General features: G+C 41.5%; 1 protein-coding gene across 1 annotated transcript; it reads left to right on the forward strand.

The window, feature by feature from the left end:
- The first annotated feature begins 38,736 nt into the window (after positions 1–38,736).
- Positions 38,737–60,285, forward strand: ZFAND2A (zinc finger AN1-type containing 2A). The gene is made up of 8 exons (XM_082260565.1): positions 38,737–38,950; positions 42,280–42,371; positions 46,404–46,498; positions 49,792–49,914; positions 52,173–52,324; positions 53,498–53,614; positions 53,867–53,912; positions 60,165–60,285. The coding sequence occupies exons 2-8, from the start codon at positions 42,317–42,319 to the stop codon at positions 60,243–60,245; spliced, it is 669 nt and encodes a 222-aa protein (XP_082116691.1). The 5' UTR covers positions 38,737–38,950; positions 42,280–42,316; the 3' UTR covers positions 60,246–60,285.
- The last annotated feature ends 2,764 nt before the right edge of the window (positions 60,286–63,049 follow it).

Consider the following 63,049-nt stretch of genomic DNA (forward strand, 5'->3'; position numbering starts at 1 on the left):
TTTATCATAACAGTTACATTCCAGGGTACAGTGTTCATCAGGGTCGCTGATAGGGGGACCACCTGTCCTCCTGTAGGGGGCCCGGACAGCAGGAGGATCGGTGGAGCAGAAAAAGAACAATGCCCTCTGTGTCACTCACCCAGCAACTGAAAGCCGGTTCCTCCCCCCCCCCCCCTGCCGGCTTTCAGTTGCTGGGTGAGAGACACAGCGGGCCGGATTTTTGGGGTGCTGGGGTGGGTTGTGGCCACCCAGATGTCAGTTCTGCCCCCCCCCCCGACGGACCCTGAGGGGGGCCCATCAGGTAGGCTGTATTGGGCCCTGTGATTACTAACAGTGACCCTGGTTGTCATTTTGCACCATGGTTGATTAATTACCAAAGGGACAATTGGAAAGACTGCGTAGGAACTGCTCCAAGAATAAGCATTTTAAAGAGCAGGCTAATGTGATTGTACAAAGGTTCATACAGCTTGGTTAACAACAAGGAGTTTGTGGAAGATAGATTCGAAGAAGTCTCAAGTATGGATAGAAAATTACTAGTTGAAGACAAAATAAACAGGAGAAAAACCTTTCAGAATTGGCAATAATAATGAATTACAATATACAGTACAAGAGAGTGGAAAATATCTCCAAGAGATATTGGCCAATATTAAAGGCAGATAGACAACTTCAACAGATGCTGCTGGAACGTCCAAGATTCACATCTATAAGAGAGCACCTACATTACCCAATAAGCTAGTCAAGAGTGTGATTGACTCCCAGATAATAAGAAAAAAATTGTCTTTTTTTGAAGGGAAAGGTTTTTTTTCCATGCAAAAGATGCAATGCATGTAAAAAACACAAAGGAGAATGGAAAGAAGAGGGAAATGTTTACATCTACCTCCACTGGTAAAGAATATACATTTTGTGATTTAATTTCTTGTTGGACGGAAGGAGTGTTATATTGACTCTAGTGTCCATGTGGCCTACAGAATATAGGTAGAATGAAAAGGCCACTGTGGAAAAGCATAAGAGAACATATCCAGAACGGATACAAAAAACACAGTATATCCAAACATTTTTCTCAATTCAATAAAAAATCAGCTCTACTGAAATTCTGGGGGAGAAAAAAAATGTAAACCTCATTGGAGAGAGGCAGTAACAGAATAGTTCAATTTAATCAATGCAAATTAATTTTTCGAGACACAAACATTACATTCAGAGGGGCAAAACTTAGATTTTGACATAAACTGCTTTATTACAGCTACTAACGTTTCTACATATACTTTTTTATATATAATTAGCTCACTTTACCACTAGATGGAGCTTTCATGCTGCACTACAGACAGAATTTATTCATTTTAACATTTTCATAGTTTTTTTCAATAAATATATATATTTATAGCATGGTGTTATTGTTTATATTTTGTTTTATGCTTATTTTTAGCCAGCATTTTGTAGCTCTATGGTAATATCGTACTTTTAGAGAATATAAATTGGCATTGTTGTTTTATCTGTTATGTTTTAGCACATTTCGGTTACATATATGAGAAGGTTTTAGCGGTTTTGGCAAGCTTTTAACATTGTCCGATGTGCCTGAGTATTTATTATCATTATAACAACCTGTAAACCATGGGCAGCTTCATAAAACCAGCAGCCGTCACTAAGCTCTCCACCCTGAGGAAGTCACATGACCAGTGATGCAACGCGTCGGGCAAAGCCGGTAACATCACTTCCGATTTGAGGATGAGTAACCGGAAGTGGAGAGAGAGCTTGATGGTTTACCATAGTAACATACTGCTCAATGCTTTTATTTTTGTTAATGTGAGTGCATTGTAGCTATAAGAAATGGTTGAACACAATATACTGTGTTGCGCTATTAGAGTATTTTTTTTCTATATTTGAACATTACTGTGAGTGGAAGCAGCAAAGACCCTGCACACGAAGTGGCTCCTAACATCCGGAAGGTGGCTCTGCAAGGACTGTATATTAAAGTGCATTATACCTATAATTTTATAGGTGATCTATTGAGGGGAGCGGCACTGCACCTAGTGGTGGAATAGTAGGGCATTGGGGTATTCGGCACTGAAGCATATCACTGCTTATTTGATCACTGCTGAAGATTTATGCACTTTATGTCACAAAGTGAACCCTTATTTCTTATGGACATTTGATTTGTTGCTTTAGAGATGTTTTTCTAATTGGGTGGCAAGGAGCACCAAGCACAATGATATGTGTTTTCAATTTTCATATGTAGATGGTATTTGATGCATTGGATGGTATAATTTATTATTCTGTATTTTTTTTTTCACAACTGATATTGATCTAGGAGGGCAGTGTTACCAATTGTCAGTATTTTTACTGGCAGCCAGTTTAAAATGGGAACTTTTCTCCTTCCAGTAAACGCCAGTGATAGGTAACGGTTGCCAGTTAAAAATATGGCTGTGCCCACTACAGTGTGTTCAGGCGGCGCCGGCGGGGGACGGGTCTGGCGGAGGTAGTGCATGAGCGTGTCGTGTGATGTCATAGTGTAAGGGAGCTGACCGGAGCGGCTGGAACCTTGTGTGTGGTCGGTGGGGCGGGAGCAAGGCAAGCCGGCAGCAGGACAGTCAGTGCTGTTTGGACTGAAGTTGACTGAAGGGACCACCTGGCATGGAGAGAGACTGTCACTGTGACTCAGGAGGGGATGCATAGTGTCGGTGAGGTGTCATCATCATCTCTGCTGCTGCACACTGCTGTCAGTGTCACTGTGAGAGTCAGTTTCATGTGTGTGGACCTGACCATTCTAATTTCTTGCCCTCCTGAGTCTTGTCCCTGAGCTACTTTCTTACTATATTGAAAATAAAGTAAGAAATATGTTTTTTTTTTGTCTTAAAATAGAACTAAAGGAAAAACTTTTTTTTTTTTCATTTTGGATAGAGTAAGGAAGGGTTATAACCCCTGTCAGATTTTTTTTCGCCATCTGTGTCCCATTGCGGATATTTCCTTTCACTTCCTGTCCCATAGCCAAACAGGAAGTGAGAGGAAATTAAGGGAATTCCTTGGGGACCACCAGAACTAGTGTCCCCATTGGAAGATTTCTTCTCTATTACTTTTCTGGGGACAGCCCAAAATTTGGTATTTTCTTTTTTTTTTTTACTTTTAATGATTTTAGTAAATGGGACAAATAGAGAGGGTGAATCTATTTAACGGGGACACAGACAGCAAAAAAAAAAAAAAAAACCTGACAAGCACTCTCCACTCTATGTTAAAAAATTAAACAAAAGGTTTTGTCTTTAGGTATACTTACATATCTGCCTTAAATCCCATTGCTAATCCCATATGTTACTTGTTTGTAGCCTAAATAATTACATTAGCACTTAAAACCTTTGAAAATGCCAATAAAACTTGGCAGTGCCAGTACATTTTGGGTGTCATGTCAGTAAATTTAAATCTAGTAGGTTGACAGCACTGTAGAAGGGTGATTACTTTTATATGTATATTAACCGCCTGCCGCAATTATACGTCGCTACTTTGACGTTAAATACTGGGGCTGCCATAATCTTGGTATTTTTTTTCCTGGGCGGGCGATCCTCTTTCTCATAAAAGTGGTCCCAGTGGCAAATTCGCCATGGGATCGCTTTTATGGGCGGCAGGAGAGGTGCCCCCCCCCTCTCCCACCGTTTCCCAGTCCTTTTCCCGCTTACTGGAACTGTCGATAGCAGGGAGAACCATTCGGTCCTTTTCCCTCCTACGCAGGAAGTCGAGTGAGGGCAAGCCGTTCCCCACTCGACTCTATGGCCTTGAAGGACCGGAGTGACGTCATACCTCTCTTCCTCCCAACGGCCTTAAAGGGCCCATTTTTTTTGATGATGAAGAAAAATTACCTTTTTTCTTTTTTTTTTTGCTTCTTAGTGTAGATGTGAGATTTGAGGTCTTTTTGACCACAGATCTCACATTAAAGACGACCTGTCCTGCTTGTTTCTATTACAAGGGATGTTAACATTCCTTGTAGAAGGAATAAAAATGATCAAAACATTTTTTTTTTTTAAAGGGACAGTGAAAAAATAAAAGGTAAAGTAAATAAGAAAAAAAAAACATTTAAAGCGTCCCTCTGAGCCCGCATGCATAAGCGAACGCATACACAAGTATCGCCCACTTATGTAAACAGTGTTAAAATCACACATGTGAGGTATCGCCGTGATCATTGTAGCAAGAGCAATACTTCTAGCCCTAGACCTACACTGTAACGCTAAACTGGTAACCTGTAGAAATTTTTAAAGCGTCGCCCATGGAGATTTTTAAGTACCAATATTTGTCACCATTCTACAAGCAATTTTGAAGCATGACATGTTGGGTATCTATTTACTCAGCGTAGCATTATCTTTCACGTTATAGAAAAAACTTTACTGTTTAGTTTTGTATGTTTTCCAAAAAAATTGTGTTTTAAAGACCGCTGCGTAAATACTACATGACAAAAAATATTGCAACGACCGCCATTTTATTCTCCAGAGTCTTTGCTAAAAATAATATATATATATATATATATATATATATATATATAATGTTTGGGGTTTCTAAGTCATTTTCTAGCAAAAAATACTGATTTTAACTTGTAAACAACATGTGTCAGAAATAGGCCTGGTCCTTAAGTGGTTAAACACGCACACTATGGTTTAATTATATTTAAAGGAAAAGACCGCCACTTAAATAGCTGTAATTTTTTTTTACATTTTTACACATGTACATGTACACTTTTTAGGTGGTTCCATTCCACATACTTACCCTATAGTTTATCATTTAGCAGGACATAAATCTACCTCCTTGACATATTGACAAGATTAAGCCCCGGTTCACACTATAGCGATGACAGACATCGCATGTGATTCGGCGCATACTGCTCTATTTGTGGGAAAAAAGGACATCAATTTTATTTGGGTACGGTGTCGCACGACCGCACAATTATCAGTTAAATTAACGCATGGCTGCATCGCAAAAAATGGCCTGGTCATTAAGGGGGTAAATCCTTCCGGTCCAGAAGTGGTTAAAATGTTAAAGCGGAAGTGAACTAGAATAAGGCTTACGTATAAGTAGTGTAAATATCTCCTAAACGTTTAACATTTAGGAGATATTTACATTACATGCAGCCAGTGAAATCCCTAGTGCATGCATTCTGAAGGAACGGCCATCCGTGCCATTTCTTCAGAGCCCTGTGCTGTGACCGGCGGCTCCCACTCGCATGTGCGTGAGTGACGTCATTGCGGCTATGGCCAATCAAAGAACCGGAGTCTGCAAACCTGGAAGGAAGACCAGGTGAAGATGGACGCCGTCTCCAGCAATGGGAAAGCATCGCTGGAATGCTTTGTTTTGAGGTAAGTTTCACATAATGTGCTAGTATGCAATGCATACTAGCACATTTTGCCTTTGCCTTGCAAGTACGAAAAAATAAAAGTGCAGAGGTTTACAACCACTTAAATGAGTGTAACTACTTACATTAATCCTTAATTCCAGGTATGGAGATTTTTGTATAGTTACATGGATCCAGCTTGGAGCAATGTAAGTATGTTTATGTAATATCTAGCTAATCCCCCTGGAAGCTGGAAATCACTGTAGTAGGCATACTACAGTGATCTCTGCTACTTTCTGATTCCCAGGCTGCTCAGCACAGGCACCATTCAGAGAACACTTTTCATTTTCTCAACAAATGCAAATAGTTTTCTGATTGGAGGAGTGGGAGAGGTGGGGCTGAAACATCTCAATTTCCACCTCTTCCAATCAGAACACAAAAGGAGGAAGAGAAGACTTTAATGGTGCTGACTACCCACCCAGAATGACTCAAAAAACACCGTTCATAAAAATGATTCCTTTATTTATATTCCTGGGTCACAGATACAATCCTTGTGACCGAGAATCATATTGCACATGATAAAACCAAGTACATAAATACACCACCCTCAGACTCTAGAAGTTCAAACCCTCCCATAGATCTGCTGTATCATACAGTATGATCAATGTAACTAAAGGAGGGCAAGAGACTCCTCCCAACGCATTTCACCTTCATGGCTTCCTCAGGGATACTTAGTAAAGAGGGTTCAGATGGGTGAATAGCTGAATTAATGGTCTCAAAGGGAATTGTTCCACCTCAAATAATCAGGTGGTCTCCTAAAGTTCCACAGGGAATGGAGCAGAAGTGTGTCAAGGTCAAGAAGGGGGGAAATCCAACTAAAGGCACGGGGTATCTGTAACGAAACTGCAACTCACACTGTAATTGTGGACTTCTGTCAGTATACGGCTTCCTCCCAGTCATGAACATATATATCAGATTTTCCAGCCGCCCACATACAAAGCTAGCCGACAACTTAGCTTGTACTGGAATCTCCTTCTTTATTGAACAGTTTCACAATCAATTTATACACACATGAGCACATCCCCCTCCTGATCAGATTACCACACACAGATCAGGGGTTGCCTGATTACATTATCATATGCAGATGAACTTGTATACAGAAATAGAATTAACCTGAACTAATTATCTAGCCATCTGGACAGAACAATATGTGAATTCATTAACATTTAACAATGGGACAGACAGGTGTAACAGAGTACACATCCCACCTCAATAGACAGACAATAGGAAAATACTGCCGGTACAGTCTGTCCGTCTCCTACATTGAAGTACATTGAATACATATTTAAGCATTGCTTTGATTATTAGGAGTCCCAGACTTCATGGCAACAGGCTATAGGTCTCACAGTGTAAAGTGGGATTAAATCTTCATATTTCTTGAGAGATATTGCTGATAAATATTACTTTCCAATTTAAAGTTATCCAAACCATTTTCTCAGTGTCCATTAGGTATGTCTTTCACCCCCAGTGGCGGGGAGTACCGTCACAGTATCCGATCCAAAAACAGGAGGGGGGGGGTGGATACTTGGCCCAACCTTGGCACAAACAGGCCTCCATTTCAAATGTGCTTATTTCCAGAATTTGGGGCCAGAATTCAATTCTTAATATTTCTGCCCACGCCAGTCCCTTCAGTGCCTTAAAATTTCTGCACCACAAGACAGATCCCCTCCTGAATCTCCAGTTTGAATAGGACATCATTTTACTATTTCCCATCCAATCAAAGAACACTTAGTACTCATTGGGAAAATGCAAGGCATTCTGGGAATGGCACCCTTGTTGAGCAAGCCACTTCCTGGCAGGGCAGCCACTTGACAACAGAAGCCAGCGGCAACCACTGTAGTAGCAATGGTCCAAGCTGGACTAATATAATTGGAATTAATCTTTAAGCTGTCTACATATACTGTGTGTATTTTAAAAATAACTATTTAAATACTGTTAACATAACTATATTTGTTAATTCGAAAAGTGCCACGGCCTCCCAGCTTTAGCTGCAAACTCTAATTTTATTAGTATCATAAATCTACAATTGCAGCCTATTCATATGCTAATTCCTATTATTTGTTAATGCCGATAATAGATCTGATGAAGGGCACACAGCCCACAACATTGTTTTGTGTGTTTGCCATGTTTGTGCTTTAATAGATTGGCCTCGGGGGGAAAAGCAGTAAAATAGTAATGTTGCTTTAAATAGCTAGCAACATGGTGTGTTTCTGCATCTCATTACATGTCATCTGACAAAACCGGACTTGGTTGCTCCAGCCTTGATCAGAATGTGCCAACAAAGCAAATGTGGAGATTAGAATTTCTTCCATTGTTACAAAATTCAATTATACTGCCCACCGTCTCCGAATCAATACACAGCATTAGTAAATGAGCTGTAAAACACTGACATCTTGTGGTATTGGATAATCCTAGAAGATTAATAGGAAATTGTTTAGTGAAAGGTTGGAAAGGTGGAAGATAAGGCCAGATATAAACATTAGTTGGTAATTAGCCAACTGTATTCACCATAAGTCACTTGTGTACCGGCGCCTTCGGTGTTAGGGATACCGGGCTAAGCACAAAGACTAAAAACCATACATTAACCACTTGTCCTATGGCAAATTTACCCCCTTTCATGACCAGGCCATTTTTTGCAATACGGCATTGCATTACTTTCACTGACAATTGCGCAGTCATGTGACGCTGTACCTAAATAAAATGTATGTCCCCCCCAACAGAGCTTTCTTTTGGTGGTATTTGATCACCCCCTTTTTTTTTTTGCGCTATAAACAAAAAAAAAAAAAAAAAGACCAACAATTTTGAAATCATTTTTTACCCTCTTAATGGCCACACCATTTTTTGCAATTCGGCACTGCGTTACTTACGATTGCATGGTCGTGCCACGCTGCACCCAAATAAAGTTGATGTCCTTTTCCCCACAAACAGAGCTTTCTTTTGGTGGTATTTGATCACCTCTGCTTTTTTTATTTTTTGCGCTATAAACAAAAAAAGACCAACAATTTTGAAATAATAAAAAAAAACAATATTTTTTACTTTCTGCTAAAAAAAAACGAATAAAAAACTGAAAAAAATCTAATTTCTTCATAAATTTAGGCTTATATGTATTCTGCTACATATTTTGGTTAACCACTTCAGCCCCGGAAGGTTTTACTTAATTGGCCCTTAATGACCAGGCCATTTTTTTTGCAAATCAGCACTGCGTTATTTTAACTGACGATTGCACGGTCATGTGACGCTGTACCCTAATAAAGTTGATGTCCTGTTTTCCCCACAAATAAAGCTTTCTTTTGGTGGTATTTGATCACCTGTGCGATTTTTATTTTTTGTGCAATAAACAAAAAAAGAGCGACAGTTTTGAAAAATAAACAATATTTTTTACTTTCTGCTGTATAACATTCCCCAAAAGATAAAAATCAAATTTTTTCATTATTTTAGGCCAATTTGTATTCTGCCACATATTTTTGGTAAAAAAAAATCCCAATAAGCGTACATTGCGCAAAAGTTACCGCGTCAACAAACTAGTGGAAAGATTTATGTCATTTTTATAATTTTTTTTTTGCTAGCAATGGCGACGATCAGCGATTGTTAGCATGACTGTGACATTGCGGCGGACAGATCAGACACCTAACATTTTTGACACTTTTTGGGGGACCAGTGACATTACTACAGTAATCAGCGCTAAAAATATGCACTGTTACTGTATTAATGACACTGGCAGGGAAGGGGTTAACACCAGGGGCAATCAAAGGGTTAAATGTATGCCTAGGGGGTGTTTTCTAACTGTGAGGGGGATGGGCTTATGGAATCAACACAGGAACCTGTGTTCCTAAATAGGAGGAACACAGGAGCCCTGTGTTGATTGCTGTGTTTACAACAGCAGACCGCCATTCCGTCTCCCCGGGAAAGGATCGCGGGTGCCCGGCGCCAACCATAGCCGCTGGCCCGGCAGATCAGCCTCCCCTCTCACAAATCGGCGTGCATGCGCGCCCCCACACTCGCTCCCGAGGAGCGACGTATAAGTATAGCGATTTGCGCAGCCGAGCCACCTTGCTGTAGTATATCTGCGGTGTGTGACCGGCAAGAGGTTAAAAAAAAAAATCCCAATAAGCATATATTGATTGGTTTGTGCAAAAGTTAAAGCACCTACAAACTGTGGATCATTTTTATTTCTTTTTACTAGTAATGGTGGCGATCAGCGACTTATAGCGCGACTGTGATATTGCGGTGGACATTCTGACATTAAGGGGTTTATTTACTATAGCACCTAGTCAGCAAATGGGTGAACAAATGGTCACAGGTGACTAAAATCCATAGAAAACGACTAAATCTAGTGGGAAGAGGTATTCACAATAGCATGCGGTGAATACATAGTCACAAAATCAAATTCACTAAAGGTCACATAAATCAGTGACTCTCGAAATCAGTAGTCATGGTGGGAGCAGGTGAATTGCACATGGAAATAATGTTTAGAGCTTGATCTCATAGATTAAATGGTTCTCAAATATGTGGTATATTGTTTGAAGATTGCTTTTAAATTTCTTGAAATATTGTTGTTAAAGCAGAAATATGCTTGAAAGTCTGAGAAGAGATAAATTCACCCTGTTTTTAGAACTCTGTACTGATACAACTGAGCATGCCCAGACTAGAAAACTAGTCACAAGCCTACACTCATTTCGTTTTAGCCCTGTGCTATAGTGAATTCCGAAATGTGTGAATGCTAAACAATCGTTCACCACTGTGAATTTGTGGGAGCTAGCAAACTATGTACTATTTATATATAAATGCAAGTGTCAACCATTAATTCTTATTGTATAACTGTTACTTTCACAAAAACATACATTTTAATTTTAAGATGAACTCTTTAATTCCTAAAATAAATTGTCCTTGCTGGGTTTTTATGTTGCTTCTTATTCTTTTTTTTTATTTTTTTGTTTTTTTTTGTTATTTGTTATTTTTTTAACAATGCTGATAATGTGTAATATTTTCCTGTTTTTGGAATAGATATTATTCTCTTTCTCTCTACACATATATATATACACCTATATATCTGTATATAGATATATAGATATCTATATATAGATATATTTATAGATATACTGTATATCTATAAATATACATATATTTTGTTAACATATTTGAGATAGACAGATACGTAGATAGATACATATGCAAATCTTGCCATATGTGTTCCACGGGGAAGGATAAGAAGCAGCCTTGTGAATTCCACACCAGCACCAATCGCAGCCTCTTATCAAGCAAATTGACCCAAATCTAGAGATGGTTCTTTATGAGCATGGTGAGAGTAAACATGAATGCTGCCGCCAGACTCATCCACCTTACCAATCGCTCAGTGTCCGCAGCTCCTCTCTGTCAAGCCCTCCACTGGCTTCCGCTCACCCAGCGAATCAAATTCAAAATACTAACAACATCTTACAAAGCAATCCACAACTTAGCCCCCAGCTACATCAATAGCCTAGTCTCAAAATACCAACCTAATCGCTCTCTTCGTTCCTCTCAAAACCTCCTGCTCTCTGGCTCCCTCGTCATCTCCTCCCATGCTCGCCTCCAGGACTTTTCCAGAGCCTCTCCAATCCTATGGAACTCCTTACCCTTATTTGTCCGATTATCTCCTACTCTATTAGCTTTTAGGCGATCTCTGAAAACCCTCCTCTTCAGAGAAGCCTATCCTATCCACACCGAACAACTATACCTCCATTTTCTCCATCAGCCCATCCCCCACAGTTATTGCCTTTTGTTTCACTTGACCCTCCCTTCTAGATTGTAAGCTCTAATGAGCAGGGCCCTCTAGTTCCTCCTGTATTGAATTGTATCGTAACTGTATTTTCTTCCCTCACATTGTATTGCGCAAACTGTTGGCGCTATATAAATCCTGTATAATAACAATAGTAATAATAATAGATAGATAGATAGATAGATAGATAGATAGATAGATAGATAGATAGATAGATAGATAGATAGATAGATAGATAGATAGATAGATAGATGCGTTATCTGCAGTATATACTGTATATTTGTGTATATACTGCCATGTGCATTGTGTATGCCAAGGGACTTTGCCATTCGTGATCTTTTGTTACACTGAGCATGCTCAGAGACTTAGCTGTTTGACATCTGATAAGTAAATGGTAGATAATGCACTTGTTAAAGAAAAGAAGAAAGATCCGCGCTTAGGATAAACTATCTATAAAATAGTGCGTAAAATTTCTATAAATAAAACACTAATGGCTGCTGCCCACTCCAAAAGATGCACCCCCAATGGGGGAGCGTCAGGTGTAAATGTCAAAAAGGGGAGTGGTTGGCGCTGCCAGGAAGTTAGGTTAATGGGAAATCTGGGTTAGGCTCCTATAGTTCAAGACCAAGTTCAACACATGCAAATGCACATAGAATGTATGTGGGAATGAGAACTATATAAGTAATAGGATATAAAAACACAATGGGTGTGTAATATGTGTGTAAAATTAACACTATGTGCTAATACCAAATCAATAAATAAATAAATGTGTTCAATACCTAACCGGCTTATTGAGACTCAACATAAATATGCAAATATATGTAAATGTAGGTATAAAAATATAAAAGCATATAAAGATAGTATTAATAAATTATGGTGATATAATGCACTTGTTGCTCTCCATCTCACATAAATCTAAACCAAAACTCCCACAGCTGTCTTCACAAACCATACACAATACCATTTCTTATGCAAATTTAAAATGAGTAATAATTTTGTGCGTTGTTTAGCATTTCCAAATGATCATCATTTTCACCGCAAAAATGTAATATGTGTACCAACATCATCAATCCAAATCAAAATGTCATTCCCAAAATCCAGAGGGTAACACCACTAGTCTACACTCACACACCAATAAACACCAAATATCACAGAAAAAATCAAGAAACATAACTCCTGACAGTCTGATGTAATTCCACTACTTATGGGTAAATGCCTAAAGAAATGTAGTATTTAGGTGTAGGAGGGTCCCCCCCCCCCCCCTACCCCTTGCAAATTTTGCAATATGTGTTCCACGGGGAAGGACAAGAAGCAGCCTTGTGAATTCCACACCAGCACCAATCGCAGCCTCTTACCAAGCAAATTGCCCCAAATCTAGAGATGGTCCTATAGGAGCATGGTGAGAGTAATCAGCCATAACCAGCCTTGGAACCAGATGGCATATCATAGAAACAGGTTGGTCAATGGCACTCAGGACTTCCAGGGTACATGTGCATTGATTAACTTTTTGCACCCCAGGGACTTAAGGCTGTTTAACACCACATAGATGGAGGCTCCATGCATGTAACTGTAACTGGTTAGCACTTCTGCCTTGCAGCACTGGGTCGTTGGTTTGCATCTCAAGCATGCCACTACCTGGTTAGAGATTTTTATGTTCTTCCTCTGTTTTTCACAAGGTTTTATATTTCTGCTGGGTTTCACATAATGGAAACATAAGAAATGACATTGTAAATAAAGCAAGTGTGGGTTATACACCAAATCTATAACAGTTTTTTTTTTGGCCAGATATGGATTCATAAGTATGGTGTGATCTGCACCCATATTTAAATGTTGGATGCTGATGACGAATGTGCTTGTCAACAATTTGTGTGAAGCAGCCCTCACAAAGTTGACATTTCCTGTTTTGGACCCTCCACATGCCCAACAGCTTAAAACTTGAATTGTGTTGTTTTTGGTATTGGACATGTGATCTTTTCCATTATACACTGCACAGATACATATGCTTTGGCAAGAGTGTGTGTTCCTAATTAACAAGTGTGAGTACTTGAGGCATACATGAAGAGACAGAATCAATTACACTGGTGGGCGTGTCCTTTACTAGCACACCTTCACCCACCTAGTAAAGGATACACCCACCAGTGTAATTGATTCTGGCTAGCGACGTAGTCAGCAAGCGGTTAAAAGTGGATTTTTGTTTGTCCTTGTCCAGTGTGACCATGCGTTTCTTGTTTGTGAGCATCAGCTGATCCTTCTCTTTTGATTGTTACTTACAAATCTCACATTAGACAACTCCTAATGTTGATCTAGTTTTCTAAATTATTTATATAAAAATTAAGCTTCCTGCTAACCCTAACCAGAAATGTATGCGTTTGACTTTGGAGGGGTGTAGTTATTGCGCTGCTTTTTATTTTGTCAAATTTTATATCCTGTTTGTTTAATCCTGCACTTAAACTTTTGATGGGGGTGGGGAGGGAAGAGTTGTTATACCCTAAAATGTTTGACATGGTTAGTGCTCACCTTATTTTTGTCCCTGCTATACACTATGAAATTTAAAGCGGAATTCCAGTCCCCAAAACGTTTTTTTTTTTTTTTTAAACACTCTGCCGTACTTGTGTGCACATATAAAGTTACATTTAGATAATGTTAAATGTGTGTTCCTTGTATTTTCTTTGAAAATAGTGGAATACTAATCAGATCTCGGAAGCAGGCAGGTTCCATGTCAGGTGTGGGCATCTGAAGCCCTCTACTCTTCATTTCCGGAATCCGGTGCAGCTGGCTACCCAGCATGCACCTCCTGATCTCACAAGTGTCCGCATGAGGCTGTCAATGCCATGATGCCTGATTTAGATGGACAGTGCCCATATTCAGGAAAGAGTGCCTGCATCAAATGTTTTTATTGTACATGCAGGCTTGTCCTGATCAGAGATACTCCATTCCTCCCGGCAGATGCAGTTTTTCAAACATTGCGCCTAACTCTTTCTGTTTGCATCATTTCCGGTCTGGAAATAACGCAAGATTTTGTCACTAGGCGATTCGCATGGACTCCTGGGATATATGACGCCGATATCCCAGAAGTCCTTGCGAATCGCCTAGCGACGACATCGTCTAGGTGGCTGCAGCTGGAAGTGCTGCTGAAAATATTAAGAAAAAAGGTATTTACTTTAAAAAAAAATAAAAGTGAATGCCATTTGTAAGAGTAAGGTGTGTCCAATTTAAGTGTTTCTCTTTTAGATTGTAAGCTCTTTAGAGCAGGGCCCTTTTAACCATATTGTAAAGTGCTGTGAAAAATGTTGCAACATTAAATGCCAGTCAATTTTTTGGGCAAAGTAACTGAATGAACAAACTAGTGTTCCTATTGTCAAAATAGAATGTAAAATCAGTTTTGAATTGTTTTCTTTTTTTGGGATTAATAAAATATTTTATAAATGGAATGTATTGTTAATTTACCCTCCAATCTCTATTCAATCTACTTTGCTACAAAATAATTTTATTCTGCACACATGCAAGTCATTACATAGAGAAAAAAGTGTAAATCCAAAACTAAAAGAGCAAGCTTTTAACAGCTCCAATGCTTGTTTTCAGGTTCCAATGATTTTTGCTATGGCCTAGGTAAACTATTGAACATGTCAAATTAAGTATTCATTTTCTCCAATCACCAGTTGCCCCCCTCATAAACACCGTTTTTGAAATAGCTATTTAGTGAAATAAGCATATTGATCACATGTGAAAAAGATGTTAGCGAACGGGAATTTATTGCAACTGGTTGCCCGGGCCGGCTCCTGGCCTGGAAATGCATCCTCATGTGTGTGGAAGGACGTTTGGATGCACTTGCAAGTGTTAGTGCTGCTCAGAATTGTCAGCAAGTTAACATGGTAAGATCACTTTTTTTTTTTTTATCATGAGGAGATGTTGCTGATTTGCAAGGTAAGTGTGGGAGATGTCTTGGTGTTCCCGGGGTCACTTCCTGATTCTATTCACTGAAGACTTCCTGCATTTCTACATGTTCCTGTAAATACAGTGTGGAGTTTGTGTGCATTTTAGCAAGTGCTCCACAAACTGTTGGCTAAAATCAAATCCTGTATAGTCATAATGAACTCTACACACATGTAACTTAGCTAGCAATTTTTACTACCCCATACATACAAGTCTTGTTTTTGGTTGCCTCATCCTGGTGATGTTCACATGTCACCCAATCAAAAGTTCACCATTTTCAGAAAATGCCACTGATGAGTCATCTCTGGTCACATTTTAACAGTTTTCCCTGACAGCTGAGTGTGTATGCATATGCCTCACTTAAAGAGGAAGTAAACCCTCCTCTGACACTTGTAACTATAGGTAAGCCTATATTAAGGCTTACCTATAGGTACTGTAAATATCTCCTAAACATGTAACGTTTAGGAGATATTTACCTTACATGCAGCCAGTGACGTCACTGGCGCATGCGCTCTGAAGGAACGGCCGCTGGTGCCATTTCTTCAGAGACCCGTGCCGTGACTGTCGGCTCCCGCGCGCGTGCGCAGGAGTGACGTCACCGCGGCTCCGGCCAATCAGATGATCCCGGAAGACGGGCGACTGGACATGTCGCCCGTCATAGAGGTGAGCGGACGGCACGACGGGGGCTCGTTCTAAGGTAAGTATTTCATCGCATCGCAAACTAGCTCATTATGTGTTTATCTTTCAGCTTGTAGAAATTAAAAAAAAACATTTTACGGAGTTTACAACCTCTTTAAAGGCATATGGGATCGCAGGCAGTATTTTATATTTGCCTGGACATAACAAAATACAAAATAAACTAAATTTAAATTTAAAATATTTATTTGGAAATAATATTGGCCGCGGCTTTATTATTGGTAAAAACATTAATAGATATTAAACCATTAATAAATTTAAATCATATACCAAGAACAAGAAATAAAGAAAACAGTTCAGCCACTAAGACTTCAACCGGCATAGGCATAAAATATAGGATAATAACATATAATTAACAAAACTGTCCCCTCTTAAGTCGGCAGACGAGGGACCACACCACATACAAAGCCGCGACAAAGGGAAGGGGGGGGGGCAGGAAGTGCTGCTGGCGGTCTTCTTCCAATGACTCTCAAAACCCCTGGGGAGCTGTTCCTATTTGGTCCTGGGATTGGGATAACTGAAACTGGATTGGCTTATTAAAACTAACCAATGTTATGTAAGTTAATAACTGAAATTTTTGCTTTGACTATTATAACTGCCACGATCCCATGAGGAAAAGTGGGGCCAATGCAGGCATACCCTCCTTTTCCTCCCATTCCAGCTCCCCTATGTACCAATATACCATTAATGTACCTCTGTTGCAAAACAATACACAGTTTCTTTAATTGAGAGAAGGCCTTACTTGCGTTTTTGCTATATTTCCCTAGAACGCTTCACCACTTTGCTGGCATGTAGATATTAGACAAAGAAGATGCCCAGTGAGAGGGTCGAAACGCGTCAAGCGGGGAAAAGTTAGGGACACCAAACCGACAGCTGACACGAACATTGTGGTGGCGATCCCCATGGTTTACATGCTCAAACTTTTTTCACTGTTGTAAGTGCATTCATGCTTTTAACTTTTTAATTAAGCAAACAGTATTATGCTATGATCATCTCTCTCTTCATTGGAACATTTACCACCATTATGCTGAGAGTCTTGTCTACTGCCAGAGAGGGAAGGAGCTAGATCCATCCATCCATATGCCACACTGTTTTTGATCATATTGCTGGTGAGTGGGGACTAGCACTCGCGCCTTACTACCATTGATGGACGTTTATTTGTTCGATTGCACCTTCACTTTAGGTGTTATTGATTGCAATGGTACTTTATGAACAATTGATTGGACTGAAACCTTATGTATGATTAGCATGTGGTATTGGTTTATGGAAGCAGCGCTAAATTTCAAACTTGTTTTGTCATTTATAAATAGAATTCAACATTTTCATAAAATACGAATTAGACATAAAAAAAGTTTACATGTATAGAATATAGATTTAACTCATACATCAATGATAATAGTATTATTATTAGCAAAATAAGCAAAACAAGTCACATCTACTAATTTTTGACAATTTAGCAATGATCTTGCATTTGTATTGTTAGAAGAATATAGATTCTCTTGATCTATGTTCATGCGTTAATCATCGTTCTACTGTATATTATAATATACTGTATATTATACTGTATAATTGTGCTCATCTCAATGGCTTAGTGGGCAGCACTCCTACCTAGAAAGACTCAGACCATGGGTTCAAATGCCAAGCATGGTATCACCTGCTTAAATTTTAAACAGCAGTGTTTGCTAAAAATAGACGAACACCTAATTGCCACTGCAACATCAGCATGGTTGTTTCCATAATTTGCATGCTTAATTGCATGCAATGGTATATTATTTAGCAAAAACTATTATTGTGTGACTTTAACGGACAATTGCGCGGTCGTGCGACGCTGTACCCAAATGAAATTGACGTCCTTTTTTTCCCACAAACAGAGCTTTCTTTTGGTGGTATTTGATCACCTGTGCGATTTTTTAATCATGCGCTTTAAACAAAAAAAGAGTGACAATTTTGCAAAAATAACAATATTTTTCACATTTTTTTATATGAAATTCCCCCCCAAAAAAATGTAAAAATCAAAATTGTTTAACATTTTAGGCCAATTTGTTTTCTGCTACATATGTTTGGTAAAAAAAAAATCGCAAAAAGCCTATTTTGATTCATTTGCGCAAGAGTTATTGCGTTTACTAACTAAGGGAAAGATTTTTGTCATTTTTATTTTTTTTTTTTAACGAGTAATGGCGGCGATCTGCGTTTTTTTTTTTGCGGTACTGTGACATTGCGGCGGACAGATCGGACCCTTGACTGACATTTTTGACACTTTTGGGGGTACCAGTGACATTACTACAGTAATCAGTGCTATACATATGCACTGTTACTATAAAAATTACACTGGGATGGAAGGGGTTAACTTTATTGGAGAGGGAGGGGTTAAGTGTGTCCCTAGGGGCGTGTTTCTTACTGTGGTTGGATGTAGCTTTGTGTGTAACAGCAGAGATCAACGGTCCTACATAGCAGGACCGAGTGATCTGTGCTTTTACACAGGGGAGAGTGACAGGCGGCTTTGTTTACATTAGCCGCCTGCCTTTCTCCCTCTATACCTGACGATCGCGAGTGACCGGCGGACATCGGGTCCGCCGGTTACACGCGCCGGCTTCTTCGGGTACGAGCGGGGGCGGGAGCGCGCCTCCCTATTCTCTCCCAGGCTAGTGACGTACCGGTACGTCACTTTGCCTGGGAGGGGCTGACCGCCATCGTATATAGTCGGGCGGCGGTCAGCAAGTGGTTAACATATAACAGATATGTAACTGTAAATGATAAATACATGTAACCTCACAGAATAGCAGACAATACTCTTTATTATTAATTCATAACAGCATTTGTTAGCAGAAGAAAAAAAAAAAAAAACTATGAACAATAATTGTAATATAAATAAATAGCCACACACGAGGTAGAGCAGACCCCATATTTATTGGCATACATGTACACACATGATTATAGCTTAATACTGCAGTGCAGTTCCATATAGGAAACTCATTGGCAATTGCCAGTTATAGAACCGCGACATTTGCTAATGCATTTTCGTGTATTTGAGCTTACTTTTCCATGCACATGTTCACCTAGTTGAGATCTCAATTTTTTTAATTGGGAGTAATTAAATGTAGAATGACTATTTCTTCTCCTTATTACTAGTGAATTAGGCCCAAACTGACACTACTAGGGCAGATCTTAAGAAGTTTTTTCACATTTTTCCTTGTTATGTTTTCCTTATCTGGCTATCCCTGTAAATTTGTGTGTAAATTCAGCAAGAAAATTGTAGGTAGTATAAAGGTGAAAGGTATGTTGAATGTTCTCAGGCTATATTCTCTGCAGAATGTTTGAATAAAAAAATACCATATTATGGCCAGTGGATGAAGCACCATGATGTGGTAAATTCGATCTGCACAGAACGTAGCTTGAGAACATTTGATTTTGCCCAATTTGCACAGCACAAATTACATGCAGTTTAGGTGGATGAAAGACTATACATATTTTTTTATAAATACACCACTAGGTGTCCATAAGCCAGCATTAAATCTAAATACAGACCTTGTAACATTATCAAGCTGCCAACCTATACTTTTTATTTTTTTTCCCCACATAACAAAAAAAAAAAAGTTATTGCCTTGGATACACTTTATTGTTACAGCAAATTTCTATTTAGGGGTTGATATATATATATACATCCAAATAAAAAATCTTTACCACGATTGAAAATATATTTATATATATATATATATATATATATATATTACTTTTTCAACCACCTGAAGACTCCCTTCCTGTCCAGGCAATTTTTCAGTTTACTGTAACAGCACAGTTCAGTTAATTTAACTGACTATTACTCGGTCATCCAACACTGCACCCAAATTAATTATTCATTTTTTAAGACAGAGAAAGCTTTCTTTTTGTGGCATTTAATCACCACTGATATTTTTATTTTTTACTACATAAAAGAAAAAAAGACCATAAATCTGGGGAAAAACAGTTATATAACTTCTATAAACCTTTGCAAATAAATAATCTTTCTTCATAAATTTTGCCCAAAATGCTACATTTCATTGAAAAAAAAGAAAAAAAAAAGAAAGCAAATAAATGTATATTATTTAGACACTGTGAAAGGCATAGTGGAGATTTACTGAAATCTGTGCACACAGAATTTGGTGCAGCTGCTAATGGTAGCCAATCAGCTTCTAATGTCAGCTTGTTCAATTAAGCTTTGTCAATAAAATCTGGAAGCTGATTGGTTACTATGCACAGCTGCAGCAGATTTTGCACTCCCCAATTTCAGTAAACAAACCTGTCTACAAAGTGTGGTATGTATGTGAAATTTATCAAACCTGCTGACTGCCCTCTCATTTCTACTTCTTTCTATTTCTTTTCTATTTTAAAAAGTAATTAGTAAAAAGCATAGTGAGTTTTGTGAAGTTGTGATAAGAAAGAAATAACATTGAATTTTATTGCACATACATTTTATTTCTAACAAACAGTTTAGGCATACTTAGATTAACACCCCAAACACATTCTTTTACTCCTACCAAGTAAGAGGATACTACATGTGTAAGACTTTTTCACTGCCTAGATTCAAAAAGGGACCAAAATCCAAGGAACATCTTCAGGCTTTCAAGGGGCATAAATATTGCATCTGATTTCCTGACGGTCTATCAGATTTTTAGGTGCCCTGAAATGCCAAGACAGGAGAAACACCCATAAAATTGTTTCATTTTGCGAAGAAGACCCTCCAACGTAATTAGGGGCATGGTGAGTCTTTTAAAAATCTTTTTTTTTTTTGTCACAAGTTTTTGAAAATGAAGAAGGAAAATAATTTTTATTTTTTTTTTTTACACACAGCTGTCAATGAATAATATATTTGTTACACACAGCATGTGGATACCCAAAACACTCTCTGCGATTCCACCCGATATGGGGATACCACATACGTGAGATTTATTTGCAGTCTATCCACAAAGAGGGACCCACAATCTAAGGAACACCTTCAGGCCAGCAATGGGCATAAATTATACATCTATTTTTCTGAATACTTAACACGTTTGGAAGGCCAATGCAAGCAGGTGCCTAATTTATGCTGTGGGTTTACATGTTATTTTGGTAATAAGTACTATGTACTTTTTTTTTTTTAGGTTCTGTCTGTTGGGGTTGGGTCATTTGTAACACAGTTTTCCCTGCAGGTATATCACTTTCCTTTGTAAAAGGCATAAATGCAGGGGAGCTAGTCTGGTGTAGGAAGTGGACCAGAAAGGACCAGTGCCATGATGCAATCCTTCATTTCATGCCGCCATCCCTCCAATGGGTTCCATTCTATAGGGTAACCATGTGGCATGGACTAGATGATTACCAACTCAGGGATGGGCACAGCCAGTCTCCTATGCACCATTGCTTGTACCGCTAGGGACAGTGTATCAATCTAATAGCACAGCCATCAGCACATCCAATGTTGTATCTAGTTGCCTCTGTACTAAGATGTGTATGGAAGAATTATGTACTTAGGTATTAGGTAGTGAAAAGACTTACAAATAGTTGTTTGTGTCACTTACTGGGAAGGAGGTTAAGAGAGCTGAAGAATAAATGCAAGATTGGTGTATGTAAAAAAACTGAACAATGGGATTAAGGCCATAGTAACCCTATGGGTTAGAAGAATCAGATACTATAAAACCAAATAACCCTTGAGGTTGTATGAGACAAGTGTACATTACAGAAGCATCTCAGTGAACCTGTATGGTTAATGAAAAAGAGGGTCAGAGGAGTATAGGCCGCCAGCAGTGGGATCGGGTGGCATTGCAGGAGTGATGGGAACCCTGAGAGGTAGGCAACTGGGGTACTTCAGCATCCTCGTTTAGTAGCTCTGTCTTCATGTTGGAGCCTGCTATAGTACAAGATCTCTCTAGGGACCTGACCTGAAGTTATGAGTGCAAGGCCTTTCCAAACAGAAGTACAGTGGCGCCACTGTGTGCCCTGAGAGGCGGAATCAATTAACGTGAATGCACATAGGCGTGCACACAAGGTTTGCCGTGTGTGCCTGGGCCAACCCTAATCACCCCCTGTGCATATCTCTCATGTGCCCTGGATTGGGCGAGACCATCCTGAGATTTTAATTAAACCCATGCTGAATCGCAGAGCCATTCTGGCACTCAGCTCTATGTCTCCCCTGAAGCTGCTCTGGTCACAGGCAGCTACAGGAGAAACAATGCTTGTTTTTTTCTGGGGAAGGGGTGGGTAGTAAAGGGCAGGCACAGGGAGATGGGAGACGGGGCTGTGATTGAGAGTAATTGACCTCTTTCCCCTTGTATGTTTTACTGTGGAGGAAGTTCGTAATAGATGGAGGAAGAGATCAAGTGTCAGAGCCTTTGATTTAATGCTGGCTGATCCTGTGGGGTCTTTTCTTGAAGGTGAGAGTCAGAGAATGCTGTGGTGGTGGGAGACAACAACACTTGGAATCATTGCATGATTTAAACATCAGCACCTTGGTCTTTGCTTTCGATTTAAAGAGGGACTGCCTCTACTATCTTGCACTCTGCTAATAGAATTATTTGCACCTACTGTATGAAATTCATTGGACCTCTTTGAATGGACATGGATCCATGCATTATCAATATTATTATAATGTGCACTATTAAGATTGCGCTGCACTTTTTCACTTATGTCTTATGAAGGTTTTTGCGATTACCCTTGAGTATTCAGCTGCTGATCTGATTATATTTTAGTGTGGAGTTCAGCGCTGAATATTATTTTTATTTAAATAATAGATGTCCGTGGCAAACCCCAGCTAATCCACACAAAATCCACGAGTACACTGCACTGCACCCATGGTGCGGGAAAACCACATCACATCAATGTAAAAGCACAGGAGAACCAAAACCATATTTTTTGGGCATACTGTAAATGCAATTTGGCAACACCCACCGTTCGCTACGGCTTAGGGCTTTGAGCTCTGGTGTGCACATCCTAATGCAATAGGCTGCGCACGCCTATGTGTATGCAGCTAAGTGTCACAGTGTCAGGTGAAGAATAGGGGGCTGGTGGAGTTACGGACAAGCTCAGCTTCACTTGCTCGAAATGCTTGGAAACCATGTGTGGAGGCAGGTAGGAACAGGCCCAGCCACCAACTGAAGAGGAATGGACATGGTCCATTGAAGTGTGTGCATGGGATGTAAAGCCATAGGTGTGCGCAGCCTATTGCATTAGGGTGTGCACCCCAAAGCCCAAACACATATCCATGTGTATAATACTGATGGTGTCAGTAGGGTAGAGACAGGTGTCTGTAGTTTTATTGTTATTTTTTATTCTTTTTTGAAATTTTATTTTTTTGTTAACACAGTTAGGGAGCTTTGGTGAAATATCAGGGGTCTAAACAGGGGTAATCTGCACCACAAGGGGTGATTAGGGTGTGCCCAGGCACACCTGGCACACCCTGTGCGCACGCCTATGTGTAAAGCGTTAACTGGGCTGCGGCCTAAAATAATTATGCCCCTGCAGAACAGTCAGTACTACTTAAATTACTCTTTATGGCTTGTAGTTTAGTATCTGTCCCCCACCTAGGGGTGCACTCCCCATAACTTGACAGTAGTAGGTATTTTTTAAGAGTCTTTTGAATAGTTCAGAAACAAAATGAAAATGTTTTTTTTGCTTTTTTTTTTTTTTTTACACAAAGTTGTAAATTGATAAGATATTTATAATATACAGCATGGCCATACTTCAAATTACACCTCAAAATACATTCTGCTACTCTGGGAATTCTACATGTGTGAGAATTCTTTGAAGTCTAGCTTCACAGAGGGGCCCAAAATCTAAGAATCACATTCAGGCTTGCAAGGGGCTCAAATTACTCATCTTATTTCCTGACTACCTATCACTTTTTGGAGCACCAGGACAGTAGAAACACCCAGAAAAAGATCACATTTTGGAAAGAAAACACCCTAAGGTTTTGTATAAAAGGCATAGTGGGGGATTTTTACTAAAACTGGTGCACAAAGAATCTAGTGCAGCTGTGCATGGTAATCAATTCGCTTCCAGGTTTTAGTCCTCGTTCACAGTGGCTTTGAAATCGTGTTCATCTGAACTTGCATAATTTCAAAGCCGCATTTCAGTCTGACTTTGGGGGTGACTTGAAAAACATCTGTGCAGGTTCATGCACAGATGTCTATTGAAATCTCCCACAAAGTGGCCAAAAGTAGGGCAAGAACTACTTTTGGAAATCAGTGCACCGATTGGGACATTCCCATTGCCAACAATAGGCTGTGATTTGAAATGATATTTGACCTGTCAAATCACATGTCAAATCGCGCCGATGTGAACAGGGGCTTATTGCCAGAGCTTATGTGGACAAGCTAAAGTTATAAGCCGATTGGTTACTATGCACAGTAGAAACAGATTCTGTGTGCACCAGTTTTAGTAAATCCCCCCCCTCCCCCCATGAGTCTTGAAGACTTCATTTTTTGCCCCAAGTGTATAAGGAAAATGAAAAATTATACTTTTGCACATAGTTGTGAATTCAAAAGGATGTTTCCCCCCACACAGCATGGGCATACTTACAAGTACAAAAATTCAGCCCAGCGCTCACTCCGAATGGGAAGACTGGCGTGCTGCTCTCCTCAGGCAGGGAACTCCAAAACGGGTACATAGAAAAGAAAAGAAGAGGAGGCGCAAAGTTGTAATAGTTGTGATCTGCACGTGGTAAGACCAGCTCTGAGGAAGGGGGCCTGACCCCCGAAACGCGTTAGCGGTCCTGACTGAAGGACTTGTTCCAGTTCACACATGGTGGATTCTTGTAACATGTTTTTATCTCTGCGTCTGTGAGTATGCATTTGGCATTTTTTAATTAAACAATTTGCAACAGTGACACGGGTAATACTTACAAGTACACCACAAAACACATTCTACTATTCCTTCTTAGTATGGGGATACCATGTGTGAGACTTTGATTATGTTTGGACTGATTATCTACCATAAATTGTATTTTGTGTAGCAACAAAATCAACCAACTGTGGCAGGTCGAGCCCATGCCACTGTCTAAAATGGCAGTCTAGACCAGATTTTGCAGGAAATAGGCACACTAATGGTGCAGGTGCGTGCTGGCTTCTTAGTAGTACCAGGATTAGAGGTAAGTGACCCACTCTCCTGAGGGGGCAAGTGTGCAGGCACGTGCAGAGGAGGGAGGGAGGGTGCTTCAGCAACTGCCCCTTTGCCCCTTGATGCCCAAAGTGCCCTTTTGTCAAGGCTAAATTTCCTCAGCGGTGCCCATGCACCATTCCCGAAGCCTGCCGGGCTTGGGAAAGCTCGTATATGCTCGGCAGAGTGGGCATATGCGCAGTGACATACTGGCGCCATATGGTGCCATTTTTGAAAGTTTCAGTTTTGGTGCAGCGACAGTGCCTCGTTGTCACATCAGCAGGTAAGAGCAGACCCTGGACAACTCCACAGTCTCTGACTATCCCCTGCACCATTTCCTCAGCCTCTGAACAGATCACCACCTGCACCATGTCCATAGCCTCTTACTGTATCACCCCCCTGCACCATGTCCACAGGCTCTGTCCAGACCATCACCTGCACCATGTTTGCAGCCTCTGACCACCCCCTGCACCATGTCCGCAGCCTCTGACCACCACCTGCACCATATCCATTGCCTCTGACCAGACCACCACCTGCACCATGTCCGCAGCCGATGACCACCACCTGCACCATGTCCACAGCCACTGATCAACCCCCACACCATGTCCACAGCCACTGATCAACCCCCACACCATGTCCGCAGCCACTGATCACCCCCTGCACCATGTCATCAGCCACTGATCAACCCCCCCCCCCCCCTGCACCTGCACTATTTAAAGCCCTGTTCCATGTGCCCCTTTTATACTTTGAGCACCTGCCCCTCCAAAGGTCTCTGCATGGCCCTGCCAGTGTGTGTTGGGAGCAGAGAGAGGTGCATGAACTGTGCTGTCCAGAACAGGACAGACAGAGGCACGAGCCTGTGAGAGATGGAGCAGCAGGTAGCTGCAGATTAAAATGCAGTGCGATTCTTGTGCGAATCATGTGCAGTGTTTTCCACGCACCAATGTGAACCAAAGCTCAAAGCTGTAAACTTCAAATCTTGGAAGAAGAATTTGAAAAAAGAGTTTGCTGTAGAATTTTCTTTTTTCTTGTGCCCCATGTGTTAAGCTAAAAAATGAAGAGGGTTTAATACTACTTCGACCATATTTACTCCACATTAAAGATTTAAAAAATGCATTGAAAATACATATCAATGCTCGTCAAAACGCATGTTAACACGCAAAAGAGACACATGACAACTCACCTACTCAATGCTACAAGAAATGTATCTCTATGTACATGCAAAATTTTAATGGGCCCTAATTTACTGTATTTCCTGCCAACGAATAAGAAGATATTTCGGATCTAGGACTGCTGTTTGCCAAAAATCCACTCCCTTTTTTCACTCCAAAAAATAATTGTTTTACTGTTTTCATTTTTGCCTGTTTCTGTTTAGGATTTCAACCATAAACAAATCTTTTTTTTCTGTGTCAGTTTTGCTAGATCTTTTTTTAGGAAAGAAAATCTGTTATGTGGATTGAAGAAAGTAAATGAATAATGTGGCAAAGTGTTTTGTCAAAATGTAGCAAATAAAATTACAAATGCAGATTAAGTTATATATAATCTGTCTGCAGTTTGACACTTTTGTGTAATGTTTGTGCATAGCACTTACCTTACTTAGAGATCGGAAATCTGTTCATTCATATCAAAATAATGTGTCAAGCGTATTTAGATTTCATTTCTTCAGCACATATCAACAGGCCATATGTGGAAGCAGAGGATGGTAGGAATTAAAGGAAACTAATTATTTTGGAGCGTGTGACCCTTTTTTTTTTTTTTTTTTTGCTGATTATTTATTTATGCATTTGGGGAAAATATCCTCCTTTATGTCAGAGCAGCAGATCGTTCACAACCAACATCTAAAATGCACCTGTCATTTATTACAAACATTCTGCACTGGAAGAGGATAGAAATACCATTAAAAAGAAAAAAGGGAGAAAAAGTCATTAGATAGTTGAGTGGCAATCAAAAATATAAAAGTTCTTTATTTTTAATCCAATAAATACATCCCACAATACACTTACCTAAAGTGATACCACGGTCTGGTTTAAAAATTCTATTCATGTACATGAACCGTGGTATCACTTTAGGGAAGTGTATTGTGGGATGTATTTATTGGATTAAAAATAAATTATTTTTATATTTTTGATTGCATAATTCCTAATTCAGATTGCCTAATTCCTTTATATTTTATAAAGTACTTTTATATTTTTAAATGCCTAATTCCTAATTTAGATTGCCTAATTCCTTTATATTTTTGATTGCCTAATTTCTAATTCAGTAAAATACCATCTATTACTCTCAGCCTCCTCCAAATTCCTTTTTTTTTTTTTTTGCAACTGGGATCTGACTTATGGTTAGAGGGTGGCTACATGCATTCTCCATGGTCTCGCTGTATGTGGGCTGTAGCCACAGTCTCCTGTTTGCTCCTGAGATTGAATATGGACTATGGACGGTGGTATTTGTAGTGTGCATAGGGCAGTGCACAGGCATTGCCATTCTATTAGTCATGGAGACTGGGAGAATGACAGTTCTGAACCCAGAAGTGATCAGAGCTCATCACTTCCGGGTTCATGAACAGATGTCCACTGTTCTCCCTACTGACAAGGGGGTGATGAGCTCTGATCAGAGCTCTGGTCCAGAACTGTCATTATTCCAACCTCCATGGCTAGGGAAGAAGCAAATCAAGGACAATCTTTATCAATTTCTCCCTTTTTATCCTTTTAGAGTAAATTGATACTATTGCACTGATGCGGGTATTCATAAACAGGATATACACTCACCGGCCACTTTATTAGGTACACCTTGCTAGTACCGGGTTGGACCCCCTTTTGGCCTCAGATATGCCTTAACACTTTGTGGCATAGATTCAACAAGGTGTTGGAAACATTCCTCAGAGATTTTGTTCCAAAAAAGAAGGGCAGCAATAGTGTAATACGGTTAGAAATGCTAGTTTTATTCCCCCATAAAATGATACACTCACAAAGTATTTGTATGATAATGCAGTAAGAGAAGAGTCAGAGTCATCCACAGATGCTCCCGGTTGTTCTCACCCACTCCACGCTAGTGAAAAGGTTCCAGGGGATGCTCCTTTCGTGATTCTAGAGTGCTTCTGGTTTCCTGTATGTTCACGCCCTAATGTTTCGTCATTTCCAAATTTTTCAAAGGGGAGGGGTTTGCTTATTAATTAATAATTGGTTTGCACAAAAGTTATTGCATCTACCAACTACGGGAAAGATTTATGTCATTTTTATTTATTTATTTTTTTATACTAGTAATGGAGGCAAACTGTGATTTTTTGCGGGACTGCGTCATTGCGGCGGACAGATCAGACCCCTAACTGACATTTTTGACACTTTTGGGGTACCAGTGACATTACTGCAGTAATCAGTGCTAAAAATACGCACTGTTGCTGTAATAATGCCATTGGCAGGGAAAGGGTTAACCCTGTGGGTGATCAAGGGGTTAAATGTGAGCCTAGGGGAGTGATTCTAACTGTGGGGGGCGTGGCTTCTGAAATGACCATAGAGACCTGTGATCCTATATAGAAGGATCACATGGGCTCTATGATCATTCCAGGGAGAAGAACGGTGTTTACAACAGCTGACCGTTCTTCTCTCTCAGCGGGGAACGATCGCGGGTGTCAGGCGGCAATCAGAGACACCTGCCCGCTGCATCGGCTTCCCCGCTGATGAGCGGGGGCAGGAACGTGCTGCTGGCGGTGCACGCTCGCCCCCTAGCCTCATGCTCGCGACTGACTTATAGCTACGTCGGTTTGCCCAGGAGCGGCTGCCTGCCGCCGTATAACTGCGGTGGGCGGTCGTAAAGCAGTTAGCCCCCACTCATGGGGAATCAATGTACAGTGGGGATCGAAAGTTTGGGCACCCCAGGTAAAAATTTGTATTAATGTGCATAAAGAAGCCAAGGAAAGATGGAAAGATCTCCAAAGGGCATTAAATTACAGATTAGACATTCTTATAATATTCTTATAATATGTCAGCAAAAGATTTTTAAGATTTTATTTCCATCATTGACACTTTCAAAATTACAGAAAACAAAAAAATGGCGTCTGCAAAAGTTTGGGCACCCTGCAGAATTTATAGCATGCACTGCCCCCTTTGCAAGGCTGAGACCTGCCAGTGTCATGGATTGTTCTCAATCATTGTCTGGGAAAACCAGGTGATGTCAATCTCAAAGGTTTTAAATGCCCAGACTCATCTGACCTTGCCCCAACAATCAGCACCATGGGATCTTCTAAGCAGTTGTGTAGAAAACTGAAACTGAAAATAGTTGACGCTCACAAAGCTGGAGAAGGCTATAAGAAGATAGCAAAGCATTTTCAGATGTCAATATCCTCTGTTCGGAATGTAATTAAGAAATGGTAGTCATCAGGAACAGTGGAAGTTAAAGCAAGATCTGGAAGACCAAGAAAAATATCATACAGAATAGCTCGCAGGATTGTGAGAAAAACAATTCAAAACTCACGTTTCACTGCACGATCCCTCCAGAAAGATCTGGCAGACACTGGAGTTGTGGTACACTATTCCACTATAAAGAGATACTTGTACAAATATGGTCTTCATTGAAGAGTCATCAGAAGAAAACCTCTTCTACGTCCTCACCACAAAACTCAGCATTTGAACTTTGCAAATGAACATATAGACAAGCCTGATGCATTTTGGAAACAAGTTCTGTGGACCGATGAGGTTAAAATTGAACTTTTTGGCCGGAATGAGCAAAGGTACGTTTGGAGAAGAAGGGGCACAGAATTTTATGAAAAGAACCTCTGTCCAACTGTTAAGCATGGGGGTGGATCAATCATCCTTTGGGGTTGTATTGCAGCCAGTGGCACAGGGAACATCTCATGAGTAGAAGGAAAATGGATTCAATAAAATTTCAGCAAATTTTGCATGGTAACTTGATGCCATCTGTGAAAAAGCTGAAGTTAAAGAGAGGATGGCTTCTACAAATGGATAATGATCCTAAACACACCTCGAAATCCACAGAGGATTACATCAAGAGGCATAAACTGAAGGTTTTGCCATGGCCTTCACAATCTCCTGACCTCAACATTATTGAAAATCTATGGATAGACCTTAAAAGAGCAGTGCGTGACAGACAGCCCAGAAATCTCGAAGAACTGGTAGACTTTTGTAAGGAAGAATGGGCAAAGATACCTCAAACAAGAATTGAAAGACTCTTGGCTGGCTACAAAAAGCGTTTACAAGCTGTGATACTTGCCAAAGGGGGCAGTACAAGACATTAACTCTAAACTTTTGCAGACGCCATTTTTTTGTTTTCTGTTATTTTGAAAGTGTAAATCATGGAAATAAAATCTAACTTTTGTTGACATATTATAAGAATGTCTAATCTGTAATTTGATGCCTTTTGGAGATTTTTCCATCTTTCCTTGGCTTCTTTATGCACATTAATACAAATTTTTACCTGGGGTGCCCAAACTTTCGATCCCCACTGTATATAGGGTATCCACATCTATCCCAACTAACTGGGCTCCCTCAGGGACTGTTAGGGGGGAGTAGTTTAGGAAGTACATCCCCTGTATCCTTGACGAAGGAAGGAAGTTGGTAAACCGTCTCCTTAATCAGGGAGTCCACATATTTTCCTATTTTTTCCAGGGGGGGGTTTTATTGCTGACAAAATTGGCCTCCCTGGAGGGTTTGTCAATGACTTATGCAGTTAAGGGATAGTATAGAAAGTTGGAGTATTATATTCACCCACCCTCAGATATTCTGCCTCTTTTTTGGAGAGTAAATTTGCCTCTAGTCCCAGTTTAAGATTGTGATTAGGTGCATTTACAAGGGTAGGAAATGGGTTAACCAGACGTTTTTTATATGTTGTATTATCATTGAGCTGTCTCAGGACCTCCGTTTCATAGAGAGATTCACTCATAAGAACCTCGTTCTCACCCTTATTGCTCTTTTTCACAACCAGATCTGAGGCTTCTTCCAATTCTTTTAGAGCATGTCGTTATCAGGACCTCGCCAATTCCAGTTGACCTCCTCCAGATCTTTCTGGACTAGGTCTAGAAACAGTTTAAGCCATTTGCGTTTGGACAGGGACATCATTCTGATGGAGCAGATATGTAGATTAGAATTCCGCCTAACAGGTTGATTAAATCAGGCTCAGAGTCACTGTACAGATTTTTATCCAAAAGAGAAATTTAATTCTTGATGGCCTCCTTGTCTCCCTCATCCAATGTAGCATCTCTTGAGGGGTCTATTCCAGACTCTTTCCTTCCATGTCATATACGAAACAAAACTTTTCTAAAGAACATGTTGAGATCTTTAAAGACCTTAAATTCATTCATTGAGATAGTGGGAAAGAAGGATAGGCCCTTTTGTAAAAATTGTATGTAATGTTCATTTAGATGAAAATCTGACAGATGAATCACCTTCATATCCTGTACTCTCAGATTCTGTGTCTCTTCACTTAGTATCTTTTCTGGTTCCTTATTCTCCCACTCCTCTGATTTTTGGTTACCCCTACTGTTTTTCCTTTTTTGCCTATGGTAGCCTTTGCTCCTTCCTTTATTTTGGATTTTTTAGTCATTAGATTCTTGGGATCCATTCTTGTCTCTCTGATCTCTACCTATTCTAAAAAAGTGACAGATTTGTCAATATTGTCAGTATCATTATCAGATGACAATTGAGCTTGTCTATTAGGAGTATGTTGTCTAGAATGGAAACATCTGGGTCTACTTCTACCTCTTTCCTTGGCCGAGTTAAAGACATCACCTTTCTCCCAGTCAAGGAGATTTTGTCTAAAATTTTTCCTGTTTAGTTGTCCTTAGATTTTTTATGATTCCCTCTATTTCTTTTTTAAGAAGTTTGTTACATTTTTAAAATTCCTTGAAGGGTTCTAGTTGTTTCACACTAAGATCCAATTCTTCCTGGATTTCCTGCAGTTGTAGTGTTTCCTCTTCTAACAATTAGGCGCAATAATTAATACCCCTCTTTACACACTCGCTCTTCCATTTTTCCATAAATCTTGGGGTATGGAGATGCTCGGCTGGAATCGCGTTTTCTTTTAACCCCTTGGGTATTACCACGTTGGAGATATGTGAATTTAATGATGAAATATCCCATATTCTATTTAAAAACTTTTTATGATTTTTAAACACATTTTTTAGAGGTTCCCTTCCTGGGTCTCCATATGTTGATTCTCTGTTAAAGGCCGACTGAATATCAAAATCCATGTTAGCATCAATCATGTAGGCCATGATTGCACTCAGTGTTAGAAAAGTTAGTGAAGGCAAAGATACTGTGCTAAATAACAAAAACCAAGTAGAACAGAAACCGCGGGATCACTAGAAATAACAGAAGGAGTCCCTAGAGGAGTCCATAACACATAATAGCCATTCATCAAAATGCAAACTCGGATCAACCGCAAGTAAAATAACGACAGCCAATTAACTAAAGGCTGTCGCAGCTGTGTCAACCATTCACCAAAAGACCGTAAATTCAGTCAATATATTGGTGCAGTCCACATGACAAGAGCAAGCATAAATTAAAGAAGAACAAAAAGTCCACCAAGAAAGTCACATTGTGGAACACTATATTTGTAATAAAAACAGCTTTATTTGAAAATTACCAAATTGAAAAACAAAAAGCAAAAGTAAATGTGCCTTCACCGTCCACACCAAAGTTAAAACATTGTCAATGGGGGTAAGCAGCTGTGCATACAATAATACATACACACAGACAGTCATTGAAGATGAATCAGGGGCCCAAACAAAGACGTTCCTACACTCTGAATGGCATCATTCCTCGTATAGAAAAAGATACAAAGCTCAAGTTCATCCCTGAGATAATATAATAAACTGGACCCAACTTCTCATTGGGAGGGGTATTGAAAAAATGACTGTGTGTCAGATTGTTTGGGCCCCTGATTCATCTTGAGTGACTGGATATGTATGGTTGCATGCGCAGCTACTTACCCCCATTTACAACATTATCATTATTTCAACTTTGGTGTGATGTTTGCATTTAATTTGCACTACACATCATGCCTTGTTGATTTAATAAAAAATAAAAACAAATACTTGTGTACTCATGATTTATAATGCTACATTTTTGTGTGTCCCCTGCTGGTGAATTAGGGTCAACTTTCTGTGGGTCCTCTGTGGGTGGAATTAGACCCCTCACTGAGGGTAGTATTGCACCCCTTTCTGTGGGTGGGATAGTACCCCTTCCTTTAGGTCTTCTGTGGGTGTAATTAGGCCCCTTTCTGTGGGTCATCTGTGGGTTAAATTAGGCTCTCGGTGGGTGGAATGCCCCTTTCTGAGGGTTTTAATAGGCCCCTCTTTCTGGTACCGCACTGGTTACCGCCGCCAAAAGGGTGGTGTTAAATATCGCACCTCTTTTTAGTTCCTGTTTTCTTTGTGAATTTGTCTTAACAGATTACCACACATTTTTTTTTGTGATATTTACCAACAATTTTTTTTTTCGTTATTTACGGCAAAATCGTTATATTTTATTTTTATGAATTGGACTTTATTTACCGCATGCGATAATTTAGGCAAATGAGTAACATGATTCCCTTGCCACATGCGGTAAAGCTTGAATTGACCCCTTTGTATCTTGTTCTGTTCATTTTTGTGATTTGGGGCTGTCTTTGTTGAGTGTGGCTATGTTGCAACAATTTCCCTTTGGGATTAACAAAGTATTCTGTATCTGAATCCATGTCTTGTGTGTATGAAGTGCACTTGTTGCTTCTTTTATTTGCAGTTTTATTTTTATCACCTCAAATAACCCCTGCTATCCAAACTGCAACCGGAGCTTTCATAGGCTCCCTGCGCCTCCCTATAGGACAGAGAAGCTGGGTAAAATTGTATAAAGGGCAGATCACTAAAAAAGTCCATATCGCATACCATACATCGAAAAACTGCTGGTGCCCCAGCCAGTGTAACAGTGTAATAAAAACAAAAAATGCAGTGCAAAAGGATAATTCCCAGACATAGTGTGAGCAAACTTCTAAAAAAAAGTTCGTAAATAAAGCCCAAAAGTCCCTTAAATCCAACACCCAGGTCCAGCTGGTCAGTGCAGAGAAAAGGAAGCAAAAACTTCAGGTGACAAGTTCCTTCACCCACAGCAACACACCGCTCTCACCTCATCCATAGACCCCTGTATTACCAGTAGGTCATGAATGCTTTTTCCTCTGCAATGGGATCACAGTGTATATGCAGTGCTGTCTCTTGGCCTAGGCCAACAAGGCCCAGGCCTAGGGTGGCACTTTGCAGGGGGGCAGCAAAAAAGCTGCACCCCACACAAAAAAAACCCCAAAAAACAGCCTCCTTCCTGCTCCCACATGAAAAGGGTCCCTGCCGGCTTGTGGTAAATTTTTAGTATAGTGCCAGACTTTTGGGGCGAATTGGGCCAGAGGGCAGGGTCCAGGAGGCAAACAAGTCTGGCACCCACATAAAGCACTCACACTGCTACCTGCCAGTACGATAATACCGTCGGGTGAGGACATTCGGACAGACCGCAGGCCACCAACCACACTTAATACAACTGGCCGGACAGCCGCCAATGATAATAAGTGTGGCACTGCAGCCTAATGCTCCGTCTACCCTCCTCTGCCCCCAGGTATGGCAGGCATCATGTCAATAATATAATTTCATTTCTGTAAACATCCTTGTCCTTGAGCGAGCATACTGAATTGCATCATATACAATTAAGACATTTAATTGTATATGATGGCAATAATATTTTGGACCTGCTTACCTCATATGTCCTATCACAATATGTCACTGGGTTAGTAAGATTACTCCTATCTTAGAAGATATTTGGACTTGTGTTTGCTGCCACTGATTATTTCACTTATTTGTATAATGACTATGGACATCCTAGTCATTATACAAATAAGTGAAATATTCCTATAATTACAATCAGTGGCAGCAAACACAAGTCCAAATATCTTAGGCTGCACTAATGGGCACTGATAGGATGCACTGGTGGCCACTGATGAGGCTACACTGATATGCTGCACTGATGGGCAGTAATGAGGCGGTACTGATATAGGGCTGCACTGATGAGGCTGAACTTATGGGAACTGATGAGGCTATGTTGATGGGCACTGATAGACTGTGGTCTGTGGTTTACAGGTGACAGAACGGGTCAGAAACAGGAAGGGGTGTGGCCTTTACAGGAAGGGGTGGGTCATATTTAAATTAGGGGGTGCACAAGTTTAGTCAGGCCTAGGGCAGCACAAAACCTAAATATACCACTGTATATATGGCGGCAGTATTTTCAAACTCCTTTCAGGTTGGTAAGGGTAGCAGGATCTCCTAAACATCCACTGGTTCCTGGATCCAGAGTGAAGGAAGCTGTATCTTGGCAGAGGCACCCAAAGTGGGTGCCAGGCGGTCCATCACACAGAGCATTTTGTTTTTTGTACCTCAATAACAATGGAGACCAAACAGGGGAGAGCTTTATTCACTTTGGTTTTCTCAGTTTCCTTTCAGGTTATCCTTCACAGACATCTCAAGTCTCCCGCAAGTCGCGGGAGACTACCGCTTTCCGCCCTGAGCTCACGGACACCCGCGAGCTCAGGGCAATATCCCGGCTGTGTGTGTGAGTCAAGTGAGTCAGATGACTCATCGATGCAGGCAGAAGAGTCAGTGTGTCAGCTGTCAGCAAGCTGAGCCTGCACAGAGAAATCACGTCGGAGCCGAAATAGATCCGGCTCACAGGCGGAGTGATATGAGTCATGCACTCCGCCTGTGGGAGGAGCTGCAGAGAGCAAGCAGAGGCTTTGCTCTCTACTACAGCCACATCTTATACTCCAGGAGGCATTTTGGCGCGGGACCAATCATCGTGACACCCCACTCTGTGATAGACACAGTGACTGTGACTGAGAGCAGCACCAGAGAGCCAGCACCTGAGACCAGTACCAGCAAATGACCAGCACCAGTGACCAGCACCAGTGACCAGCACCAGTGACCAGGCCAGTACCAGCACCAGTGACCAGGCCAGTACCAGCACCAGTGACCAGGCCAGCACCAGTGACCAGTACCAGCACCAGTGGCCAGCACCAGTGACCAGGCCAGAACCAGCACCAGTGACCAGGCCAGTACCAGCACCAGTGACCAGTACCAGCACCAGTGACCAGGCCAGCACCAGTGACCAGGCCAGCACCAGTGACCAGTACCAGCACCAGTGACCAGCACCAGTGACCAGTGGCCAGTACCAGCACCATTGACCAGCACCAGCACCAGTACCAGCACCAGTGACCAGGTCAGTACCAGCACCAGTGACCAGTACCAGCACCAGTGACCAGCACCAGTGAACAGCACCAGTGACCAGCACCAGTACCAGTGACCAGGCCAGTACCAGCACCAGTGACCAGTACCAGCACCAGTGACCAGCACCAGTGACCAGCACCAGCACCAGTACCAGCACCAGTGACCAGCACCAGTACCAGTGACCAGGCCAGTACCAGTGGCCAGCACCAGTGACCAGGCCAGTACCAGCACCAGTGACCAGCACCAGTACCAGCACCAGTGATCAGTACCAGCACCAGTGACCAGGCCAGTACCAGCACCAGTGACCAGTACCAGCACCAGTGACCAGGCCAGCACCAGTGACCAGCACCAGTGACCAGGCCAGTACCAGCACCAGTGACCAGCACCAGTACCAGCACCAGTGACCAGCACCAGTACCAGTGACCAGGCCAGTACCAGCGACCAGTACCAGCACCAGTGACCAGGTCAGTACCAGCACCAGTGTCCAGGCCAGTACCAGTACGAGCACCAGTGACCAGTACCAGCACCAGTGACCAGGCCAGTACCAGCACCAGTGACCAGGCCAGCACCAGTGACCAGCACCAGTGACCAGGCCAGTACCAGCACCAGTGACCAGTACCAGCACCAGTGACCAGCACCAGTGACCAGCACCAGTACCAGCACCAGTGACCAGGCCAGTACCAGTGGCCAGTACCAGCACCAGTGACCAGGCCAGTACCAGCACCAGTGACCAGCACCAGTGACAAGTACCAGCACCAGTGACCAGGCCAGTACCAGCACCAGTGACCAGTACCAGCACCAGTGACCAGGCCAGTACCAGCACCAGTGACCAGCACCAGTACCAGCACCAGTGACCAGTACCAGTGACCAGTACCAGCACCAGTACCAGCACCAGTGACCAGCACCAGTGACCAGCACCAGTGACCAGGCCAGTACCAGCACCAGTGACCAGCACCAGTACCAGCGACCAGTACCAGCGACCAGGCCAGCACCAGTGACCAGTACCAGCACCAGTGACCAGCACCAGTGACCAGCACCAGTACCAGCACCAGTGACCAGCACCAGTACCAGTGACCAGGCCAGTACCAGCGACCAGTACCAGTGACCAGCACCAGTGACCAGAACCAGCACCAGTGACCAGGCCAGTACCAGCACCAGTGTCCAGGCCAGTACCAGTGACCAGTACCAGCACCAGTGACCAGGCCAGTACCAACACCAGTGTCCAGGCCAGTACCAGTACAAGCACCAGTGACCAGTACCAGCACCAGTGAACAGGCCAGTACCAGCACCAGTGACCAGGCCAGTACCAGAGACCAGTACGAGCACCAGTGACCAGTACCAGCATCAGTGTCCAGCACCAGTGACCAGGTATACTGATTACATTTCATTTTATTATTCTCTGGTAGTGTTAAATTGGAAAGGCGGGGGGGGGGGGGGGGGGGGAGGGGTGCGTCGCAGGCGTGCGTGGGGGGGGGGGGGGCTCACCTCCCTGAAATGAGTTTTTGCAGGTTGGGATGTCTGCCTTCATTGCTTGTAACTTGTGTGCAACTCCTAAATCCTCACTCTTCATGGTCTCCATCCCACATCTTTTCTCCTCTGTACAGGCCGGCTGAGCATTCCATTCCAATACTGGATACTGCAGAATAGGTACTGTTTCCAGTAAATGAATGGAGTGCTCAGCCGTCCTGTACAGAGGAGAAAAGATGTGGGATGGAGACCATGAAGAGTGAGGATTTAGGAGTTGCACACAAGTTACAAGCAATGAAGGATAACCTGAAAGGAAACTGAGAAAACCAAAGTGAATAAAGCTCTTCCCTGTTTGGTCTCCATTGTTATTGAGGTACAAAAAAAAAAAAAAATGCTCTGTGTGATGGACCGCCTGGCACCCAGTCTGGGTCCCTCCGCCAGGATACAGCTTCCTTCACTCTGAAACCAGTGGATGTTTAGGAGGTCCCACTACCCTTACCAACCTGAAAGGAGTTTGAAAATATTGCCGCCATATATACACTGTGATCCCATTGTAGAGGAAAAAGCATTCATGACCTACTGGTAATAAAGGGCTCTATGGATGAGGAGAGAGAGCGGTGTGTTGCTGTGGCTGAAGGAACTTGTCACCTGAAGTTTTTGCTTCCTTTTCTCTGCCCTGACCAGCTGGATCTGGGTGTTGGATTTAAGGGACTTTTGGGCTTTATTTACAAACTTTGCTCAAACTTTGTCTGGGAATTATCCTTTTGCGCTGCACTTTTTGTTTTATTGTTTATTTTGGTTTAGTGATGTGCCATTAGTGTTCAGCTCGCAATACTTTTATCAGGGTTTTATCATCTGCGCTGATTGATTTTTGTATACAGTGTAGACTAGTAGTGTAATTGGTGTTAAATTCTGAGTCTCTCTGGAGGGAATTTCAATATACCAAAACTAGAGCAGTTGTGCATAGTAACCAATCAGCTTGTAGCTTCAGCCTAAAAAAAATGAAAGCTAGAAGCTGATTGGTTGCTCCAGTCTCATTAATGTTCCTTTCCCAGCCACACAGAGCAAGAATGAAGCGAAGACTGCTGAGCTGTCACACGGTATAAACCCCGCCCACTTTGTCTGGGGAGTAACTACACCGATTCTGCCAGTCATGATTCCGCACGTGCCTGTCACTAAGGAAACATAAACACGTGACGTCATCACCGCGAGACAGAGGATGACACAGCGCTTCCCCGGTAGAGCGGCCTGGAAGGTTCTGGCTCCGGAGGGTGGAGGCGGATGATGACTCGGCACTTCAGGCCGGTTACTCAGCATGTGGGAGGGCGGCTATATAATGATGAGTGCGGGCGGCAGGGCCCGGAGAGACCGAGGAGTGCTGGACGACCACAGGGTAAGAGAGTGTGGGCGGTATATGAGGTAGGGTATGTATGTATGTATGTATGTATGTATGTATGTATGTATGTATGTATGTATGGATGAGGTATATGTGTGTGAGGTGTCTATACATTTATGGATGAGGTATATGTGTGTGAGGTGTCTATACATTTATGGATGAGGTATATGTGTGTGAGGTGTCTATACATTTATGGATGAGGTATATGTGTGTGAGGGGCATATACATTTATGGATGAGGTATGTGTGTGAGGTGTATATACATTTATGGATGAGGTATATATACATTTATGGATGAGGTATGTGTGTGAGGTATATATACATTTATGGATGAGGTATATGTGTGTGAGGTGTATATACATTTATTTATGAGGTATATGTGTGTGAGGTGTGTATATACCTTTATGGATGAGGTATATATACATTTATGGATGAGGTATATGTGTGTGAGGTGTATATACATTTATGGATGAGGTATATGTGTGTGAGGTGTGTATATATATATACATTTATGGATGAGGTATATGTGTGTGAGGTATATATACATTTATGGATGAGGTATATGTGTGTGAGGTATATATACATTTATGGATGAGGTATAGGTGTGTGAGGTGTATATACATTTATGGATGAGGTATATGTGTGTGAGGTGTATATATATACATTTATGGATGAGGTATATGTGTGTGAGGTGTGTGTATGTATATATATATATATATATATATATATATATATATATATATACATTTTATGGATGAGGTATATATACATTTATGGATGAGGTATATGTGTGTGAGGTATATATACATTTATGGATGAGGTATATGTGTGTGAGGTATATATACATTTATGGATGAGGTATATGTGTGTGAGGTATATATACATTTATGGATGAGGTATATGTGTGTGAGGTATATATACATTTATGGATGAGGTATAGGTGTGTGAGGTGTATATACATTTATGGATGAGGTATATGTGTGTGAGGTGTATATATATACATTTATGGATGAGGTATATGTGTGTGAGGTGTGTGTATATGTGTATATATATATATATATATATATATATATATATATATATATATATATATATATACATTTTATGGATGAGGTATATATACATTTATGGATGAGGTATATGTGTGTGAGGTATATATACATTTATGGATGAGGTATAGGTGTGTGAGGTATATATACATTTATGGATGAGGTATATGTGTGTGAGGTATATATACATTTATGGATGAGGTATATGTGTGTGAGGTATATATACATTTATGGATGAGGTATATGTGTGTGTGAGGTATAGGTGTGTGTGTGTGTGAGGTATATATACATTAATGGATGGATGGGATGAGTTGTTCTGTGTATGTTTTAGAGGTGAATCCATCTTGGCTCTCATTCCCCTGTAAGGGTGACCCAATGACTGAACCACAATGTAACAAATCCTTAGAAGACAGTCACTACTAAGGATCACAGAGCATACCAGTATACAAATATAAACTTTATTCCAATATCTCAGTGATAAATATAATATTTTAATGAAAAATAGAAGCTTCACCTTTTCTTGAGTTTAAAAACAGATGACAACGTTCTGGTAATGCGGACAATCATTGTGGTGTAAATGGGGACGTCCGCACTGTGACAACGCTGAAGTGTATATGAGGGAACCTATGTATTTATTTTATGTATGTACATTTATGTGTGTTTCAGCTAGTGATGGGGACAACAATTGTCAGCGTGTGTCAACTAGCCAAGTAATACTTGATGACCCCGGTAGTCCCTCTATACCTGGGGACCTGAAGCCTTTTTATACACACATACAATTATTTACCTACCAGCATCTCTTTGGAGTGTTGGAGTGCAGAAACCAGAATTGGTTAGAGTAGGAAAGGATCAAAAGCCCTAATCTTCTTCTTATTTGCCTTCTTTTGGTTTATTAAATATACCATTAAAAAATGTTTTCCTATATTTGTTCAATATGTTTTGATCCTGCCAGAAATCCAGTTCTGAGAACCCTACAGTTTATCTCAAACAACATTGTCAGTCTTGCACAGGTTACTACAGAACCCTCCCCCCCCCCCTCCATGCTATGGAGATGATAGTGGTAGGTTTCTGTAGTCCTGACACACTATCTGTCCTACGGTGACAATGCTCCTGCTTAACTTATAGCTGAATGACAGCTACAGCGCGGCCTGCCAGTTCTGAGAGAGTGTCGCACACTGTGATCACAGCTGATCACCAATCGGGGTAAAGAGCCAATCACAGCAGCCCTTTACCATGTGATAGCTGTGTCCAATCACAGCTGATTGATGTAAACACAAGCCAGTGTAATATCAGAATGCCGCTACCCATCAGATTGTGCAATGGAAGTGACGTTTGGACCAAAAAAACACTTACTGCGCAGCTGCGATGCGTTCCACCGCCCTATGCATAAAGTAAACAACATATATATCTCTCTTTATGGAGAGATTTGGGGTCTAATAGACTCCCAAATCACTCCTCTACCCCCCCCCCCCCCCATGCAGCCTATTGGATTGAGATCGGTCTGAACGGCTGCTTCTCTGACCACTGATGGCAAAGGGGCAGGACTGGAAGTGATGAATACTCATGGCACCCGGTTTCCAGAAATACAAAGTGAGGGGGAAGACGTCAGTTCCTCTCTCTGTCCCTAGCAGCCATTGTCGCCGGCCACATCGCTCCTGGCCTCCGCGATGTGACCGGAGAGGCGGCAGTGGGACCCTCTTCGGCCCCCCTGCAGAAATAATCTAGGGGCTAATTAGCCACTCAGGTCACTTCTGCCTTCTATAGAATCACTGGCTAAAAATAATGGTACTGGGATAATGCCTGTAGGTGCATCCCGGTATAACCACTGAAACCCAAGAACATACGGGTACGTCCTTGGGCGGGAAGTGGTTAAATACCACCAAAAGAAACTTCTTATTTGTGTGAATAAATTATAAAACGTAAAACTTTCAGTTGCATGACCGCAAAGTTGTCATTCAAAGTGTAACAGCGGTGAAAGTTGGCCTGGGCAGGAAGGGGGTAAAAGTGCCCAGTAGGCAAGTGGTTAATAGAGTTTGGGGAGTGAGCACGGGCATCTTGGGGCAAGAAATGTATTACTGGCAGAATCCACAATATAGGGAGAAAAAAAACAGAAAAAGAACGGACGCAGCCACCACCTCTAAGCACTGGTAAGCTGCAATATGTTAAATTCTTGTTCTTGGTTAAGATATGTTTTAACTGGGATGGTTATATTGCATGCATATATTACCCTCCTCTTCTTTTTCAGTTAATGTCTTTTATTTTTTTGTTATTTTTACAGGATTTTCAATTGCCAAAGAAAGTAGCAGCATTGTACGATGGAATTTCCAGACTTGGGAAAACATTGCTCAGAAGTCACCTGCAAACAGCTAGGTAAGTGATCATTTTCTTCTGTCTGTCTCCTATGACTAGAAGGTGTAGTTTAGGGTGGTCGTAGATAAGTAGATTCATCATAATGGATGGTAGAGTTTTCCACAATCTCCTTGAATAGCACAGTGCAGAGATCCCCTCCATTTTAGGCCAGGGACAGACATGGTTCAAGGACCCCCTCCCCTTCTTCCGGCACTACAAGGGTTAAATGCTCCTTAAGGCTCTGTTCACATTTATGCAAATTAGATGTGTTTTGATCCGGATCCGATTCATATGACATGTGACCCAAACCAGCTTTCTTTGGAGCTGGTTCACATATCTGGTGCAACGGCAGTGCAATATCAGTGCGAATTTAACCACTTGCCGAGCAGCCGCCTCAGTTATATGGCGCCAGGTTCCCGCGAATCGCCGTACCTTTATAGCAGTTCGCCGGAGCGCTCCTGTGGATGCACGTGCCCACTCAACAGCGGGGAACCCCAAGAGTGGGTCCGGCGGCCACGATTGCTGCCGGGCACCCGCGATCGCTCCCCGTGAAGAGAGGACGGCGGTCTGCTGTTGTAAACTCAATGATAAAAAGATAGACCCAGATGTCTAGGCTTAAAAAGGATTTGTCATGTCCATATTGTATACTACAAAAAAATAGAAACAAATATAGTTTACCTCATGGACCCCTCAAGGACTGATTGACAAATACCAATGTGAAAAAGTATAACTTTTGAGTAGATATATACATATAAAAAATAGTAGCACAACGCATGTCATATTGTATTTGTGGACATGTGTAAATGTATACATACACCAACATGTACATTAAAAAATTGCCTGAAACCAATGGACTAGGTGTATCCAATGGGATAAGTTGTCTAACAAAGAGTGACACCTGACATGTTTCGGACTTGTATGTATGTGTGTGTGTGTGTGTGTGTGTGTATAATATATATATATATATATATATATATATATATATATATATATATATATATATATATATATATATATATATATATATATATAAATAAATTGTCCTTCTTCAGAGGTGATGACGAAATTTGACAACGAATCTAGACATAAATGTAGATATTAGTGCATGCAATAAGTATATCAAAATAACACACACATACATATACATATATATATATATATATATATATATATATATATATATATATATATATATATATACACACTGTACTGCTGATACTAGGTAACACAGCACAGTACTTACCAAATAGAGATTAGTACAATAGTCCTATCGTAGTTCTCAAAAACAAAAAAGATGGTGGACGCTGAAGCTTGTTGGTAAGGAGCTCAACACTAAAAAAAAACCATAACAGGCAAGAGGTTCTGCTGATGGACCAATATTAGTACACAGGTCTCAAGGATCCGGAGCTGGTAAGTATTACCTAATGCTCTATAGAGATCAGCTGCTGTATAAAAAAGATGAAAAATTTTGGGAATATTGATAATGTATAATTGTATATAATTGGGTGCAAAATAAGTGTCATTAATTAAAAAGCTGTATGGAATGTATGCTTAAACAAGCAAGAGACTGCAACCAATTAGGACAGTCCCTATAGTACAAGCTGTTTGCTATTTGAATAGTTACTGAAACATCTTGAGCTTTTATATGCATCATACAAATCAGTCAATATGGCAATGTTAGCCAATCTCTAGATTGGAATTAGTAATGAGAAAGGAATTTCCCAAAAAACATATATTGCTAATAGCAGTAATAAATGCAAACCTCATCCAAGGGGAAAGAACGCAAAAAATATATGCTGCTGCCTTACTGACCAGCTAGTGCTGGTATGTGTGGCAGTTAGATAATAGAAGTACTTATCTGCCTGAGAGCATCACAAAGGCAATCAAAGAATGATGAACAGCTGGTCATGAATGCAGATCAAGTCGGATGAATATCCGATCCTCTAGAGATCGGCATGTTACCGGTCCTCCGATGTGAGGGCGCACGGCATAACCCAGCACCACCGGGGGGGGCTTGGTGTCGTCGTGGGTCGACACCCAGCCCCATGGGGGGGGGGGGCTTGGTGTCGTCGTGCGTCGACACGCCGCCGGAGCATGATGTGTCGGGCACTTGCGCGGTGTGAGAGAGATGCCATGCAAGGCGGATATGGAGTCGCACAACATCAGTGACTCCAAGACACAAATAGAAAGGCTTGTCTGTCGAACAACAGTCAATGGAGGCCTTAGTGCGCCGGGGACCTCAAATTGTTTGGTTTACATTTGGCTGTCAGTGGGAAACCAACTGACAGCTGGATGAGCCGTCGGTTGTCCAGGGTGGGGCAACTGGCTTCCCGGCCTGCTCTCTAACAATCGGCTATTGGCAAAGATGCCGGTGGCTGCCAGCTCCAAAAATTTGCATTTGAACCGTATCTGGAAATCGCAGCTGACCCGTTGCTTTGCAAATTCGCAGTAAAAATAGACAGGCTAGGTTCACACATGTCTGCTGCGAATTTCATAAGTCTAGGGCTAGAGGAATAAGCTTTGATACTCGCCCTATTCTTTTCTTTGGTAGGCTCCAATGTGATCCTTTACTGTCCGACACTCTGGATTGGCTGAGCCCTCACCATCCTCCCATTCAATGCAGGACTATTGGTCCTGCATTGTATTTGATGACATCTACTTGCGACAACTAGCCTGAAAGCCATAGCGAAGAGCCTTCGGAGGGCTGATCGCACAGATGGAGGGAGCCTGCCATAGTGGGAAATAAGGATTTGTAACATTTTCAGCTCGCGGTGTTAGGGCCTTTAACAGGGAAGGGATGCTTAATTCTTAAGTGTCTTTTGGAATCTCTACTATCTTTGGCCAGTTTGTCTTATCAAAATAGAACTCAAACCCCCTCTTCCCTAATTTTCTTACGTTCTAGCCAGAGTAGGGAAGGGTAAGAGTATCAGATATGTGTTTTTTTTTTTTTTTTTTATATACTGCTTCCTATTTGCATTAGATGCATTAATCCTGTGGAGGCAGCAGCATTTAGGGAAGACTTTGCATCTGGAAAACACTCGGCAACAAAAACGTAAAATAAGTTCTAAACTTTCTCCATTCTTTTAGTAAGCGTTTTTTTATTAATGTCTGTGGGGAGACCTTTTGTGACACAACAGGAAGTGGGATGAAATCTCCCAAAATGGGCTACAAACGACAACAAGAACCTGACCGAGGTCCAATCCTTTCCCTGATCTATCTAAACATAAAAAACAGTTTGGAATGATTTAAAACTTTAGGAAGATTTAAAAATTGTTGGGAAATTTGAAATGACTAACTTTAAAAAAATAAAAAAGGATTGCCTTTCCATTTGAATTCCAATACTTTCCATAATCTTCTGACTTGGCGTTGTGGTGAGCATTTATTGGGAAAAGGAAATAGTCTACTTATAAAGTATACCAAAATAAAATAATTAACGAGAGGCGCCGTGTCGATTGCAATGCTGTGGGAATACAAAAGAAGCTGAAGCAGGTTGGCAGCACCTGTTACTGACATTGCACCTTGATACACAGCGGCTGGTCATGGATTTTAGTGCTGATTCACACTAATGCGACTTGAGTCACGTGCAATGGGAAAACACATTACTGTATATTCAATGGTGCTCATTCTCCTCAATGTGACTCGGCATGGTGTGACTTTGGAAAAGATTCTTGTGCTACTTTGGTGCAATTTACAGTGCGATTAGGTTCCAAAGACACATCAAAGTTGCACTACATAATCACACTGAAATTCATGTCAAAATTGCATTGCAGCAGTTTGAAGCCAGACTACTGCTTGTCACCTAAACTTCATTGTGGCACGGTATTTTCAGTAATGGCTTATGTGCACGACTGCTAGGAATACAGTACTGCATTTTGTTCCTGATCTGAATGCAGTGCTACTGTTTTTTTCTTTTGAACCCACCCACACAATGTGTTAATTGCACTGCATTCAAATCTATAAAATCACGTGTAACAATTGCACATAATTGCATGTACATGCATATTCACATGAAATGTAACCTACAAGGCTTTGATGGCTCTTATTTTTTTCCAGATTTTCTTCCACTGAAATGTGATGCTTGTGAGGACCTATTTTGCAAGGACCACATAACCTATGACCAGCATAAGTGTACATCTGCATACAAAAAGGTATGTATGCTGGGTTTTCTCAGTGCTGAAGAAAATGGGATAAACTACATTTAGTTTTCCTGGTTTTAGGTACATTGAAAAGGACTTGAATCGTTCCGATATTAAAAAAAATAAAAAAAAAAAAAGACCATAAGCAATATTGTTTTTTCAACTTCATATGAATACATACCAGATTATTTTACGTCCGGACCGATCATGTACTCTCTGTTCTAGTGCTGCCTGAGAAGGAAATCAAAGATTACTTCCTACTTTTTTCTTTTCCGTACCCCTACTGAGTAAATCAAGCTGGGTACACATTGACTAAATACTTGATCCCTGGCAAAATACTACTTTTAAAAAAAAAAAAAAAAAAAACATGATGTGAACTTGCATACTCCACTCTGGGCTATAGGTGTACTAAATTCAGGAAAACCAAAAACGCATCCATATTGGGGTTACAGTTTCTGACTAATAAAAATATATATATATATATATATACATACATACATCCATCCATCCATCCATCCATCCATCCATCCAAAGAGTGAACCTTTTAATTATAAACCCCCCCCCCCCCCCCTCCTCCCATGGTTCCCGGACTCTCCTGCGCTCACTGGAGCCTGGGAACACGATTGCCAGCTAGGGAGAGAGATTGCTGTGGGACTGAGGCAAATCCATGCCTCGATCACACATGCAAACCATGAAGCCGGAAGTGCTGTCACTTCTGGTTTCAGATGCATAATTTCCTGGCCAGTACAACCAGAGGACACATCTAACCAAGCCGATCTGTGCTTAGTTAGATGGTGTGAAAGGCAGGGGAGACATATGGGTCAATTAGATCCCTAATGTCTCCATAAAGAGCACCTGTCCAATGCTATCACACAGGGGTTTATTAACCCCTTGGTGATAGCAATCAAGTAAAAAAAAAGTTTTAAAAAAATAACATTATAATAAAAAAAAAAAATATTTAAAAAAATAAATAAATTGCCAAAGCCCCGCACACCTGCTCAAGCCCAGAGTTTGCACGAGCATGTAAACGCAGTCGCACCACATGTGTTACATTTCATTGCTAATGTCAGATTGAGAACAATAATTCTAGCTGTAAAGGCTTTTTTGGGCACTATCTTTTTTGCCAATATTTCAGGCACACGCAATTTTAGGACATGAAATGTTTGGTATGTCAATGCAACCTCGTCTTTTATATTTTAACCAAGAATGGGTATTTTATGGTGTTGTTTTGCACTAAAATTCATTTTTATTATTTGTTTCCTGAAAATTTGCGTTTAATAAACAGTTGCCCAAATATCATGTGAAACAAAAATTTGCACTTATCACCTTTTTATATTCTACAGGGCCCCTGCTTTCAGAAAATATATAATGTTCTTGGGGTTTAAGTAATTTTATTGCCAAAAATCATTGATCATTATCTTAACTGATCTGACTTGTGTGCATGTCCTCTGAGGATCTTGAAGGGGAACCCCACACCAAAATATATATAAAAAAAAAAAATGTGGACAAGGGCCTCTTCTCCACAATCCTAGCCAGTGGTTGTGGGGGTCTGTGGGCAGGGGACTTATCGGAATCCGGAAGCCCCCCTTAGGAAAGAGAGCCCCTGGATCCTAGCTTCCCATGTGAATGAGTATTTGGGTACACATTCACCCAAAAAAAGCAGTGTAGTCTTACAAAAAACAAGAGCAGGTTTTTGACAAGTCCTTAATTAAAAAGGACCCCCCCCCCCTCGTCGTAGCTCCAAAGTGTCATCTTCCTCTGGTCTTCTCCCTCCACTGGTTTCGTCTTCTGCCTCTTCAGATGCTGGCTCCCGCCATTGTGCTACCTCTGGTTTCTGTCCGTTCTTATATAGCCATGGGGTGTGGCCATCTGGTAACCTCGCCTGGAGACTGCACCCCCCTTATGACATCACGGTCACCTGATGGCTATGCCCCGTGGCTATATAAGAACTGGCTAACACAATGGCGCGAGCCAGCGTCGGCGGGGGACCATTTTTTTTTTTCTTTTTAATGTTTAATTTTAGCGGGTCGGCGGCAGCGGGGGGGGGGGGGGAGAAGACCGGAGAAAGAATTGGTTTCTACGACGGGGGGGGGACATTCTTAATTTTTATTAAAAGGCTTGCCAAAAACCATCTCTTGTTTTTTTTTTTTTTTTGTAACCCTTTTTTTTTTTTTTTTTTGGGGGATGAATGTGTACTCACATGGGGAGGGGGGATCTGGGGGGCCTCTTTCTTAAAGGGGGCTGCCAGATCTTGATAGGCCCCCTACCCTCACAACCACTGGCCAGGGTTTTGGGAAAGAGGCTCTTGTCCCCATCAACATGCCCTTAAATTTAAATTTTTGGCATAGTGTTTACTCTCTAGATCTATACCAGACTCGAAGTTCCTAGTATAGATCTGGTGGGATCCCACGTTTTTTTTTTTTTTTATACATTTGGCGTGAGTTTTCATCCATAACAGAAGTAAAGAATGGTTTTGATTGGTCAAAAGGACAAGTGGTAATCATCTCAAAATCGGATTAAAGTTGGGTCACGTTTATTGAAGTTGCAGGGCAAAGTCAGGTCAATGTGAACATAGCCTAAAGCTGTGCAAAAATCAGGGATAATGTAAGAGGGAAGTAATCCAAAGCAATCAGTTTTTAGCTTCTGAACAGCAATAAGATTGATTTGGATTGGCTGCTGTGTGTTACGGCCATTGCTCCTGGCCTTATTCTATAGGCCTGTTTCTCATATGGAGGTTTTGTCCCAGTAAGGACACGGAAAGAAAGAAATAAAAAGGTGACCGACTTTAATCACTTCTTGCTTTATACAAAACCAGATCATTTTTGGCTGGAATTAGGCTTTAGCTATATTTATATAGTGATGTGTTGTGGTGTTTTTTTTTTCTTTTGTATTTACTGTGGAATTCTAGAATATGTAGAAATATTTGGAAGCAGCGTGTTTTCCTTGGATGTGACTTCAAATGAATTGTGTATTAGTGATGCCGCAGAGTAGAATTAGATGCGTTCCTTTTTCCTGAACAAGGAAATATACTGCAAATAGATTGTAATTTTGATAGGAGTACCAGCAGGTCATTAGCATTGTTATATGAGGTATAAAGCATTATTTGCGAACACAAATGATTAATTTATACATTTGTGGCACCATATAAGTTGTGGTAATTTGAAAGTTCTTGCCCGTCCTGATATAAGGAAGGGGGTTAGAGTTGTCAATGTCATTCACTGCTTCAGTAAAATTATACTATGCATATTATCTGTATCTAATAATACTTTTTGTTCTCTTTTTTTTCTCTTTTTTTTTTCCCCAAGGATGTGCAAGTACCTGTTTGTCCACTGTGTGGCGCCCCTGTTCCAGTAAAAAAAGGAGAGCTGGCAGACATTGCAGTAAGCCAACACATAGACAGAAGGTGCAGCTTTAAGCCAAAACAAAAGGTTTGTTTTCTTCACTCTGGCTTACGACTTTTCTTCTGGAAATATCACTTTTTACTAGAAATATCTGCCCAGTTAGTTATTTTAGGATTTTTATTTTGTATTTTATTTTCTCTAGATATTTATATAGCACAGACCGTTTACACTGAGCTTTACATGTTGTACATTTACATCAGTCCCTTTCCTCAAAGAGCTTGCAATCAACAGTCCCTATCTCGCATGCATGCATACACATAATTGGGTCAGTTTAGACGGGCCAGACCAGCATGTCTTTGGAGTGTGGAAGGAAACCCACACCAGCACAGGGAGAACATGCAAACCTCATGCAGGTAGTATTTTGGTTGGGACTTGAGCCAAGGACCCCATTGCTGCCTTTTATTTTTTTTATAAGAAAAATGCTTAACAATATCACAATTTATAAGCACCAACATTTGTTTAGAAAATTTCTCCCCAGCTCTTTCCTTGACAAAGTATTAAAGTGGAATTTAAATTTTAGTAGATTTTCACAGGTTTACAATCCAGGCAGCATTGTACTCACTCTCACTTTTAAACATGTTTGACACTCGCACAAATCATCCAAAGCAGCCATCAAATTTGTTGGGACCTGGAGGTTTTTATCTATTAGTTTTAAATTTGATGTATTTATTTTTTCCAGGAATGACAGAAAGGCATTACATCAGATTACATAATCACATTAACCCTTTAAACTTAGTGATACCATAAGCTGTGTTTTTTTTTTTTTTTTTTTTTTTTTTTTTTTTTTGTTAAAATAGAAGTTGTACTTGCCTGCTCTGTGCAATGATATTGCACAGAAAGAAAGGTTCCTTACCTCCTCTTCTGCAGATGCTGTCCCCTCCTCTGGCTTGCCACCTTAGGAATCCTGGTGGTAAGGAGGCATCTATGTGTATCTATAGACACACGCACAGCACTGGTAAGCCACGCCCCTGCTCCGTCCTTGCAGGAGTTTGACTGACAGTAGCAGCTTCTCTCAATGTCTCATTTGAAAGCCAGAAGTCAGAGGAGCGGTGCTGCAGCCGAGATGGCACTTGATTTGTGACAGGAGTCAGTTAAGTGTTTATGAATGGGGATGGGTAGGACAAGAAGTGGGGTGTTTTTTTTACCTTAATGCAGAGAATGCATTAAGGTAAAAAATATTTAGACTTTAGAACCTGCAACAAAGGGCCTATTTGGGGGGGTTAGTAATCGAAAAGCAAATCCAAGTGTCAACCTTTTTCGACTCCTGGCCAAAGACTCACACTATGGCTAGGCCTGGTAGTAGTGGTTACAGCACTGGGACCCAGCATGTCTGCATCACTGATATAGACACTGGAAGTTACTGTCAAGATTTATTGCCTATACAGGAAGCCAGTTTTTTGTATACCTGCCACTTTCCGGTTACAAGGACATACTAAACCAATGACTACACTCCAAACGTCCTCCTTTCATCCCATGTGGACATTCCGGGCGCTGGCTACAACAGCCGTCTCCACTCTCAGTCAAAAGTATGAAAAATATAAGCCGCATTACATCCTAAAGAATTATATACCTAACCTTTTATTTCCATACAAGGGGATGGATTTACCAAAGGCTGTTTTTTTTATTAAGGGCTCTTTCACACGGGCGTTCCGATCAGATCCGACTGTCATTTTTTTTAGGCGGATCTGATCGGATGCCCCATTCAGCCCTATGGAGCAGCAGGTGTCAGCGGTGACATGTCTGCTGACACCCGCTGCCATCCGCATCCGATCCTGTCCGTGAAATCCGGACGGATGGAAACCCTATTTTCCATCCGTCCTGGGGATCGGATGGGATCAGATGAGAGTGGACAGGCGGTCCGCTCTCATCCGATTCCCCATAGAGAGCAGCGGGGCTCTGATACCTCCCTCTCCGCACAGAGTGCGGAGACGGAGCTGTCATCCACTGGCTCAGCGGGGATTGGCGGATCTATCCCCGCTGAGCAAAGCACGGTTCGCAACGGAATGCGGACCGTGTGAAAGGGGCCAAAGTCAGTAACCGGTCAAATCATTTTTGTTTTTTTTTTTTTTTTTTTTTCAATCTTTTAACTTGTAAAGACTTCTGCCTACATGCCATGGCCATCATGAGGAAGCTTGATATCCGTGTATTGCTATTTTCTATGCAGAAATTTTTTTTATTTTTTTAACACACGCACCTTTTTTAAATGGCAAGATATTATACAGAATGGGTTTTCCTTTTTTATTTATTTATTCTTTAAACTGTCATAATCACTTTTAAATCTCCAGATTTTCACAAATCGTTGCTGTAAATTTGGATGCAAAAAAAAGGAGCTGATGAAGATCCAATGTGATCAGTGTCACAATAATTTCTGCCTGTCTCATAGACACCCACTAGATCATGACTGCAAGAGCACAGGACCAGCACTTTCAAAAGCTGGGTAAGTTTACTCTTAGTCCTTTTCCAAAAGAGACAAAAGGATTGGCTGCAGTGTTTGTATGCAATACCCACTCTGTTCCCAAGATAGGTTCAGCCTATAAAAATGGAAAATCAAAGGAAGGCCTAAAGGGAAGAGGAACATTTTATGTTGGATATATTTTCTTTGATCTGTAATCCAAAAAAAAGGCTGCCACTTGGTGCTTCTTCCTTAATAAACTATTATTGATGCACAAGAGCAATGACCAGATCCATATCTAATAACGCGTTTTCGGCCGCAGCCTTCCTCATAGCATACTATGTTTTGTATGTGTATATATTCTTTGAACTGCCCCTGCAATATTTGTTTGCTCAAAAATGTTAGGTGGTTAAATTACAATTCAACCCAATCCCAAAACTCTAATTTGAGCTTTAACATGTTAATTTATTTTTAAAAGTCAGTTTTAATATCTTTAATTCTGCAACTTTCCTTAAAATAGTATCTGGTGGTCCTTCTGTGTTACTGTATCAAAAAGGCTTCTGAAGGAGGCTTCAAATGGCTCTTTAAATATATATTATGCAGTAATGATCCACTGTTGTCACCATTAGTAAACTCTCCCTGAGGAATGCAATGTAAGTGTTTCATTTAAAAATCATTGCAACTGTTTGATGCACAATCCTTTTAGAAAACAAAGTGTAATTCAGTAACGGTTAACCTCTACTTTGAGGCCCCTTTCACATCTGAGCATTTTGTAGCTTGAAGCTCCAGAATGCATAACCCAAAAAATCCCATTGATTTTTTAATTGTGCCTTTTCACACCTGAGCATAGTGACACTTGAGGGTTAAGGCTTGTAGCTCGAAAAAGTACATAAGATTCTTTTGAACTACAACTTTAAATGTTTTTGTCCCTAATTGACTATAATTGCTCCAAAGAAAAAACGCATTAATATCTCGAGTAAGCACGCATAACACACTCCCCCTGCATAACTAGCTTTTCATTGGCTAAAAATAATTAAAATAAAGGCTCAAGCAAAAATGCCTGTACAAACGCTAAAAAAAGTCTGTAAAAATGACCAAAGATGCTCAGCTCAAGTGGGAAATGCCGCTTAATGTGGCTTTAGATTTGGGGTCTTCAGGAATTTACTAATGGTTTAGCAAAGACTGTGGGTTTAATGCTTAGTTTTTTATTGTTTGCAGATATGCAGCTTTGATGCGATCTCAGAAGGCTTCTGAACAAAATACAGCAGCAGTTAAAAGGCCATTCATTTTTCAGAAAGTTGAGCAGCCTGTATCCTGTAGCGCTGAAGCAAAAAGGTAATGAGCAGCTTATGGTTGCTGCTTTTTGTAGATGGTCCTTACATAGTGATAAATATTATTGTGACTACCCATCACTTCATTCTGTAAACTACCAGATGTGAAACTTCCATACAGTATTTCCTTTTTTTAAAGAGGACACTGAAGGAAATGTGTCACCGATTCACATTTGTATCTGTTTGATATTTTTTCTTTGTTTTGTATTTGGGGTACTTTCTAAAATCTTATATATTTTTTTTTTCTTCTGTTTAGTGACCGTCTTGAGACTTCTGGAGTAGCTGATCTTCACAATGGTCTGGTAAGTTATTTCCTCATATCATCTGTGTTTTGAAGGGGGCAAACAGTAAGATAAGGCTTTGTCTATGCCTTCAGCAATTTAATGAAAAATATATGAAATGTTGTGAAGTGTGGTTCCACCTAAGCGCTGTTTGCGTTTAAATTGACCACATATTTAAACATGATGCCTTTTTGTAGCTTTACAGAAGCAGCAACTTTTTTTGGAAGGGGGAAAAAGCAAAAAAACAAATTTAAGTAACTCCTAACTAACTGCAATCTAACAGAATCATAGGTGTAATACTTGGCAAGTGTCCTTGCTGAATGCTGTTAATAAAACACTTTGGCTGCTGGTAGACATCATTGGGATATATACAGTATATATAGCAGGAAAGGGTAATTTGCAGGCCAGAAGTTATATTGATCAGTTTGCACAACCAAAGTTTTGTGTATAAATATTTCAATCATAGAAGATGAAGCGACTCCTAAAACCTCTGCAATTCTCTGGTTTCTGTTCCTGTTAGCACTGTTTTCTTGTAAGGTGGTGCACTAGGCACCTTTTCTGCCATTATGCTTATTGCTGGGTGTCCAGTGCACCCCTGTGCCTTTTAGGGAGTGATAGGATCCCTACGGGCATACCTGCTCTCAATCTAACCATTATTATTTATGTGCTGCTACTGTGGAGACTCTTCAAAATTCTAGTTGGAAATGCAGATAATACTGAGGTTCCATGATGTGGCCTCTGCAGCTTATGCATGTATTTGCACGTGTGTGCAAATGAAACCCCTGTTTTTAACAAGAACTGTTAGCCTGGACCAATCGGTTTGTTGCAGATTAGCTGGTAAGTTGAGCTGGAATTTTTCTTTGATCAGCTCACAGGTGCTCACTCTTCTGGGAACTGCATCTCCCACACACAATTCAGCAAAGTTCTGGAGCTGCACACCACTCCCAAAAGGTAATGGTAGGCCATAATGGTGGCGGTTCCCCATCCAGAGAGGGTGTTCGTTTTTCCCCACAGGAGCATATGCCTATCATCCAAATTGGATTTCCATCCTCTACTTGCTTCCTTTACCTACCCCGTTGTTGCTGGCTGATGTCAGCTAAGCATCTATTAATCCTTAGATGCGATCTTCCATGTGGAGAAGGTCTTATACTGGTGCATAGCCTACCCGCTCCTGTTCTGGTCCACGCACCCTCCTCGTTAGCTTTATCCTGCGCTACTGCGCCATTCTTTTCTACAGTTCCATACAGAATACCTTTTATTATAAGCTCCAGACGAAGCTAATTGTAGCGAAACATGTCGAGCAATGTGAATACAAACAATGTGAATATTTGAATACAGCATCAACCGATCTTGATGGACGGCAGTCTCATCTTCTGTCACCCCTCACCAGATCTCCTTGATGTGATGTATCTACATATACTCTGTTACTAGGAGTTGTTTTGTATAGTCTGTTATTCTGTACCAAAATTAATTAATTCCACTGCTACAGTGATTTATCTGTGCCTTTTATTAAGGCTTAATGTCTACATTTTACTGTACAAAAACCCCCCTTTTCTTTTAAGAATTTATCAATAAAAACTATTTTTTTTTAATACTTCTGTGCCATTAAAGTCCTTGCCTTCCCAACTACTCCAGAAATGGGACAAGAATCCACAGTCTCTACAGGTGACTTTGTTCCTTAGCACTTAGACAGGGAAAATCCTTTCTCCCCCTGTACTGGATGGTTGTCACCACGGATGCCAGCCTGTCCGGGTGGGGAGGCATCCTCGTACAGACTGTGCTCAGGGGGTCTGGATTCTGGAAGAGTCCAGACTGACGATTAATGTACTGGAGCTCTGAGCGATCAGACTTTGTCTGGATCATTGGACAATTCGTCTTCAGGGAAGTCCTGTATGAATTCAATCAGAAAATGCCACGGCGTAGTCTGCCAATCACCAAGGGGGCACAAGAAGTGTCCTGGTGGCTCGGGAAGTGGCCGCCATTCTAAAATGGGCAGACCGTTTCGTTCCAGCCTGCTCTGCTTTACACATACCAAGGAAGTTAGAGGTTTGTCGCATGGTCTTGGTATCCTCCTGGCCGACGCCACAGACGCATTAGTGGCTCCTTGGTGTCAGCATGGTCTGGTTACGCCCCCCCCCCCCCCCCAAACTTCTGCCAAGACTCCTGTGCAGGATTCAGGCAGAAGGGATTCCGGTCATTCTAGTGGCTCCAGACTGGCCTCGCTGGTCTTGGTATGCTGTTCTGGTACGGCTGGTCGCTGATGCTCCTTGGAGACTTCCTCTCAGGGAAGGTCTACTATCCCAAGGGCCAATCTTCCATCCTGCTTTACAGTTGCTAGCTTTAACAGCTTGGCTGTTGAAAGCCAGGTGCTAAAGGATAGAGGTTTGTCTGAATCAGTGATTCCTACGCTGTTAAAGGCTAGAAAATCTACAGTATCTCACAAAAGTGAGTACACCCCTAACATTTTTGTAAATATTTTATATCTTTTCATGTGACAACACTGAAGAAATGACACTTTGCTACAATGTAAAGTAGTGAGTGTACAGCTTTTATAACAGTGTAAATTTGCTGCCCCCCCCCCCCCCCCCCCAAAATAACTCAACACACAGCCATTACTGTTTAAACCGCTGCCAACAACAAAAGTGAGTACACCCCTAAGTGAAAATGTCCAAATTGGGCCCAATTAGCTTTTTTCCCTCCCCGGTGTCACGTGACTCGTTAGTATTACAAGGTCTCCAGTGGGAATGGGGAGCAGGTGTGTTAAATTTGATGTTATCGCTCTCACTCTCTCATACTGGTCACTGGAAGTTCAACATGCCACCTCATGGCAAAGAACTCTCTGAGGATTTGAAAAAAGAATTGTTGCTCTACATGAAGATGGCCTAGGCTATAAGAAGATTGCCAAGACCCTGAAACTGAGCTGCAGCATGGTGGCCAAGACCATACAGCGGTTTAACAGGACAGGTTCCATTCAGAACAGGCCTTGCGATGGTCGATCAAATTGGTCGAGTGCACGTGCTCAGCGTCATTCCAGAAGTTGTCTTTGGGAAATGGCCGTATGAGTGCTGCCAGCATTGCTGCAGATATTGAAGGGGTGATGCACAAGACAACCCGCAAACAGTTTGCTGAAGACAAGCAGACTAAGGACATGGATTACTGGAACCATGTCCTGTGGTCTGATGAGACCAAGGTAAACATATTTGGTTCAGATGGTGTCAAGCGTGTGTGGCGGCAACCATGTGAGGAGTGCAAAGACAAGTGTCTTGCCTACAGTCAAGCATGGGGGTGGGAGTGTCATGGTCTGGGACTGCATGAGTGCTGCCAGCACTGGGTAGCTACAGATCATTGAGGGAACCATGAATGCCAACATTTACTGAGACATACTGAAGCAGAGCCTGATTTCCCCCCCCCCCCCCCTCCCCTCCCTTGGGAGACTGGGCCACAGGGCAGTATTCCAACATAACGAACCCAAACACACCTCCAAGATGACCACTGCCTTGCTAAAGAAGCTGTGGGTAAAGGTGATGGACTGGTCAAGCATGTCTCCAGACCTAAACCCTGATGAGCATCTGTGGGGCATCCTCAGAGACCTTGCGCTCCTCCACCTTCCATCTAACATCCACCAGCTCTGTGATGTCATCATGGAGTAGTCGAAGAGGACTCCAGTGGCAACATGTGAAGGTCTGGTGAACTCCATGCCCAAGAGGGTTAGGGCAGTGCTGGAAAATTAATGGTGGCCACACAAAATATTGACACTTTGGGCCCAATTTGGACATGTTCACTTAGGGTTGTACTCACTATTGTTGCCAGCGGTTTAGACGTTAATGGCTGTGTGAGTTATTTTGAGGGGACCACAAATTTACACTGTTATACAAGCTTTACTAAAACTCACTACTTTACATTGTAGAAAAGTGTCATTTCTTCAGTGTTGTCACATGAAAAGATATAATAAAAGATTTACAAAAATGTTAGGGGTGTAGTCATTTTTGTGAGATACTGTACTTCTAAGAAGATCTACCATCGTACTTGGAAGACATACATTGCGTGGTGTGAGTCTCTTGGGGTTCCCCCTTTTCTTTCAACAAGGGGTTGAGCAGCACCTGGCCTTGAGTACCATCGGGGGCCAGGTTTCGGCCTTGGCGATTTTTTTTTTTTTTTTTTTTTTTCAATATCTATTGGCCACACATTCCTTGGTGCGTACCTTTTTTATCCAGGGAGTTCGACACTTGGCTCCTCCAGTGCGGCCGCCATGGGACCTCAATTTGGTTGTCAGTTCTGCAGAAACCTCCCTTCAAAAATCAGTCACCCTGTCTTCTCTCCAGTGGCTAAATGGACTCCAGGGAGAAGGACCAGTCCACACTTCTCCCCAGCAGGGGTTATGTTCTACGAGAGAGGCAGAGGTTGGCTGGGTGAGTAGTGATCTGTTCTGGACAATTTGTTTGGGGTACTGTGTGGGTGCAGACATTGGGGGACTGGAACTACGGACTAACTTCGAAGTAAACCCGTTTGGGGTCTCCTTTTGTGTTAGTCTCCTGCCGAAAGGGGAGATATGTGACGTGAGTCACTTTGGTTGGGGGGCTTGTGGAACCCAGATTGCTTTACAGAGGTTGGGAGACTCCTCATCCAGTTTCCCCAGTCCTTCCTATGTGTAAGTCGCCCTGTGTCTATTAGGGGCACAGGGTAACCAAGAACTCCAGTGAGGTCTGCTCTGCACTAATCAGACTCTTGCTAGTGGGGTGGGGGTTTGTTGTTGAATACCTGCATTCTATTGTTCCTGTCTGCCTTGAGTAAGCTTATTATGGGATGTGTATGTTTGTTTGGATTGGCTAAGGGGGAGGGGTTGTCAGATTGTATATCTCTGTGTGCATGTGTTTTGAATAAACAGTTCATTCTTGTTTCACTCCAAAACTTGTACTGTCGAGTTCTTGGGGTAACTATAGCCAGATTCACGGATCCCGTGTTCCAGATTGCTTAAGAAGCAGTTTCTTGGCGCAGATACCCAGTCGCGGTGTCCCACAGTGGCCTTTTTGGTGGCTATTACTGCTGCGCTCAGGGGGTCGAACTGGTGGCGTTGTCTTGTCGTTCACCTTACCTGGTGGTTCTTTGTCCCTGTCTGTCGTTCCTTCCAAAGGTCGTCTGATTTCCATTTGAATGAAGACATTGTATTGCCTTTCCTATGTTCCAGGCCTAAACATCCTAAGGAAATTGCCCTGCATCCCCTGGATGTGGTTCAGGCAATCAGGGTGTACCTGGCAGCTACGGAGTCTTTTAGGAAGTCAGACTCACTATTTATACTCACGGATGGACCTCAGAAAGGGTTTGTTGCTTCTGCTGTGACCATTTCCAGATGGATCAGACAGACAGTGATTGTTTAGGCGCACTCTACTTCGTGCCTCTTGGGGCCTTCCGTCATTAGGGGTCAGTGCTGCAGGTTTACAAGGTGGCCACCTGGTCGTCTGTGCACACTTTCACAAAGTTTATAAGGAGGATGTGTTGGCATCTGCGAATGCTTCTTTTGGCCACAAGGTTTTGCAGGCTGCTTGTCCCCTTTTGAGGGTGTATTGTTGTTTTAGGTGAGCTCAAGTTATTTATGGTTGAGCTCCATGTTACCTGGTTGGTAGTGGTGCACAGAAATTTTCGGCTGAAAATGGCCTATCCCATTTCAGACGAAAACAGGTTAAATATGCCGAAAATTGCCGCTAATAGCTGTAAGAAGTGAGCCCTTCACTTCCCTGTCAGGCGGGTATCTCCACTGACCACTCCGTTCCTTCATCGGCGCCGGCCGCTTCAGTGTGAGCAACACTGGTTGCTAGGATGGCCAGCCGACTGGCGTTTAGCAACCAGTGACCCAGCATGCATAATGGAGGAGGATCCTCGTCCTCCTCCGTGCCTATTTCAGAATGGCTCCATCCACCTCCTACCTTTATTCGCTCTCGCTCTCTCGTGTTGCCGAGGAAGGAAATCTCTCTCTTTCTCTCTCTCTCTCTTGCTCTCTCTCTCTCTCCCTTAATATCTGTCACTTTCCATTGTGGAGCAGTTTTAACGCGCATTAACACTCATTAAACGCTTTAAAACTGTGCATTGGGTGTTTAGGGGGCATTTTATAACGCTTGCAAAGTGCCTCATACTAAAGCTTATTGACACCAGTCTGACGTCCATACAAACGCTGTAGGGAGTGTTTGTTAAGCGTTTGAAATTTTAGGTGGATGTGCTAAAGTAAATCCTGACTCGCTGATCTATAGACATCCGCCATTATTTTTTTCTGTATTCCAGAGTGAAGATGAAGCTTTGCAGAAGGCTCTGGAACTATCCTTACTGGAAGCCGGAATAAATAATCTCCTGACAATGAGGTAAGTTTGTCTTTTAAATTCCGACTGACATTCCACTGTCTGTCTGTCCCAGCATTTCCAGATTCTGAGAGAATTGGAGTTTCAAGTTTTTTGCATAACTTGTGCCTTGAAGCTTTCTCTTATTGGAACACCATAAAACAGAACTGTTATTTGCATGTTTCTGTTTGAAAACCATACCTGGTATGTAAATGACTTGGATCACCTTGCGTAATCACTTTTATAGCTCATCATAGAACTGAGGCCTGTCTTGACATGCAACAGTCAAAGTAACAAGTGATCTTTGTGATAACCCTTCACATGCTTCGCACGCAAGTCATCAAGTTTCAGGTTTAGTGGGCTAGGCAGTCAAATCAATGTCTCGTTTTTACAAAAGCACCTAAAGCTGGCCAGTGGGCTAAGCTAACAAAAAAACAAATGCTGGGATATCTCTGCTGTCAGAAAACACTGATCACCAGCTGCACTTGATTAGCTGCAGCTGCTGAACAACCAAAGTTTTCCAACATTCTTTTTCGACAGAAGTTGATCTAACTTCTGTCGCCTTCTGTTGAACAGAAACAGCCACACATGGATTGAAATTTAGCTGGTCTATGCTGAAACAGCCAAACTTTAATCCATCTGTGGGCAGCTTTAGTCTGATTACACAACTGCATGCTTTAATCCACTTATTAAAAGTGTATGTAAACTGGAACAATGAACTTTCTTAAACTTTTTGTTTTCTCCCTTTTTAGAATGTGTAAAAGAAGTATGGGGGGAAAAAAAAACAAAAAACAAAAAAAACAACCTTACTCACCTAGGTGGATTCAGCATCGATCTGATTGCTGCATCTGTCCCCCGCCACCTCTAAGATCAAGAACTGAGCGTCCAAACCCCCCCGATCGTTCAGTTCTCCTCCTCTGCTCAAACAGACGTGTGGCTGTCAGTCACCGGCTCTGCGTCCCTTTTAGCTCTCACTGGATTCAGGGAGCCCCAGTCCCCCCCCCCCCCCATGTAAATGAGTATGAAGTACATAGTTCCCCTACTCACTCATTCATCAAAAAAAGGTGAAGTGTAAAAAATATGACATTGGGCAGTTTTTGACATTGCCTTTATTTAGGAAACAAAAAGTCCCCTGGTGTGGATCAATTGTCAATCACGATGCCTGCCGCCACGAAAAAATTAAAGTCTTCTCCTGCTGTCTGACAGTTTTTTAAAATAACTAAAGGGCGGAGCCACCTGATTTTACCGGGTCACCCCCCCCCCCCCCTTGTGACTTCATTGACCAGGACATGCTTGGTCAATGTCACAAAGGCGGGGTCATCCGGTGACCTTATCAGATAGCCACCGCCCCTTAGATATTTAAGGACTGTCAGACTGCAGGAGCAGATCTTTTCTTTTTTCCCCTCACGGTGGGCGTCATGATTGATGATGGATCTACGCCGGGGGACTTTTTTTTTTTAGTTTGTTTTTTTAAATTAATGGAATTGTCAAAACTGCCTACTGTCATTCTTTACACTACACTTTTTTTTTTTTTTGCCCAAAAACAGGGCAAATGAGATGTTCATTGATGTGTTTTGATTGTGTCATATTTTTTAACCCCTTTCTTTTTTTTTTCCTCCACAGACAACCACCCATTAATATGGTAAAAACAACAGGACAGTGAAGTCTGGGACACTCTTGATTGTTGGGATACAATGAAAAGCCTTTTTTACTTTTAAAGAGTGATTGCATTAGGTCTCCAAGCACATTCGCTCATGAAATGGTGGGACTTGTATATAGAACAACGATAGCTTAAAACTGGCTAAGAGCCATTCTGGATACACGACCCCCCCCCCCCCCCAACAAGCCGCACCCCCCCCCCGTGTTTACATCCTCAGTGATGAAAACTCTTCAGTGCTAGCCACACCTTTTGTACTGCGTTCCCACTAAATGGAGTTGTATACCCAGTATTTCTCCATATACAGCCCCATTCTCAGCAAACAGGATGTTGGCAACAGAGTTGGGCTGCAGCTCCACAGTAGAGTGAAGTATGCAGGTTGGGGGTTAGTGCAGCTTAATTTAGAGGGATTAGGGTTGAATTATCAATAGTTTATTTAAAAGTAGACCTATCCTGTAAAGTTATGACTTAACTGTTTAAGGTAATGAAAGCCAGCTGGCAGACCAGTATACCTAATAAGAGTATGACCAGCATAATTCCCCATCACTGGTGAATTAAATTTTATTTGTGACTTGCTTTGTTTGAGCAGAAAGTAATAACTACTTTTATAGAAACGTGTACTAAGAGAACTACGTAATCTGCCACTGCTGTCCTTCTCCTAAAAAAAGCTTAGTGCCTGACTGCTTCCACAGTTTTCTGTGATACTAAGAACACAGTTTCCAAAGTCAGATTGAAGTCAGAACTGCTAATCTGCATACTTGTGCTTAGTAAGTACTAGTATAGCAGCTAGAAAAGTGGTATTTTTTAAGAAGGCTAGTTCGGCAGTTGCAACTTTCATACAGGTTCCGTTTAGGGCCCAGTAAAAGTCTACAAACCATCAGTCAACCTTCCACTTAGATCCCAACTGCAATCTTTTTAACAAGTCCATGTTTTTATTTTTCTTTATTGCTTTTAAGGGCTGTTTTTTTTGCTTTTAAGGAGTATATTTTTTCTAAATTATTTTTATTGGATGAGATGTATATTTTAAAAAGTGTAATAAAGTATTTTATATTTCCATATTTATTTATTTTTTTGCATGTGCATCGTTGTAAAGTCAGCGGACTGAACAGTGATTTCTTTTCTTGTATTGAGTTTAATCAGGCTGGTACACAAAAAAAGGCACATCCAAACAAAAA

This window comes from Pelophylax lessonae (genome assembly GCF_965119305.1).
Source record: "Pelophylax lessonae genome assembly, chromosome: 6".
In the NCBI taxonomy this organism is placed as follows: Eukaryota; Metazoa; Chordata; class Amphibia; order Anura; family Ranidae; genus Pelophylax; species Pelophylax lessonae.

Excerpts from the sequence above, each read along its gene's own strand:
- ZFAND2A (XM_082260565.1), top strand. The coding sequence starts at position 42,317 with ATGGAATTTCCAGACTTGGGAAAACATTGCTCAGAAGTCACCTGCAAA. Across the intron at positions 46,499-49,791 it reads GTACATCTGCATACAAAAAG|GATGTGCAAGTACCTGTTTG; the intron begins GTATGTATGCTG and ends TTTTTCCCCAAG. Across the intron at positions 53,615-53,866 it reads TGTAGCGCTGAAGCAAAAAG|TGACCGTCTTGAGACTTCTG; the intron begins GTAATGAGCAGC and ends TCTTCTGTTTAG.